The sequence below is a fragment of the Mustela lutreola genome, chromosome X (genome assembly GCF_030435805.1).
Source record: "Mustela lutreola isolate mMusLut2 chromosome X, mMusLut2.pri, whole genome shotgun sequence".
Classification (NCBI taxonomy): Eukaryota; Metazoa; Chordata; class Mammalia; order Carnivora; family Mustelidae; genus Mustela; species Mustela lutreola.
The window spans coordinates 55,168,787-55,240,875 of record NC_081308.1 but is presented as its reverse complement, the minus strand read 5'-3'; the positions used below and the strand labels follow the sequence as shown (position 1 = coordinate 55,240,875).

General features: G+C 42.0%; 1 protein-coding gene across 12 annotated transcripts; it reads left to right on the top strand.

Moving 5' to 3' along the window:
* The first annotated feature begins 12,575 nt into the window (after positions 1-12,575).
* LOC131822050 (conserved oligomeric Golgi complex subunit 2-like) lies at positions 12,576-58,031 on the top strand. 12 transcript variants are annotated; one of them, XR_009350074.1, is made up of 8 exons: positions 12,576-13,529; positions 33,358-33,519; positions 38,630-38,733; positions 41,887-42,201; positions 43,717-43,844; positions 52,988-53,204; positions 54,407-54,494; positions 57,663-58,031. XR_009350074.1 is itself a non-coding variant. In XM_059158441.1 (4 exons), exons 1-4 carry the CDS (start codon positions 13,458-13,460, stop codon positions 36,954-36,956), a joined length of 321 nt encoding a protein of 106 aa, XP_059014424.1. In that variant the 5' UTR covers positions 13,178-13,457; the 3' UTR covers positions 36,957-37,125. The 12 variants fall into 12 exon arrangements, 3 of the variants coding, with proteins under 3 accessions (XP_059014423.1, XP_059014424.1, XP_059014425.1); XR_009350075.1 differs by lacking the exon at positions 54,407-54,494 and having other exon boundaries at positions 12,577-13,529; XR_009350073.1 differs by lacking the exons at positions 52,988-53,204; positions 54,407-54,494 and having other exon boundaries at positions 12,581-13,529.
* The last annotated feature ends 14,058 nt before the right edge of the window (positions 58,032-72,089 follow it).

Sequence of the window (72,089 nt, the reverse complement as noted above, 5' to 3'; positions counted from 1 at the left end):
GCTGTACTTTCTCATCTTCCTCTTTCTGGGTACACAACGCCGTTCACTCTGGATAATTTCCCCTGTGCTTCACAGTATGAAGGTTCCTCAAAGAGGTAAATAGAATTACCCTAGGACCCAGCAATCCCACTACTGGGTATTTACCTAAAGATACAAATGTAGTGATCCAAAGGGGCATGTGAACCTGAATGTTTACAGCAGCAATGTCCACAATAGCCAAACTATGGAAAGAACCTAGATGTTCATCAACAGAGGAATGGATAAAGAAGATGTAATACACACACACACACACACACACACACACACACACAGGAATACTATGCAGCCATCAAAAATGAAATCTTGCCATTTGCAATGACTTGGATGGAACTAGAGGGTATTATGCTAAGTGAAGTAAGTCAATCAGAGAAAGGCAATTATCATATGATCTCTCTGATATGAGGAATTTGAAATGCAGGGTAGGGGATCATGGGAGGTAGGGAAGGAAAAAATGAAACAAGATGGGATGGGGAGAGAGACAAACCATAACAGACTTAATCTCACAAAACAAACTGAGGTTTGCGGGGATGGAGGGGGTATGGAGAGGGTGGCTAGGTTATGAACATTGGGCAGGGTATATGATATGATGAGTTCTGTGAAATGTGTAACACAGATGAATCACAGACCTGTACCCTTGGGGGCAAATAATACATTATAAGTTAATTTAAAAAAATTTCACCTGTGCTTTATGCAGTCTGAGGGAGGATGGGCACACATATAAACCCATATAGTGATTGGTCCACCTGACACCAATAGGACCAATCTGAGTCTCCCTGGGATTGATATGTAAATGACAGGAAGACAAGGTTCTCTCTTTAGGCGAGTGACTGGCCTTGCTGGATGGGATTCAGGAGCTGGCAATGGCCATCTTCCTGGACACTTGAAGAGTCCGACCAGAGAAGAAAGCAGCCATATGGAGACAAGTAAACATGAGACATGGACAAAGAGAAAAGTGTTTTGCCGGTTTCCAGTCCCTAGTTCTTGATTCTGAAATTTTAGTTCTGCAGCTCTTCTTTTGACTTTTTAAAAAGATTTTTTCTTTATTTATCTGACAGAGATCACAAGTAGGCAGAGAGGCAGGCAGAGAGAGAGGAGGAAGCAGGCTACGTGCAGAGCAGAAAGCCCGATGTGGGGCTCGATCCCAGTACCCTGGGATCATGACCTGAGCCGAAGGCAGAGGCTTAACCCACTGAGCCACCCAGGTGCCCCGTCTTCTTTTGGATTTGTATGAACTTCTGTGGTATCCACCCCTACAGGAACCTGGACATTCCTTTGTTTTTTGTTTGTTTGCTTGCTTTTCCCTTTTGGTTCCTCCAGTTTTCTTTGGATTGCTGCCACTTGCAAGCAAAGGGTCTTGTAAAAATACCACACCAAGGAAATTCACACGTCCTTAGGAGCTATTGAGTAAGTTCCTGTAGGGGAAGGACACAATGAGATGCACATTTTAGAGTGATCATCTTAGAATAAGTTTAGAGGATGAATTGGTGTGAGGAGGGGAGGGAAAGGGGCATATTCCTGAAGATGAGATGACAGGTTGGAAGGCCGTTATGGTCATTGTGGCAAAGTATGGTGAGTGCCTGAAACAGAAGAGAAAAGGGGGCCGAGGAAAGATTAAACTTACACAAGGTGAGAAGACTAATGAGACTTTATGAAATCTGAGTTTGTGAAATCGGATATTGCTAGGCTTTTAGCACACTTACTTTGGGACCTAATCTTCAAAAATATTTAAATATCTCTGGTGGTAACAACATCATCGTCTTTCCAGTGATTAAGAACTTTGAAATCTTAATCTGGCCTGGGCTGTAGAATGTCAGCTGCGGCTTGAGCACAACGAAAAGCCCGCCCTTGAAGGGTTTTACACTAGCGGGTGGAGGGTGGTCATGGGATTCCTTTTGCATTTTTAAAATGTCATTTTTGGTTGCTGTGTAAAGAATGGATAGAGAAAAGGCAAAAATAGAAACAAATCATTCTCCAATATTTATGGAACATCTACTATGTGTCAGGTACTGTTCTAAACCCTAAAGACAGAATGGTTAACAAGAGACAAAATAAATTTGATGTCCTCTTGGAGTTTTCATTTTAGTTGTTGAGTGAGAAATGAAGCAAATAAATATACATACATATCAGGGGTTGATGTGGGGTAGGAAGGAAACTAAGCTGAGTGAGTGGACATGGGGTGTGGGGGTTTAGGGGAGCAGGTTGGTATTTTCTATGGGACTGTGTCAGGGAAGTCTCCCTCATTTGAGGAAAGACCTGGAGGAAATTAAGGAATGAGCAGTTGTGCTGTTTGGAGAAGAACATCCCACACAAAGCAAACAGTAAGCCCAAAGTGGGAGCACATCTGGTGTGTTAAAAGAATGACACGGCGACCAATAATGCTGGGCAAAAAATGAGCAAGACGGTAAGTGGTAGGAGGTAGGTAAGGAAGGTAGTGGGGTCAGATCACATAAAGTCTTGAAGGCCATTGTAAAGATTTGCCTTTAACTTTGTGCCAGATGAGAAGAGCTTGGATGGTTTTGAAGAGTTGAAAGACCCCTCTCCCCTTGCTAAAGGCTTGTTTAAGTAACCTGATGTCCCCAAAGCACCCCCTATCCCCTTGCTGAAGGCTTGATTGTTCCCATAGCCAGATGGCAACACATACCAGGATGTCTATTGTCTGTGATCACCTGGTTTGTCAAAAGAAAAGACAGATGAGGAATAGAGTGTACCTGGGACTTTCCAGAGGGCTGAGCCAAGGCCCACCAGAACAAACTGTTGTGTCCTTGCCTTAAACCCAGTGCCTGACAATGCTTGATTTAAGTTAACCAATCAGATCCCTGTAACCAAGCATCTGCTTCTGTAAGCTCGCTTCCCGCCACCCCAACCTTGCCCTGTATAATCTGCTCCCCAACTTAGCCCGGCGCGCTTAGCCCACAAAGGCTGATGCGTCCGCAGGCGCCTGTGTAACCAATAAACCTCTTGCAACTTGCATCCAGTGGAGGCTTGGTGTCTGCTTCTTGGGTGTGGATCGAGGGTCTTTCAGAGGCTTGACTTGATTTAGATTAGAAAAGGATCAGGGCGCCTGGGTGGCTCAGTGGGTTAAGCCTCTGCCTTCAGCTCAGGTCATTGTCTCGGGGTCCTGGCATGCAGCCCCGCATTAGGCTCTCTGATCATCAGGGAGCCTGATTCTCCCTTTCCCACTGCCTGATTCTCTGCCTACATGGGTCTCTCTCGCGCTCTGTCAAATAAATAAATAAAATCTTAAAGAGAAAAGAAAAGAATCACTCAGGCTGCTGTGTGCAGAACGGACTTGCGGGGTTGTGGAGTGGGGATGCTACTTGCATTAATGTAGACTGAGATTTCTATACTGCTGGCATTTGGGGCCATATTAATTTTTGCTATGGGGAGCTGTCCTGTGCACTGACCACTAGATCGCAGGAGCGCCCTTTCCCAACTCCCAAGTTGTGACAACGAAAAGTGTGTCCAGACCCTGTCAAAATCCCCTGGGGGGGGGAGCAGGTGCACAAAACTCTCCTGGTTGAGGACCACTAATCTGGGTGAGAGGGGGTATTGGCCCAGACCAGAGCAGTAGATGCAGGGGTGGGGAGAAGGGGGGAGATTCTGGGTGTATATTGAAGACAAAACACGCAGGATTTGTAAATATATTAAGTGTGGAGTGTGCGGAAAAGACAAGAGTTGGGATGATTTTACAATTTTGGGGGCCTGAGGCCCTGGAACAGTGACGTTCCCACTTGCTAAGATGGGAAAGACGACGGGAGAAGCAAGTTTGATAGGCAACAGGTGTTTGGTTCTGGAGATGGTGGCTGAATCCACATGGGGATGCCCAACCAGCAGCTGAACACACGAGTCTGGCATTCATGGGTGAGGTCCAGGCTGGAGGCACAAATATGAGCACCGTTAGGACATAGGGTTCAAGCTCTGAGAAGAAGTGGGCTTACCTACGCAGTGAGTATGGACAGAGGTGTGTTTGCCAACATGATAAGGCAGCTTCATGATATCTGTCCCCTGGTATTTGTCCTGTGAGTATGGATGGGAGTGTGTATGGGACTTAGGACTTGCTTTTAACCAGTAGAATTTGGCAAGGTAAGAAGATGTCACTATTATAATCTCATTATATTAAATCAGACTGTTTTACTGATTGGAGTGAGAGGCTGTCCTGGACTTGAAGAAGCAAAGAGCCAAGTTCAGAATCACCTGTGGAGAGAGTTATATGGCAGGAAACCGCAAGCAGCCTCTGGGGGCTGAGGATGGTTTCCAGTTAACAGCCTGGAGAATCTCCCTGGCCCGCCCCAGCATGGGTTGCCCCCCAAATCACACAGCTACAAGGAAATGAGTTCTGCCAACAACCCGAGTGACTTTGGAAGCAGAGCTTTCCCTAGTGGAACCTGCACGTGAGAACACAGCTTGGTGGGCGCCTTCTCTCCTCCTTTGAGTGAGACGCAGAGCCGAGGACCCTGGTTAAGCTGTGTCTGGCCTCCTGACAGCTAGAGATGGTAGGATAGTAAACTGAGCTGTTTAAAGTTACTAAACTTGTTATTATTTGTTATGAAGTAACTATTAAAAACAAAACAAGAGGCCCAAAATGGAGTTGCTAAGCCCCATGTCCCCCCAACCAGACTTAATTATGATTTCAGCTGTCCCAGAAATGGAATCTGAGCCCAGGCAAGCAGATACCACCTGATCCCCACTCCCTCGGACCCCTGCCATCCCCTAGAAGCCAAGTCACCTGGACATAACCTACCTGCCTTGTTTGCCTGACGTGACTTCCTTGCTCCTCCTCTCTTCTGCCTATAAAAGTATTTCATTTTGTACTGCTCCTCCGAGCTCCTTTCAGTCTGCAAGCAGGATGCTGCCCATTTCGTGAATCATTGAATAAAGGCAATAGGTTCTTTAAAATGTACTCAGCTGAATTTTAATTTTTTTTTAACACAACAGAAAACTCAAGCAGAAGGTCCGAGTCCCAGAGCACAGGACTGATGTCTAAAGGTCAGGAAGCTCAAAAAAACCCAGCCAGGAAAGGAGCCATCATCACTGACCAGTGTGGAAGAGGAAGGGAGAGCCAATATCACGATGAAAAAGATAGAATATTTCCAGAGAAGTGGAGGGACTTCTATGTCTATAGGACTGACAGGTTGAGTCATTTGGATCTGAGGGTTAACCATTGGGTTTGGCAACTTGGTGGTGATTAGCTATCTTGTAAAATATCTGTGTAGGTGTAGTCATGGGACCAATGACTGTTAACAGTGTCTGAAGTGCAAAAAAAATTTCAGGGTTTGGATTCAAATGGGAGCAGTGGATATAAAGAGCAGTGAGCAAGTCTGACTTCTGTTTTGGAGATCAAATCAGTTTGTTTTGCTGATGGATTAGATACGAGAAAAGGGAAAGGGGGAATTTATCCCAGGGGCTGAGGCTTTAGCCAGTAGGAGGAGGGGATGCTGTTTACTAAGATGGGGAGACTGGGACAGGAGCAGGTTGAAGAGGGAGCAGGATAGAAATCATGGTGAAAATAAGACTCCTGTTACATATTCATGGAGAAATATGCTGCAGGCAGCTGGCCATGTGATTCTCAGCTCCAAGGGCTGGTTAGAATTAAAGACGTTAACTTCAGAGCCTTCAGCTTCTACAAAGAACTTAAATCAGTGATGCTGAATGGAATCGGCTAAAGCAGTGGTTTTTAAACTGGGGCTGGGAGGCCAGGAGTTTTGCTCCCAGGGCCGATTGAACAATATCTGGCTACATTTTTGGTGGTCACCACTTGGCGGGGGGGTGCTGCTGGCATCTAGTAGTTAGAGACCAGAGATGCTGCTAACTGTCCTGCAGGGCACAGGACAGCCCCACAGCAGAGAATCACCCACCAGGTATCAATAGTGCTAGGTTGCGAAAGCCTGATCGAGGGAGAGAGAGAGAGAGAGAGAGAGAGAACTCATAGCTACAGAAGACCCAGAATCAAGCTCTTCAAAGGGGCGGAGATGAAATAGAGAAGCAAATTGAGAATACAGATCCAGGATGGTAGGAAGAGAAACCATGTGATTAAGAGGGCACTAAGGAAGCGGGAACCTGGAGACACTGAGTACATCCACGTTTGCTAGTAATAGGCGTGTATGGTGCATGGACCGCCTATGAGAATTCACACCTTGCACATTTTTAAGTGGACATCTGAAACTTTTTAATCATAAAATTTTCATCACAATATATGTGTATTTTATTAACTAGGTGTTGAAAATATTAAACATTTAAAAAATGAGATAGAGGGCACCTGGTGGCTCAGTCACTAAGCAGCTGTCTTTGGCTCAGGTCATGATCCCAGGGGCAAAGGCCCACATTCCTGGTCAGCAGGAAGCCTCCTTCTCCCTCCCCTGCTCTCCCTACTTGTGTTCTGTGTGTGTGTGTGTCTCTACCAAATAAATAAATAAATCTTGAAAAAGAAAATGAGATAGGAAAGGATCTACTTCATTGGAATAACATTTGTTGCTCCAAGTTGATTTTTTTTTTAAAGCAGAACAGTCTCATTTTCTGTTATTTTATTTCCCAAACCACACTGGAATGGAATGAAACCATTAAAATCCTTACTTGTGCTTTTTCCTATTATGTCCCTAAAAATATGTTGTTTAATTTAAATATGAAGGAATGAGTGTCATTAACCAAAACTGATTGTTATTCTGATGTCAGAGCACTTCCAACATCTGCCCAAATCCCCTTTCCGATGTTAACCTTTACCCTAATAAGGAGAGGAAGCCCTAAAGGCAGAGCCCCCAGGACTGCCCACAGAAGGGCATTATTTGAAACAAAACTGGTATTTCAACTTTGGTATCAGCCCAAGTCCTACACTCTAATAAGATCTGAGAGGAGTGTCTTGATCTTCCAGGAAGGAGAGGAGTATCCTGATATCAGACCCAAGAATGGGCATATCACCTATCCTACAGAGCATACATGGAGTTTGGATCTGGAAATGGACTCCCTTAAAATGATCTGCACATAAGGATTCTTTATAGAGATTTTTCAACTACCCTTGGGGACATGGTACCCTACACCCACAGGTGTAGACAAATATTTTACAAGCTATGCTGGGAATGAGGTGGGGAGAGAAATATGGAGGTTGTTATAGGAAGATAGAAGGTTAAAGGAAGTCTTTGTTTTGCGTTTTTTCCTTTTGTTTTTAAGAAAAAGGTCATTTGTCTTCTGACTGGAAGGATCCATTGGAACAAGAACTTGATATTGACCCTGGAGTGAAGTCCTGGAGAGGGCTGGAGGGAACAAATCCCAGGCATAAGGAAGAACAAACCCCAGCTGGGGATGTCTGCTCTTCTCAATAAACCTGCGCTGTCTTCAACTCTTTCTGTGTTTCTTGTACACTTCTCCAATTACCATGTAAATTCCATGATGCCAGGGACTTTTCTGTGTCGTTCACCACAGATTTACAAACACTCAGGGCAGTGTGTAGCACACAGTAGGTACTGACTAAATATTTGTTGAGTAAATGTCTAAAAAAAATTAAAAATGGATACAAATGTAGGTATAGATTTGATTGGGTGGTGGTAAGATAAGGGAATTCCTGCACAAGGGGCTTTTATTTTCTTGAAGTGTGACACTAGTGATGAAGTTTTGGAACACAGGTGAGGTTTGGTGGGGTGAGGTCCAGAGCCGATGACCAAGAAAGGATTCTTGAGACGTCTTAGGTGCAAATGGTGGTTTTATTAAAACACAGGGACAGGACCCAGGGGCAGAAAGAGCTGCTCAGACAGAGGCATGGTTGACTGGGAGCTGAGGAAGGTGAGGACAAAGTGGGTGTCCAGAAGGACTGTCATATGCTAAAGAAGAATTTCAGGATGAGTGAGACCTGGTTATTGTCAAGTCAAGGCTGTTTTTGCCTCCAATGAGGGAAAGCATGAAGACAGTTGGGAGTTTCCTGGAGATATGTTACATTCCTCCTATCACACATCCTTGTCAGTGGGCTTTGGGCTTAGAAGAAATTCAGTTTTATTACACTTCCCTTCCCCTTAGCCTCCCTCAATTTTATGGAGGGGAGGGTGATGTTAGGGCTTCCGGAAACTGAGGTATGGGTCTCTGGAAGTCAGGCTATTGATGAGAAAGCTTCTTCCTTCCTTGTAAGTCGCTAGGACATTTGTAGATGGAGGGAGACTCCTGTCCTGCAGGACTGGGATCTCTATCAGTTAAGCATCGTTTTTCCTTTAGGGCAGCCGGGAGTGCATGAGGAATGTTACACATATGGCATGGGGAGAGGGTGTAGGCTGCCAGTTTCTGCTTTGTCCTCAGTTTGCCTTCTGCTCCCTCATCCATAGGACAGGAGCTGAGAGTGAGGTGACATAGTTCAGAAGAGGTGGGGGTAGGGATTGTTGAGGCAAGTCTTGAAGGTGTGAAACGGTCATCCATTAGAGGGAAAGCAAACTCACCGGAGAGACAAGGGAGTTTGAAGCCAGAGTTGAGTATCCACTGGAGAATTGTGGTCAAGTGTTTTAAAGTACAGCAGGTTGGCTCAGCTGTATGATTCCTTCCTGGTTTCTGGTGCATGCCGCTGGCATTGGTAGAATCATTTCTAAAGAAACAAAACAAAAGAGGATAAGCCGTTCTTTCAGAAACGATGATGAATCAAGTTTTGAACATGCTGGGTTTTGAGGCACAGGTGGGACATCAGTGAAATAGCATGAGTAGGTAGTCAGTTACACGGGCCTGGTGTGTAGGAAAGAAACAGATGGTCGTGTATCAGTGGGAGAGATGTTGGCTAGGGAATGGGAGCTGAAACCAAGGGCACAGTTGATATCACTACAAGAGCGGGTAGCTTGGAAGAGAAAGGTTAACTGAACCCCCGGGGAAAGCCTGACGGGAAAGTCACATGCATTTCTCAGGCATGCCAATGTTGACACAGATTATTGTAACTCCTGGGGGCCAGAAGCCATGTCTTTGAGATTCTTTCATTCTCTGCCTCTGGCATAGCCTGGGCCACATTGAAGGTAATTTTAAAATTACGATTTGATTTCATTGCACTTTTCATTTACCAGAATCTTGTCATGGTTTGCTAGTGTATCATTTTCTCGAAAAGATTAAATAAGGACCATTTTACAAATATGAGATGAACGCCTGAAGGGATTTTGTTTAATTCATTCATTAGCTCGAGAACCACTAAGAGGTTACCACCACTTCAAGCAAGAATCTCAAGGCAGACACATATACAATCAGTAATACTTAAACGAATTTGCTTTGATAGATGCAAATAGATATGCAAGTAGAATGCAAATGGATGCAAAACTGCCTTCTACCAAAAGAAAGGGGGTCAACTGTACTTCCAGTGGACAAAATTCATTTACATATAGCTAGACAAGATCATCTGCATCCACATCAATTATGTACAGTCTATAGAGTTACAAAATAGCTCAAAGACAAGAAAGGCACAGAATATCCCATAGAATTGGTCAGCCCAGAAGGGTACATGAGACAACACCTGTTTTCCCTTGGAAGACACTATAATCTTTTAGGTTCATTTCAATGTCTTTCGTGATTTTGCCTATGCTTTAAAAGAAAAAAAAGTTACCCTTATCATTCTTATTAGTTTGAAAAAAACTAATAAAATACTAGTCTGTTATAAAATACACATGGAAGAATGTTCTGGCACTATCATACCCAATTTGGGGTACTAACTGATTAGGAAGATGAGGCAGAATTTGGGAGCCCCTAGGATGAGTCTGTTTCTGGTTGGAATGGGAAACATTTAAGAATCAAACTAAATGATCTCAAATCCACTCTGGAATGAAACGGGTTATAAGGAAAATACAGAAGATGTTGAAATGGACCTGTTGGCTCATTGTGAGCTTTCCTGGTTGAATGGAGACCTCTACCATGATGCTTGTCCTCTATGTCCCACCCGTCCCATACCTGCTATCCTGGCACCACAGGGGCACCACACTTTAGGCTCAGTCTGCAGTTCCAAATGGAAACCCTCTGTTCCCACAGTGGTGGACAGGATGACTCTGGTTTCTGGTGGAAGCGTCAGCTGCTTTAGTCCAACAGTTCAAGAGAGGATCAGAAGAGCATAAGGACGATATTGGGAAAAAATGCTCGGACGGATTTCCAGAACACAATATTTCTCTTTGCAATTTTTGAGTGTTCTGTAGCCAACCTGCCAAAAAAATGTGAAAACTATAAATATAGAGGAGTAGGAAGGAGAAATGAGGACCTGTCACAGTGTCAGCGAAAATAGGGAACTGAGAAACTTCCAGAGATTCAGAGTCAAAGGGTTTAATATTTACTTAGAAAAGAAGTCATGGGCACAAGCTCTAGGATGAAATGAAGGAAAGAGAGGCAAGTTAGGGAATCGAGAGAGAGAGAGAGACTTGAAGATAAAAAGAAGTCAACTTAAAGTCTCATTCCTCATTAAGGAAAGTACAGATCAGAGAAGAGGGGAGAGACTGGGATATAGTTGATCGCCAATTGTGTCTGGCTCTGATTTGTATCCACTTTTTCATTTCATCTTGCAGCCTGTTTCCTGGATTCCAGCTTCTATTTCCTATGAAATAGGTACCATCACCAAAGACGAGAGTCAAACATGTAACAGTAGTCAAATCTTTAACAGCGCGGACAACTAACTAACCAAAACCTGGCCCGGGGACCCCTGCAGAGTCAAGTGTTACACGCCCAGTTCCTGGATCGCGAGGCCATGGTAGGGATCTTGGGAAGGGTTCAGGGTAGGGAGACATACAGCAGGTTCTGGCCAGAGGCTAGTCACCAAACTTTGTGTGGCTGAAGGGGTGTGTGTACCAGCTGAATGTCAGCTCCCAGATGAAACTGAGGGAAATGTCCTTTGGGAAGGTTTCCGCTGACTCTCTGCCTTTCCTTCGTCTTCCCCAGGGTGTTCCATTAGCATTTGGGGTCTGGGGTCTTGCCTGTTGCTCCTGGCTTTGGTGGGCCACGCCACTGCCACAGCCAGGGCTCCAAGTGGCAGTGCACTGTATGGGGTCTTGACTGTTCCCTCCTGACTCTCGTAAGGAGAGCAGGCAGCAGGGATTTTCATTCTTTGTTGGCACCTACTCTCTTCAGCAACCCCAAGATCAGTACCCCAGGCTGCACAAGCTCAGGTTCATGTCTTTACCAAAGGCCGGCAATAATTTCAGAAAGGAATGACAATGAAGGTAAAAAACAGTTCAACTACTCGCTCATCTGGACTTCTAGGGCAGGTGGGGTTCCCAGACAACTTTGTTCCGTCGGTCTGGCACCCTTGCCCCCCCTCTCGGTGCCTTGGTGATGAGTGTGGGCCTTGCTGTTTGTGCTGCTTGAATTTGCCCTTGTTGCTTATTAGCACTGTGGCCCTGGGCTAAAAGTCATGCCTCTCAGAGCCAATCGGAATAGCTTATTAGAACTATTGATTCTGACATAGTGGGCCTGTGCAGAAATCTCTCTTCTTCATCCCTCCTCCTTCTCAGTCTTCCCCTCCTCCACCTCTTCCTCCTCCTTCTTTGATGTGTAAACCAAGGTATTTGGGGAGCAGGGAATGATGTGATGTTTGGGATTTACTTTAAAATATATTCCAGACCTCCCCCCTCCCCCCAAAACAAAAATACAGGCACTTCGGGGGCAGTAGAAGGAGGAGGGCCTAAGAAACAGTTGGGGAAGCAGAGTGATAAGTACTGGGAAGGGCTGCGATCCTTCTGCTCTACACACTTTGGTGTATGCTTGAGAATTTTCATAATAAGAGTAAACAAACAAAGACCAAATAATGAGGCTTTCATTCCCTATATCCAAATGACCACAACAGGGCATAGAATGCACTTTCATAGTTGCTCCCCTGGCAATTTATTCTGATTCTCCAAATAAGATTCCAACTCTCGTCCTACCTGTCATAGTCTCTGGATATTGACTGGCAACGTTTTCCTCAACAAGGCCTTGCCAGGCCCACTGCTAGGGAATGTATTGTTTCAGATTCTGTACTCACGTTTTAAAGATTCTTTTTAATTTATTTATCAGAGAGAGAGAGGGGGAGAGAGCGAGCACAGGCAGACAGAATGGCAGGCAGAGGCAGAGGAAGAAACAGGCTCCCTGCTGAGCAAGGAGCCCGATGTGGGACTCGATCCGAGGACGCTGGTATCATGACCTGAGCAGAAGGCAGCTGCTTAACCAAGTGAGCCACCCAGGCGTCCCTGTACTCACGTCCTAAAAAAAAAAAGTGACCAGTTTTCCGTTTGGAGTGACTCGAATGCAAGACTCACTCTAAGCCCTTGTCTTGCTGTGTCCCACCCCTTTCTAAGGACTGCTTGTGCTATCTCTGTGAGATCACAGCATTGGGAGGGGCAGCCCAGGCCTGGGCTATTACAGCTAAGCTGCAGCCTGAAGGGCGCGCGTGAGATCTGTGGTTTGAGCTGTCAGAGTCTCACGGAGAAAAAAAAAGAGAAATGAATCATCATTTGACCATGACATTCCCACTAAAGGGGAGGACAGCGGGAGAAAGAGCAAGGGAAGAGGAAAGAAAAATCTCAAAATAAATATGGGGTGGATGGCAGGAGGAGGAGGGGGTCTCGGAAATTGGGGACAGGTGTGGCGATCGAACCAACGCTAGTCACAAACACACGATTCCGCCCATTCTAGAGTGGACTGGACATAAACATGCTCGCACATCTACTTGTCGGCTGCGTTTTGTCTGCCGGTAGCGAGGTGATTCTTTAAGAGCTCTGAGAACCCAAACTTGTGGCCGCCCCGCAGCTGAGCCGAAGTGGAGCTGGGAGCTGCCCAGACGACCTGAGGCTGCCAGCTGACCACCTTCCTCCCTACAGATCGCTGGAGCCAAGCTCAGCGGGGGAGAAGCCACGCTCGCGGGTGGGTGCCGGGGCTAAGGGCGGAAGCCGGGTTCCCACAGAGGCCTCCGCGCCCAGGCGGCTGCAGCGGCGGCGCCGGGGGACCGGAGGCCTGACACCGGGATGCGCCCCCCACTCTGGACAACCGGCCGCAGAAGTAAAGGGCCAGCATCCCGCCACAGCTATGCTTCCCGCGGGACAATCTCGGGAGAAGGTCCTGGAAGAGGCTCGCAGGCCGGTTTTCCGAGGGAAACGGCGAGGTGGGGAGGGAGCGCCCATGACCCTCCCCGCCCTCCCCTCTCCCGCTCACCCGGCCGCACAGGCGACAGGACTGTTCCGAAGAAACGTACTCGGGGTTGTAGTGTCGCCCTCCGCCACACGGGGCTGGATCACCTGCTGGCTCGGCGGCATCGGTCCGGGCTCCTCTCTTGGTGGAGGCAGGCGGAGGCGCGCCTGCGGCGTCCTCTTTCATTGGCCGCGGCGAGGGCGCTGCCATGTTGGAGGAAGCGGTGCCTTCTGTGAGGTGGAAACGCCGTGGCTTCACCCATAGCGTTGGGGAGCGCAGCCTCCTACCTTTCCTTCTCGCTGGAGTGTTGGTGCTGAGAGGCGGCGGCCGGCGGGATGGAGAGAAGTAGGATGAACCTGCCCAAGGGGCCGGACACGCTCTGCTTCGACAAGGACGAGTTCATGAAGGTGCGCGCCTGGTCTCTGCTCCCCGGAGCCCGGCCGTGTGTGGCCTGCCCTCCTTGGCCCTCCGGGGCCTCTCCTCGGGCTTCTCCTGCGGGCTTCCTGGGCCGTCCCCGCCCCGGAGGGGTCCTCGGCCGGGACCTCACTGCACTTCGCAGTGAGTCTCTTGGCCTCGGGTGGGCTAGGTGCAGCCTGAAGAAAGCACTCCTGTGAAATCGTACACATTGAATGAAAAGGCCTGAAAGTTCAGGGCAAGTGGTTTTGAGCTAAACGTAAAAGCCCCGGACCCGTAGGATCCGCCTCTGGTACCGTGCGGCACAGTCAGACCGCCGCTCCCCCGGCCTGACAGAAGTCTCCCAGTGCCTTGTGCCTAGAAGCTCAGCGACTGTGCGTTGAACACATCTCTGAACGCACGTACTTACCAGAAATCGGGTCAAAAAGGCACTTAACCTAACGTTTATGCCTGACTTTCGTCTTAAGCTCCCGGAATGAGAAATCTGAAAGACTGTACTGTCCTTACTGGTTCTGGTCCAGTACTACAAAGCATACCAAGCTCCTTTTCTAAAGTTGCCCTACTTCTCTTGGTGAGGTCAGCCTGAAGCTGGCAGCAGATAACTGTAGGACATAAACTTACAGAATAGAAATTTAAACTGAAAAGACTTTACTGACAGGAAAGGTTCATCAGACATAGCCTTGAAAATGTGCCAAGGTTTGAATCAGAGCCAGGAGGAGCTTTATCTGTTTTCTGTATCCCTCTGGGTCTGTACTTAAACTATCAAAACGTATATGTTTAATTTCTAAGGATTGGGATTTAGTAGCTGGGTTCAGTGTTAAAAAGTTTTGGCTCTGTAGGTACCTAGAATTCTGAAAAGAGTTTGAATTTCTTACTTTTTTATGGCTTCAAGTCATAATATGTTTTTTTCTTTTTTGGGTTAACCAGCTAGTTCCTTTTTGATACTTGCATTCAGATCACATCTCCCAAACTCTGGTTTTAAAAGTGCTTATGTCTGGATCCTCTGCGGTGTGGCCATATCATTTTTAATATGTAGGGATGTCTAGATGAAGGTATATTGTACTCTTGTTCTTGTATGGTGATGTTAAGCCACTGTAATATAAGGTGTAAATTGAATGGAGTGTCTGAAGGAGAGCACAGAGTGAATTCTCTGATCCAGAAACCTTTTTTTAACGAAGGACACGTGATGAGGAGAGAGGTCATTGGAAGAAGAAAAGCACACACACAGACTTAAAGAATCTCAAAGCACAGAAGTCTCTTTAGCTTGTCTGTCTTTGGACTTCGTCAGACTTTCTTTGGGCCTAACACTAGCATTTTCTCACACTTCCTAGCCCCGCCGTCTTTCTCACTCTGAGCTGACAGAATGCCTTTGGTCAAAGCAGCTTCGGAAAATAGAAATCTCAAAATAGCAGTTCTAAAGTAGGACTTAGAGGTAGGGAGAGAGCAAACTGGGAAAGTGGCTAGAATGCCAGCAATTCCATATTCTTTCAAGGCTCTGAAATTTCTGAATATAATGTACAATTTGTAGTGTTAATGAACGTGACCCCTTCATACATAGAAGAAAAATACATGGAACAGCTGTTCTGTGTAAAGTGGTATTGATCTTCTATGTGGGAGCTGGAGATAAAGGTTATTTGCAATTTGTGTTTCCGTCAGAGAGATGTTTTGTTAAGTTACAGTTCCGAGGCAGAAATGAGTGGAGAGCTTGCTGTCGGGGTTGTATTTCTACATAGGTGTCTTGTTTGGCACATTTTGGAATGAGACTGGGATGGTAGAAAGGGAGATGGGGTGGGGCTGCGGGTTGCACCTTGGACACTGCATACGTTGAGGGGTCCACGTTGATGCAGTCTTCACGGTAGTGCTGCAGTCAGGTTTACAGCAGGAAGTTGCATGGTCATATCTGTTGAGTTCGAGCTGACTGGTGGCAGGAGACTACTTAAAAAGTCATGTTTAGGGGCGCCTGGGTGGCTCAGTGGGTTAAGCCGCTGCCTTCGGCTCAGGTCATGATCTCAGGGTCCTGGGATCGAGTCCCGCATCGGGCTCTCTGCTCAGCGGGGAGCCTGCTTCCCTCTCTCTCTCTCTCTCTCTCTGCCTGCCTCTCCATCTACTTGTGATTTCTCTCTGTCAAATAAATAAATAAAATCTTTTAAAAAAAAAGTCATGTTTATGAGATCTAATGAGAAATAGAACGGGAAAGGTATGCAAAAGAGGTAGGTGATCAAAGTGCAGGAATGGCAGATGGGGAAGGGTCACCTGGGGCAGAAGCACTGGCAACATCATACTTTGTCGGGTTAGAAATACGAAAATCCTTTGGGTTGACAGCCAACTAATAGATGAGCAGGACATAAGGTATTGGTAGTAGGGGGAGAAAGTGGCATAATAGATAAATTAGACCATTTACATGGGTGTGCTATTGACATCACATGTAGCCTTCCTCTTCCATCTCAACATATGACTTCATCTCCAGTCGTACAGAAAAATTAGCAGCCATCCCACGGGACCTCCTCCATCCTGCTGATCATGATCCCATTCTTGTATTTGTCCCCTTCTCCTCCTCGCCTGGTACGGGGAGGGGCTCTCCTTCCTCCTCGGGTTCAGTCTCCACTCTGGCTAAGAGTCCATGCCCTCCTGCCCTTCCAGGAGCCTGCAAGGATCCTCTCCCCTGCACTCCTTCCCATCACGCGCTCCTGTTTGATCCTTTCCCACTTGAATGCCCCACCTCTACGTATTGCCCTGTCAGTGTCGCACATCACATCCAGTGCTCAGGGGTTGACTTGACTTTCCCACCTTCCACCCTTCAGGCCCTGTCATTCCACTAAAGAGTTCTTACCAAAACTGTTTCTAAGTCAGCGCACCTGACCTTTCTCTGTCTCCTTACTCGACATCGCAGTAGACCAAATGCTCTGCATTGCTTCCTGTCTTTCTTCTACCTCTCTGATGTGTCTCCTGTGCAAAGTCATGCTCCTGGTAGCCACTGAATGCTAATTATGGGCTCAGCCACGTGTTCCTTTCTTTCCCTAGATGACCTTTTGTGCAGCTTCATGACCACCTGTCAGCAGGTAAGGCAGATTCCTGTCTCTGGCCCACACGCCTCCTGAGCACCAGTTCTGTGTATTGGACTTGCTGACCTTTCTTCTCGGATGTGTCTGTGGCCCCTCAGACTCATCAGGTTCAAGACGGAATTCATGAGCACCTCCTCCACTGAAAACCACCTTTCTTATTCTATTGCCTCTCTCGGTAAACACTTCATCCGTTTAGCCTGGAGTCGGGAAACCAGAAGTCAACTCCTACTCTGTCACCTTTCCAAAATCTAGTCTGTCACACCAAGTCCTGTGGATTTCGCTTCCTAAACCTCTTGAACCCATATACTTCTTTCCATCTCTTCTCATACCTTTGCAGTGCGCCCTTGCCATCACACCGTAGAAGCTTCTCACCCAGTCTCCATGCGCCTTCCTTGTCTTTCTGGCCCCTGGTCTACACTGCAGGCTAGCCACTCTTGTCAGAATGCGGATGTGATCTTGTATGTACCAGGTGACTGGTCAGTCCACCGGCTCTTGAAAAACCATTTTCCCACGCACTCGAACGTATTTCAAAGAGAATCAGTCCCCCATGGGGTAGTTTTCCTTGGTAGACAGTTTGTTTCTGCGCTGAGCCAGTCTGCCTCCTTCGAACTTCTCTGTGTCAGTTCCTCTCTGGAACCTGTGGCTTCGTTGGCACCCCAGGTAGGCACATGATGACCTTTTCCATGAGAAGTAAAGGCAGGAGCCCTCTGGATGGTGAATGTATGTACCCTCATGTTCCATAGGTAAAAGAACCGTGTGTGTGGGTGGGGGGGATAAGTCCTTGAGGCTCCTCCCTGTTCTAATTGGGTGAACTGGGAATTTTGAGACAGGAAGCAGGTCCTGTGTGTCCTTGTTTGCAGGGAGCATGCATTCTGATGGACAAAACGGAAAAGGGGAAGAATGAGCAGCTGCTCAGATCTGTTTGTACTGTGCTGGCTGATTAGCTGTGACCTGCAGATGTGGGTCCCATCCTCGGCTCTGCTCTCTGCCTGCTTATGTCTGACTTGGGGCAAATCACTCGCCTCCGGCCTTCTGTTTGCTTGTTAGTATAATGAGGTGGTGCTTATCTATGTGATCTTTGCTGGCTCCTCTGAAAAGACTCTAGTCCATCCTGGCTTGCAGATAAGGAAACTGAGGCCTGAGGTGTGATGACTTCCTTTAAAGCCACACAGCTAGTTGGGGCCAATCACAGGCCAGATCTCCTGACCCCCACACATCAGTCCTTGGAAATCCTACTGTAATATGTTCCTTTCCAGAGGCCACAGGTGGGAACTGAGGGAAGTGGGACAATCAGAACATTAAGAATAGCGCAGAAGATGGCACAATGTCCGCATGCCTTGGCACCTGCATTTTACCAATAGGGCCACCTCTTACCTTAGAAGAAGTTCCCACAGGGCTGGTGATCTGGATGCCTGGCCTGGAGCTTAGCTACAGTAAACGGGACCAGAGGGATGTGATGGCTGTTTGAGGTGGACTTTGTTGACGGTGGCTGGGGATAGCAGCTGACAGAGGAGGAAGAGGGAAGAGTGACAGACAGCAGATAGCCGCAGGCCCGCAGGTCAGCCACTGTTGCCCAGGGTCGCCCATCCCCAGGAGCCGTCTTCGTATCACAGGAGCTGAGTCCTTACCCTGTGGGTTCTTAGTTCGATGTCACGTCTTGATGACAAGATTCCATTCTCTTCCACATCAGTTTGAGACAGATATCTTAATGAAATTCTAATTAGACAAATATGGAATATAAGCCTGCAACTCATTTTATAGAGAAATTTTCTTATGTGAACTACTTTCCCTGATGATAGAGGAGTTGTGACGATGTAACATCAGATAGAGTTTATCTGATTGGCACTTGTAAGAAGGGTTCCCGGCAAAAAAGAACTGTTTTTTCTGTTGTTGTTGTCCTCCCTTTTGATCTTTCCTTTCCATTACTTTTTTTTTTTTTTTTTTTTGGTCTTGTGAGCGGTCATCTGATTTATAAAAAGATGCAACAAAAAGTAAAATGGTACAAGATAATCAGTTTCAAAACATAAAAAAGTGAGTGTCTTTAGCCATAGCTCAGAACAGAGGAACTGGGTAAGGAGAATTGCTTGTATGAACTGGCAACAGGAAAAGTTGGTAAAGGAGAGCTGAGGAACTCTATTAAGATATAGGAGTGAGGGGCTCCGTCATCATCTGGCATTCACTCAGTGTCGTCTATATGGTTAGAGATGTCCATGATCGGAACTCCAGCAATCTTCTGGGTCTGGGTCAGCTGATGCCACAGTGTAACACTCTGAATTACTTCCATACTGAGCAGTCATCTGCATAGTTTGTCTTGTGTGTACGTGGTAATTGTTTGAATCTTGGCTCTTTCGCAATCCTTAGAGCCTCTTGATACTTTCACCCCGGTTTCTCAGTTTCAGCCATTACTCAGTCAGTTGTACAACTGGTACACTTGGCACACAGCCCGTCCATCATTGACCGGTCAAGTTTGGCCTAAATAGAAAAGTTGATAAAGTCGGTACCAACCAGGATGTGGTAAGTCGGCCCAGCTGTGTGTTTATATTGGAAAAAGCAGGAGGGATGTTGGGGGACTTCTCTTTCCTTGAGTGCATGGGATCCTTCTTTTCTTTCTTTTTAGGTTTTAATCTGTCCTTCTCTCAGAGAAGGATCTCAGAGCTAAGCATTTGCTTCCCGGTCACATACTTGCTTGCTTTCTCTTGCTTCCCCATGTTCACACCATGCCCATTTCTCCTTGCTTTTGATTTTCTGATTCACTCTTTGTAGTACCATAAAACTTATTTAAATAAAATGTTGGCCTACTAAGTTATTGATTATTAGTAAGTTCTTTGTTCAAAATTTGAAAGCAAGAAGTATTATGTAAATATATATTTTTGTTATTTAAATAGTCTTACAACATTTAGCATCAAATTTCTTGAAACATTTAAACAAATTAATCACAAACTAGGGCTTGGGCTTTTTCTTTTCTTTTTTTTTTTTTTTTTTTTTAAGTAATCTCTACACCCAACATGGGACTTGAACTCACAACCCTGAGATCAAGACCTGCACGCTCCAGTGACTGAACGAGCCAGGTGCCCTTTCGGCTTTTTGTTTTTAAGTTCCTCAGGTGAGTGGGTGCTTTAGTGGCTCAGAGAGTTAAGCTTCTGCCTTCAGCTCAGGTCATGGTCTCAGGGTCCTGGGATCGAGCCCTGCATGGGACACTCTGCTCAGCATGGAGCATTATTCCCTCCCTCTCTGCCTACTTGTGATCTCTCTCTCTGTGTCAAATAAATAAAATCTTAAAAAAAAAAAGTTCCTTAAGTGATTCTAATGTGTGACCAATGTTGAGAACTCTAGCACTGGATAATTCCTTTAAATAGCTCAAGAAATTAATTTTGAAAAGCGAACTAAAAGCCTACATAGATTATGATTGGTGTTAAATTGAGGGGAAAAAAGAGATAAAGAGAAGAAATCAGCTGGAACAGAGTGTAATTAGGTACTCAAATATTTGTTAGATGGATAAATACATTTACGGAATGTAGGGTTTGTTTTTTTTTTTTTTTGTCTCTTCATAAATATGTCAAATGGGTATATAAATTCAACAAAGGAGTTTGATATAAAATTGATTAAAATGTTAGAACAGAAGTTTTTTAGAATTTCAGTGTTACTATTTCATGATGCTTTTAAGATGATCTCTCTGTAGATGGTGGGAAGATCTTGTTAGCATATGTTTTTAATTTCTCAAGCTTGAATAATTTAGTCACTGAACAAACATTTAGAATGAGTTTTGGGAGACACAAGTCCTAGATTATGTCCCCACCTAGCTGGGGCAGAGATTTGAGAGCAGGGGCTGGAGGGAAGAGCTCCAAGGACATTTTTGTATACATGCTGATACCTTGGGCGGGAACAGTCTTCCAACACTTCCTGTGGGTAGCTCCTTTGTGTCATTTGGATCTCAACTCATTGTTCTATATTTCCTGGTTCATCCAAGTTTAAATACATTCCATTTGTCACTCAGACCTTTACTGTGTCCTGATTTCTTTTTAGCTGTGATCACTATTCATTAATCACTATTTGATCACTGTTCATTAATATAATGTTTGTTTACATATTTATTTTCTCATTTCTGCATTAGAATATCTGCTCCTTAAAAGCAGAGACCTTGTCTTTTCTTTTCATGTCTGTGTCCCCAGGTCTTAGAGCAGAGCTGGAGTTGCATGATCAATATTTGAGGAATATTTATGGGATATACAGGGACATTTATTCATCTCTGTTGTCCATTGTTTTCAAGAATGGTTGGAAATACACACATACGTGAGCTCACACAAACTTTCTATGTCTTTCAACCCCTATGTAGTGTGCAGATTAGTGCTTAACTATTTTGGTTTTTTGTCTCCCTGAAATGGGACATGTTTCAGGGCAGAGCTCATAAATTTCATATGCCCTCTTAGTACTTCTCATCATTACAGAGTGATGGTTCTGGGGGATTCTGCTTCTCGTGGAGATAGTATATAGTGATTTTATAAGTCCATGTATCTGGGAAGGAGTGTTTTACTTCTTGGCAGCTTAGAGAACTTCAATCTTTCCAAATTCCATGTAATTTTCATAGCATTAAAGCTACTAATTTCAGATTATTGGTAAGTTTTAAATGATTAATTCCCAGGTTACTTTGAATTAGTCTTTGTTTGCCATCCCTGATTGCAGCTAGTTAGTAAAGTAGCTAAACTTTTAAACTCTACTTGGTTTTAATTTTGAGTGATGTCACTGCTTCTCTTATGGTTAATGGTTCTTAATTACCTGCAGCTTGTCTGGTTTGCTCTTTTATTTTCCTGTGTTCCAACACCTCTTGTGATCTCCCAACTTCTGGCCTTTTGGGGGATTTGTACTTTAACTGGGTTCATATAGGAAATACCCCTGAGTACAAAGAGAAGATATTTTTCTTCTAACTACACTATCTCCTATTATTAATGTATTACATTGTTGTGGTACATGTGTTACAACTGATAAACCACCAGCATTGATACAGTATTAATTAAAATCCATGGTTTACATTAAGGTTCACTCCTCTTTCTATAGTTCTGTGGGTTTTGACAAATGTATAATGTTATTTACCTACTGTTGGTATCTTACAGCCTAGTTTCATTGCCTTGAAAACCCCTGTACCTCATCTATTTGTTTCTTCTCCTCTCTCTGCACCCTCCTCCCTCACCCCTCAGCCCGAGATCTTTTTACTGTCTAGAGTTTTACCTTTTCAGAGGCACCTGGCTGGCTTAGTTGCTAGGGCATCTGACTCTTGATCTCGGGGTTGTGAGTTCTAGCCACCACATTGGGTATAGAGATGACCTAAAAAATAAATAAAAATAAAAATGTTGGTTAATTTTTACCTTTTCCAGAATTTCATAGAGTTGGAATCATATAGTATTTAGCCTTTGAGACTGGTCTTTCACTTAGCAATATGCATTTAAGGTTCTTCGAAGTCTTGTGGCTTAATAATTCATCTTTTAATTGTCGAATAATCCATTGTGTGGGTGTGGCACAGTGTACCTGTTCACCTACTGAAGGAGATTTGGATTGCTTCCAAGTTTTGGCACTTCAGAGAATAAAGCTGCTGTAAACATCCGTGTGCAGGTTTTTGTGTGGACACTAGTTTTAAGCTCTTTGGGGTAAATACAAAGGAGCACAATTACTGATCTTACAGTGAGAATGTGTGTAGTTCTGTGAGAAACTGCCAAGCTGTCTCACACAGTGCCTCCCATTTTGCATTCTGACCAAACAGTGAATGAGAGTTTGGTTGTCCCACATCCTTGCTAGCATTTGGTATTACTAGTGCTTTGGATTTTTTATATTCTACGTGATACATAATAGTACCTTGTTTAAATTTGCAATTTCTTAATGACATACAAAGTTGAGCATCTTTTCAGATCCTATTTTTTTCTTTTTTAAAGATTCTATTTATTTATTAACAGCACAAGCACATGGAGAGGTCGCAGCAGGCAGCGGGAGAGGGAAAAAAGCAGGCTCCTCGCTGAGCCGGGGGCCCAGTGTGGGGTTCAGTCCCACGACCTGAGCTAAAGGCAGATGCTTAACTGACTGGGTTTCCCAGCCACCGCTCTTTTCACATTTTTAAATTAGGTTTGATTTCTTGTTGCTACTAAGACATCTTTATATTATATTTCTTATTTTAAGTCCTTTACCATGGATGTGTTTTGCAGATATTTTCTCTACTCTGTGACTGGTCTTTTCATTCTCTCTCTCTCTCGTTTTTTTTTTTTTTTTTTAAGATTTTATTTATTTGTCAAAGAGAGAGCGAGTGAGAGCGAGCACAGGCAGACAGAGTGGAAGGCAGAATCAGAGGGAGAAGCGGGCTCCCTGCGGAGCAAGGATCCCGATGTGGGACTCGATCCCAGGATGTTGGGATCATGACCTGAGCCGAAGGCAGCTGCTTAACCAACTGAGCCACCCAGGCGTCCCGTCTTTTCATTCTCTTAACAGTGTCTTTTACGGAGAAGTTTAATTTTAACAAAGTCCCTCTCATCAATTTTTTTTCTTTCGTAGATCATGCTTTTGGTTTTATATCTGAAAAGTTATTGCCAAATCCAAGGATCCCTACATTTTTTCTTCTGTCATCTTTAAGAAGTTTTGCATTTTACGTTTAGGTTTTGTGAAAGGTGTGAAAAGTTTGTTTTTATTCTTTTCATTTGTTTGTTTTTTCTTATCAATGTGCCATTGTTCGGTTCCATTTGTTGAAGACTGTCCTTGCCATTGAGTTGCCTTTGCCTGTGTGTGTGGATGTTTTTCTGGGCTCTCCATTCTGTTCCAAGCACCTGTCTCTTTTGCCAGGCATCTTCTGTCTTAATCACTATAGCTTTAATAGTAAGTCTTGAGATTGGGTGGTGGCAATCCTCAATTTCCTTTTTTTCCCCGCTCTTTAATATTTTGTTGACTACTCTGGGACTCTTGGTTTTCCAGTTTTCCATCCAAATTTTAGAGTCAACATGTTGGTATCCACAGAATAACTTCCTGGCATTTTGATTGGTATTGCATTGAGTCTGTCGATCATTTTGGGAAGAACAGACCTCTTAACAGTATTGAGTGTTCTTACCCAAGATTATGGACTTTCTTTCCACTTCACATCTTACCTTGCTTGTTATCTTTCATCAGAATTTTATACTTTTTCTCATATAGATCTTGTGCATATTTCGTTAGATTTGCACCTAAGTATTAATTTTTTTTGGTATGCTAATGTAAATGGTCTTGTGTTTTAACTTCAAATTCCACTTGTACATTGCTGGTATATACGAAAACAATTGACTTTTTAAATTGTTTAATTAAAATTCAATCTCGTTAACATATAGTCTACTTTTAGTTTCATGGTTAGAATTTCGTGATTCATTGGTTGCATACAACACCCAGAGCTCATCCCAACAAGTGCCCTCCTTAATACCCCTCACCCAGTTACCCCAATGTTCCCCTCTCCAGTAACCCTCAGTTTGTTTCCTGTAGTTAAGTCTCTTGTGATTTGCCTCCCTGTCTGTTTCTATTTTTCCTTCCCTTCTCCTGTATTCATCTGTTGTTTCTTAAGTTCCACATGTGACTGAAACTATATGGTATTTGTCTTCCTCTAGTTCCATCCATTTCCTTGCAAATGGCAAGATTTTGTTCTTTTTGATGGCTGAGTAATGTGTGTGTGTGTGTGTGTGTGTGTGTGTACACCACATCTTCTTTATCCATTCATCTGTTGATGGACATCTGGGCTCTTTCAATAGTTTGACTATAAACATTGGGGTGCTTTTGGCCCTTCAAATAACTTTGTGTACTTTTGATAAACATCTAATAGGGCAATTGCTAAGTCGTTGGGTTGTTACATTTTTAACTTTTAGAGGAGCCTCCATACTGTTTTCCAGAGTTGCATTCCCACCAACAGTGTAGGAGGATTCCCATTTCTCCACATCCTCGCCAACATCTGTTGTTTCTTGACTTGTTAATTTTAGCCATTTTGACTGATGTAAGGTGGTGTCTCATTGTGGGTTTTTTTTTTTTCAAGATTTTATTTATTTATTTGATAGAGAGAAATCACAAGTAGATGGAGAGGCAGACAGAGAGAGAGGGGAAGCAGGCTCCCTGCTGAGCAGAGAGCCCAATGCGGGACTCGACCCCAGGACCCTGAGATCATGACCTGAGCCGAAGGCAGCGGCTCAACGCACTGAGCCACCCAGGAGCCCTCATTGTGGTTTTGATTTGTATTTCCCTGATGCTGAGTGATGTGGAGCCCTTTTTAATGTGTCTGTTGGCCATTTGGATGTTTTCTTTGGTATATTCATGTCTTCTGTCCATTTCTTGACTGGATTTTTTTTGTTTTTTGGATGTTGAGTTTGATAAATTCTTTATAAATTTTGAATACTGGCCCTTTGTCTGATACATCATTGGAAAGCAATTGACTTCTGTATTTTAACTGTGTATCGTGCAGTCTTGCTATAATCACTTGACTAGTTTCAGGAGGGTGTGGGTGTGGGGTGTGAAGTCTTTGTATTTTCTGTAGACAGTCATGTCATCTGTGAACAAAGTTTTATTCTTTCCCAGGTTGTATACCTTTTGTTTCCTTTTCTTACCTTATTTCATTAGTTTTGCCTTCCAGTATAGTATTGAATACTAGTAGTAGGATGGACATCCTTGCCTTGATTCCCTGTCTTCTATTTTCTCAGTATTAATATCATGTTAGCTGTGGATTTTTGGAGACATTCTTTATCAAGTTGAGGAAGTCCTCCTATTCCTAGTTTCCTGAGGGTTAATAATGAAGAGGTGTGGATTTTGTTAAATGTTTTCTTTCCTCCCTTCATTGATATGATCATGTGATTTTTTTTTCTGTTGATATGATGGATCACATTGATTTTCTAATGTTGAACATTTTCTAATGTTGCATTCCTGGAATAAATCCTACATGATCCTGGTGTATAATTTTTTAATATAGTGTTTGCTTTTATTTGCTAATTTTTGTTGAAGATTTTGTGTCTGTGTTCATGAGAGATACTAGTTTGTAGTTTCTTTTCTTGTAGTATTGGTTTTGGTGTCAGGGTAATAATGATCTCCTAGAATGATTTAGGAAGTATTCCTTGTAGTTTTACTTTCTGGAAGAGATTTTAGAGAATTGTGTAGTATTCCATAAATGTTTGGTTGAATTTACAGTGATTGGGATTGTTAGCAGTAGCCCTCCCTTCTTTCATCTGATATTAGTAATTTATGTCTTCTACCTTTTTTTCTTTGTTTGCCTGGCTAAGGGTGTATCTGTTTTATTGATGTTTTCAAAGAAACAGACTTGGGGTTTATTGATTAAAAAAAAAATTCCTGGTTTTAATTACATTGATTTCTGCTCTAATTTTTATTTTTTTCTACTTCCTTTAGGGTTTTTTTATGATTTTATTTGACACAGAGAGAGTCAGTGAGAGAGGGAATAAAGGCAGGAGGAATGGGAGAGGGAGAAGCAGCCTCCCTGAGCAGGAAGCTCTGATGCAGGGCTCTGTCCCAGGACCCTAGGACCATGTCCTGAGCCAAAGGCAGATGATTAACCAACTGAACCACCCAGGAGCCCCTCCTTACTTTAGATTTGATTTTGTTGTTGTTGCCTAAAATGGAAGCTTAGATTATGGTCTTTAATCTTTTTTTTTCTAATATTTGCATTCAGTAGTATATTTTCCCTTTAAGCAGCATTCCACACATTTTGCTACATTGTATTTTGTTGAGACTGGTCTCCTGTCATTTAGAAGTGTGTCATTTAATCTCCATGTATTTTGGACTTCTTCAGCTATCTTCTGTTACTGATTTTTAATTCCATTGTGGTCTGAGAACATACTTGGTATAATTTTTATTTTTAAAAATTTGTTGTCTTTTGTGGCCCAGAATTATTCTGTCTTGATGAGTGTTCCATATGAGCTTAAGAAGAATGTGTGTTGCACTATTACTGGGCGAAATTGTCTGTGTACGTCTGTTGTACGGTAATTGATGGTGGTGTTGAGTGTGCCATGTCTGGACTGAATGTCCACATCTGTCAGATCCTTGTTGCCCTGCTGCTGGATCGGCCCATTACTGATGGAGAAGTGTTGAAGTCACCAGCTGTGATAATGCAATTGTTTATTTCTCCCTGCAGTTCTGTTAGGTTGTGTCTCACCTGTGTTGATCAGGCACACATACGTTAAGGATAATTGTGTCTTCTTGGTCAGTCGATTTCTTTATCATTATGTAATGCTGCTCTTTATGCCTGATAATTTTCCTTCTCTGAAATCTGCTTTGTCTGAAATTCATGTAGCTACTCCATTGTTCCTGTGATTAGTGTTACTTTGGATTTTTTTTAATGTATTCTAGCATTTAACTTGTTGATATTTAAGTTGTTTCATTTTTCATCAAAATATAATTCACAAAGCATAATAGTTGCCATTTGAAAGTGTACTCTTCTCTGGTTTTTAGTATATTTACTGTGTATATGGTACATACGTCACTTCTGTCTAATTCCAGAATGCTTCCATCACCCGAAAAATAAACCTCTTGGTTCCAATTCTCCCCTCCCCTTATTCCCTGGCAATCATGAATCTACTTTCTGTTTTTATGGATTTGCCTTTTCTGGAACATCTCCTATCAGTGGAATTGTATAACACGTGACCTTTTGTGTCTGGCTTCCTTTAACCTGAGAGTAGAATGTTTTCAGACTTCACTCGTGTTGTAGCATGTAACAGTTTATTCCTTTTTATGGTTGTGTAAGAGGCTCTTCCACATTTTATGTATCCATTCATCAGTTGATGGACGTTGGGTATATACTCATTTGGCTGTTACGAGCAGCGCTGCTGTGCCCATTCATGTACAGTTTGTGGCAGGAACATCTGTTGTCAGTTCTGTCGGTGTCATACCCCTAGACGTAGAACTGCTGGGTAATTGTACGTGTGTAACTTCTTGAGGAGCTACCGAGCTGTTTGCTGCCTTAGCCACACTATTTTACATTCTCACCAACAATACAGGAGGTTTCCAGCTTCTCCGCCTTCTTGCCAGCACTTTTCTTCTTCTTTTTTTTTTCTTTTTCTTTTTCTTATTTTACCATAGTTGTCCTAGTGGGTGTGACGTGGCATCTGCATGTGCTTTTGATTCGCATTTCCCCAATGACTAAGGATGTCGAACATCCCGACATGTGCTCTTGACCGTCTGTGTATCATCTTTGGAGAAATGTCTATTCAAAAGTCTTTGGCTTGTTTTTAAATTAGGTTATTTGTCTTTTTGTTGTTGAGTTCTAAGAGTATATTTGCATATTCTGGTTATTAGGTCCTTGTCAGACAAATGATTTGCAGATACTCTCTCCCATTCTGTGGGTTGTCTTTTCACGTTCTCCGTAGTGTCCTTTGACACACGAAAGTTTTTATTTTGATCAAGTTCAGCTTATCTAATATTTCTTATTGCTTTGTGTATCATGTCTAAAAAAGCTTTGCCCGATCCCAAGTCATACAGATTTTCACCTGTTTTCTCTGAGTGTTACAGTTTTTACTCTTACATTTAAATCTTTGATCCATTTTGAGTTATATTTTTGTGTATGTGTGACGTTGCTGTTCCAAGTTCATCCTTTTGCATGTAGATATTCATTTGTCCCAGTAGTAGGCACTCAAAAAGACTGTTTTTCCCCCCATTAAATGGTCTTGGCATCCTTGTGAAAAATCAGTTGACCATAAATGTATGGGTTGTAAATACTTTCTTTTTGAATACTTGGGAAATCTACACTATAAAGTAAAACCATTCCTAAAGTAGTAAAACCATTCTTGGTTAAGTGAAATGGGTCTCTATTATGGCACTGTGAGTTTGGGTTTGCTTTTCACAGCAAACGCTGCCTAACCCAGTATTCACAGATGTTCTGAGTTATTTAGTCATGTGTTATGCAACTTTTGTTTATCTGAGAACAAATGCATAAATGGTGAGTTGAGTACTAATATTACCTAATAGCATTTGTTCACTGAGGCTAAGTTATATGATTTATTTATTTATTTATTTATTTATTTAAGATTTTATTTGAGAGTGAGAGAGTGCGGGAGCAGGAGGAAGGGACAGAGGGAGAAGCAGGCTCCTTGCTCAGCAGAGCGCCTGATGTGGAACTCAAATCCAAGAGACTGGGATCATGACCTGAGCCAAAGGCAGATGCTTAACCAACTGAGCCACATAGGCACCCCAGTTATACAATTTAGAATGCCATCATGAAGTTCAAGAACTTCAACAATGTGTAACTGAGGCAGGGAAAGTGATCGACCTAAAGGTATACAGTTGGTGAGTAGGATGGCCAGGATTATGAACCAAGACCCCCTTCCGTGATGTACTACCTAACTATGATGTAAGGTCTGAGATGGTCTCAGGAGAGAAAGGTCCAGGCTAATTTGGTCACCAGTGTAAGAAGCAGGTGGCTTTCTGTAGATGACTGTGAAATTACGGTTTGGTATGAAGTCCTTCTCTCTGACACTAGCAGGGTCAGTCTTTGGTTGATTAACTAAGAAAGTCAGTTTAAACAAGTACTCTTAGGGAATGGTATATACAGTTTTTAGCATTTTATTTGGAAAAAATATATGTACATTTATTCTCCATTGAAACAGTGCCAGATCTTTTCTTTGGAAACTGGCCTGCAGATTAGATTTCTGAGTTATCACAGCACTTGGGTCGCTTAATAGGTTAGGCATCTACCTTCGGTTCAGGTCATGACCTCAGGGTCCTGGGATAGAGTCCCGCATTGGGCTCCCTGTTCAGCAGGGAATCTCCTTCTCCCATTGCCCCTTTCCCTGCTCATACTGTCTGTCTGTGTCTCAAATAAATAAAAAGAATCTTTTTAAAAAAAGCTTTCTATGTTGTCTTTTTTTGCATTCAGTTTCAGTTTCTTTAACTGAATTGAGTGAGAATCCTGTGATCACTCCCTTCCTGCCTGGTACGTGGTCATCTCACCCATACCTAACTTAGCAAAAATTTTCTTATTGATTTCTTTGTATCAAATCTTTCCAAAATAGCTCTGTTAGTTTTCAAAAGAATAGTGATTTTTTTTTGCAGTCATATTTTGTTGGTTTACATAGTGTTTAATGAAGCTATATAATTACGAAGTAAGTGTAGGTGTCCTTAACTAGTTTGGGAATCATCACATTTGATTCTTGCTGACTAAACAGGTCATGGAGTAGCAGAGTCACAGGGGAAGTAGATAGTAATTTATTGCCTCTAAGCATATAAGCCTACCGGGGTATCACAGTATTGTAAAGGGGAAACACAGGATAGCTAATCCTGTGAGACCAATACTTGGAAATAGGTTATGAAAGATTTGGAACATCTGTTCAATGGGACACTCAGCATGCACATAAAATATTAATAGAAATGTATGTGTTTTACGTAAAGACATTCAAGTTATATTTTTAGATGGGAAATTTTTTTTAATAGAATGGTTTTTTATTTTTTATTTTTTAATTTTTTTTAAGATTTTATTTATTTATTTGACAGAGAGAGAGAGAGGTCAGGCAGAGAGAGGGGGAAAAGTAGGGGAAAAGTAGGCTCCCGGCGGAGCAGAGAGCCTGATGTGAGGCTTAATCTCAGGGCCCTGAGATATGACCTGAGCCGAAGGCAGAGGCTTAACCCACTGAGCCACCCAGGTGCCCGTAGATGGGAAATAGTTTAGAAGAGCATGAATATTTGTGTGTGTGTGTGTATGTTTACACACATACATAGAGAAGGTCTGGGGTTTCCATTCAAGATGGTGGCATAGGAGGATCTTGAACTCATCTCTTCTATGAAATACACACTGAATCTATAGCTCCATATGGAAAAATTTCCTGTGGAAAAAACCCTACAACTAGCTGAGTGACTCCTACACATTAGGTGAGTAAGGAAAAAAACCTATGTTGAATTAAGAATCACTCTTGCCATAAACCCCACCCCTGGTACAGCGACCTGGAATTGAGAGGGTACTCACAACCCCAGGCTTCTCCCTGAGGAGTAAAGGCTTTGAGCCCCACTTCTGGCACCCCAACTTTCAAGATGTACATCTAAGAGACAAGACTCCAAAACATCCAGCTTTGAAAGCCATCAGAGCTTGCACCCATGAGACCCACAAGGCTATAGCAAACTGAGAAAGAGTTCTTAAAGCAGTCGCGCGAGTAGACTGACCCACCCTGGAACTCAGCACAGAAGCAGCAGACTGAAATGCGTTCAGATTTCTGTGAAAGAGGCCCATTTGCTTATCTTAAAGCCCTGAGGGGCAGGCATCTCATTTAACATGGATCTAGGAGCCTAGTAAGGTATTCTCCAAAGATGGAGCTGATGGGTACCATCTTTGCGCTGTCCCTCTGCCTCGCTTCTGCTTTCTGGTATCTCCTGGAAAGGAGCTTGAATGCTCGTATGATGCCCCGAGGTTTGCAGTTGCTACCCAGGGTATACCTCTAGATCACCTGGCTCTAGCGGCCAGCAAGACTCACACTCACAGTAGTGAGTATCACAGTATTTACAACAACCAAGACTTGGAAATAACTAAAGTGTCCACCAACGGGGTGAATGGATAAAGAAAATGTGTGTGTATACGATGGAATATTACTCAACCATAAAAAGAAGGAAGTCTTGCCATTTGCAACAACATGGATGGACCTTGAGGATATTGTGCTGAGTGAAATAAGTCAGACAGAGAAAGAGAAATACTGTATGATCTCCCTCACATGTGGAATCTAAAAAACAAAACAAAATGAAGTCATAGAGAACAGATTGGTGGTTGCCAGAGGCGAGGTTGTGGAGGAAATAGATGAAGGGTCCAGTGGTATAAACTTCCAGTTAATAATATAAGCCCTGGGGATGTAATGTACATCATAGTGACTGTAGTAAATAATACTGTGTATTATTGTATATTTATTTTATTATTTTTTATTAGAAATATGTATTATTAGCCCCAGGGTTACAGGTCTGTGGATTGTCAGGCTTACACACTTCCCAGCACTCACCATAGTACATACCTTCCCCAATGTCCACAACCCCACCACGCTCTCCCTACACCCCTCCCCCCAGCAACCCTCACTTTGTTTTGTGAGATTAAGAGTCTCTTATGGTTTGTCTCCCTCCCAATCCAATCTTTTTTTTTAAAGATTTTATTTATTTATTGGACAGACAGAGATCACAAGTAGGCATAGAGGCAGGCAGAGAGAGAGGAGGAAGCAGGCTCCCCGCTGAGCAGAGAGCCTGATGTGGGGCTCCATCCCAGGACCCTGGGATCATGACCTGAGCCAAAGGCAGAGGCTTTAACCCACTGAGCCACCCAGGTGCCCCCCTCCCAATCCAATCTTGTTTCATTTTTTTTCCTTCCCTACCCCCACACCTCCCACTGTGCCTCTCAAATTCCTCATATCAGGGAGATGGTATGATAATTATCTTTCTCTGATTATTTCACTCAGCATACTCTCTAGTTCCATCCACATCACTGCACATGGCAAGATTTCATTTCTTTTGATGGCTGCATAGTATATTATATATATATATATATATATATATATATATATATATATGTATATTTTAAGATTTTATTTATTTATTTGACAGAGATCACAAGTAGGAAGAGAGGCAGGCAGAGAGAGAGGAGGAAACAGGCTCCCTGCTGAGGAGAGAACCTGATGTGGGGCTCGATCCCAGGACCCTGGAATCATGACCTGAGCCAAAGGCAGAGGCCTTAACTCACTGAGCTACCCAGGTGCCCTATATTATTATATATTTAAAGTTGCTAAAGCTTAAGAGTTCTTAGCACAAGAAAAAAATGTGTATGTTTGGTGATGGATGTTAACTAGTCTTAGGGTGATCATTTCACAACAGATAAAAATATGGAATTTTTATGTTGTACGCCTGAAACTAACATGTGTCCATTATATGTCAGTTTCTTTAAAAAGTAATTGATATTTATTTTTTTTTAAATTATTTACTTATTTGTCAGAGATCACAAGTAGGCAGAGAGGCAGGCAGAGAGAGAGACAGGGAAGCAGGCTCCCTGCTGAGTAGAAAGCCCAATGCGGGGTTTGAACCCATAACCCTGGGATCATGACCTGAGCTAAAGACAGAGGCCTTAACCCACTGAACCAGCCAGGCACCCCAAAAGTAATTTATGTTTTAAAGAGAAAGACTAGGGCACCTGGGTGGCTTAGTCAGTTAAGCGTCTGCCTTCGGTTGAGGTCTTGATTTCAGGGTCTTGGAATGAACCCTGGCATCAGGCTCCCAGCTCAGCAGAGAGCCGACTTCTCCCTCTGCCCCTTCTCCCACTTGTTCTCTCAGTCTCTCTCTCTCAAATAAATAAAATCTTAAAAAAAAAAAAGTAAAGGGAAAGACCAAAACAAAGTCTGGAAGAATGTGAATCGCTGTGCTAAATAGTGAAGAAAAATAAACATTAACAGTGCTTAACTGCAGAGCATTAGAGAGTGGGTGATTTTTTTTTCTCTCTTACATAAGTATTTCTTGGTTGGTTGAAAGTTTGACAGTGAACATTTGTTACTTTTAAAATTAAGAAGAAAAAGCTGTTTCTATTTTAAGAAGAGCCTCTTTGAAATGTATAATTAAAAGAAATAAAATACCTGTAGAGTTAGGCAACAGGAGAGAATGGTCTTGGTGAGGGGCCCCCTTTCCCATAATCTTAGGAAGTGAGCAGACCCCCTGATGTCCCTGTGTGTGTTCCCCTGCAGTAAACGTCCTCTTATTCTTTCTCTGATCTTATTTTTCTATGTAAAATGTGGTATCATTGCAATCATTTTTTTCTTTCTGGTTTGATTTTCAGGAAGATTTTGACGTCGATCACTTTGTGTCTGACTATAGGAAGCATGTCCAGCTGGAGGAACTAAGAGGAGATCTGGAACTCTACTATAAACTTCTTAAAATAGCCATGGTGGAGCTCATCAACAAGGATTATGCAGATTTTGTCAACCTTTCCACAAACTTGGTAAACCTGAAATTCACAAGTCCTACACACACACACACACACACACACACACACACACACACACACACTTTCTCTCTCCTTCATATTTATTAAAAGGGCAGAGTTTTTAGAAACCTTTCAGTTGATTACCCCACCAACCCCACCAGAAACTTGAAGAAATTACCAATTTCATTAATAAAAGAACTAAACTTTTTGGAATACATTTTTTTGTTTGTTTTAGTTTTTATTCATTTAAGGTTGCTCTAGTTAGATTATGTTTCAAATTCATTAGTCAACAGTGAAAAGTAAAGGATGATAATACCCAAGGGGTTGTTTTATTAGTTGCTAAGTGATTACCCTGAAGTCTTCCTTGATTTAGACTAATTTGTAGGAGCAAATGTCCACCACTCTTGCAATGTTTAATTTACTCCCAGGTATATGTTAGCCAGAGCTAGGTTGAGGGAACATTGGCCAATATTGATATTTTAAAAGTTTGGTTTTATAACAATATAAGAATGATTTGCAGTGAGCTTATCAATTGTTTGTAAAAGCCGTTTAGAAATGTTGGATTTTGTTACTTGGCAGAAAAGTCTCCTTGTTGATGCTTCATTTTGTTTTAAATCTGTTTGTCCAGAGAAGCACAGAAAGTTGCAGCTCCGTGGGAATTTCAAGAAGCATTAAAATTAATGATGCACATTTGCTTTTGGGAAATATACCACTAAGATAAATATCCCAATAGGATTAAAAACCTAGAAAATTTTACTTCTGTTTAATTTCTATTTTTCTCAAGGCTTATAATAATGTTTAAGAGAAACGTAGCCCGTCAGACTTTCACATCAGCTGGCTGAGTATCATCACCTTCTGTGAAAATTTTTCACATTCATTTAAAATGTCATCTAAAGGCAAATTGTTCTTAAGGAAACTTTCGTTTCTCATGACTTCCCTTATTTTTATAGTTTCATGTATTTCAACAGATTTTTTCATATTCTATGAAGAACATTAATGGCCAAATAACACTTCTGTTGTTTAGCTAGTTATATAGCAAAATACGGTTGGGCCAAAAAAAATAATTTAAATCTGGTACTGCTTTGATTGTTAAATAGATACGTCATTATTACTCCTTATCGTGATGTGTTTGTGCCAACCTGGTTTTGCTTTAGGTTGGCATGGACAAAGCCCTCAATCAACTTTCTGTGCCTTTGGGACAGTTACGAGAAGTTCTGGTAAGTCCCAAATTAATGAAAACAGTCTGCTGTGACGCCTGTTGTCCTCGTCGGCTTTTCTCTAAGAATTCTATTCATCTGTTAGTTTGGTGGTACTGGTGGTTGTATTTTAACGGTTCATGATTATAATATTCACCTTCAGAAGAGTTGTAAATGATCTTGTTTTTGCATATGCTAAAAACCTAAAAAAAATGTTCGATTTGAAGAAGACATATTCTCAGAGTAGACAACCTTAAAATGTCAGGGGAGAAGAAGCGTATTTCCAAATTCAACGTATTAATGCCACTTTGGTCATATGTAAGTGGTTTCTAACTTACGAATGACTTGTATTTTAACAGTTTGTAATCTTGTAAATATCCCCCCCCCCCACGTAATCTACATGTGGTTAGGTTCCTGGGCTGATCTACAAAAACTGTGTAATCCCTAATGGAACTGAAGGATAATATAAATAAAATGTAATACTTAATAAATGTTACATTTGCATGTTCTCTCAGAAAAATCTCTGTTGTGGGAATGGGACTCCCCACCTCTAAGCCATTGGGAATAGGAACTCCACCTGGGTGAACAGTGGAGGAGGAGTTGTGGCATCACTTCTAACAGAAATCTGTGCTGCCCTGTCTCCCCCCCCCCCCCGTCTGTGTCTGGTGCCCTGACTTCCGGCCTCTGTCCGTTCTGATGCCCTGTCGTAAACTTGTCATAAACGACACCATCCTTCCTTGTGTGTCTCCTCTAGCTTGAGTGGCCTCGTGCATCCCTCCCCTAAGACAGTGCCTGCATCCTAGAGAGAATATAAGGAGACCATAATTTAAGGGAAGACACAATACATGGTTAGAACCAAGAAAAATGCAGAGTAACGGAAATATCAGTGCTGAGAAGCCTAGGGGAGGGGCAGGCAGGAAAGAGTTCGTGAAAGAGGTAAAAATCTTGAGTTGTGCCTTGAGGTAGCCAATACTTTCCATGGTTTATGTCTCATTTGAATTTTACAAAATCTTGTTAAAGGTACTTTTCCTTGGAATGGAAGGGATTTTCGTGGTCTGCTGTTGGATTCCACACCAGACGCTGAGGGGCTCTCCCACTGCCTCCTTGGTGTGCCTCTTCCTCCCAGGGCCTCATAGTGGTGTTGTTTCCCAAGCCTAGCCTTCCTTTGGCCTCCCACTCTTCTCTCGAACCCTCTCCCCGGAGGCAGATTTGCTCTACTCAAACAGGCTCCCGTCCCGCCTCACCCCCTGCCATCACCGTATCCCCTCCCTTTTCCATGGCCTGTCTTTATGGCCACTTTGGTCCTGCTCAGCCACAGGCCTGACCTGCCTTTCTGGTCCCATCTCTGAAGCTGTTCTGTGAGATTCTCAGACCACTGAGGGATACGACTATATCTGTCTTCATTGTATCCCTGTGGGCTGCCACAATACTGACGTCCAGGAGGTGTTTCATAATGTTGATGGAGTGAATTAATTCACCTTCCTGTGGAATTTTTGTGATATGCCTACTTCATTCTAGTTGTTTCTGTTAACCTTTGTTTTGGCCCTAATTCCTAATTATCTCTTTATTCATTAGCTTCTGGACATGTTTCTCTACCTCTGCGCTCTGCCTTTTTCTGGTCTTCTGTTCTTCATTCTTGATTCCTGGTATTTCCATACCCACATTTCATCATCATGCATCAGCGCTTTGACATTCTCCCGTTCTCCAAAATATGCAGAATCTAAAGACCTCATCTCAGTGAAGTTGGCCCTCCATTCCTATTTCTGCTTCTCTCCAGAAGGAAGCCTGCAGTGCACATGGCTGTGTGCCTGTCTGCCCCTGCCCCTGAGTGTGTCTGCACTTATATCTGCTCCCCATTCCCTCCCCATCTCGGCAGCTGTGTACACATGGCTTTCAGTGTCCGATTCGAGCCCCGTCGCATTTCCTGACTCTCCTGTACTTTGCTTCATATTATCTGTTCTCCATTCTATGCCCCCTCATCCCCATAACTTTCACTGTATATGTGTCATTCTTCTTCTGGCCATGCGACCCTGCCTTCGTGTCATTATGCCCCCAGATAATGAGTTCCCTCAACAGTAACTGTGTCTGGTATATCTTTTTTTTTTTTTTTGTCAATATCTGCATAGTACTGGTGCACAGGTATTAAGTTCTGTGGAATTGAATGAGATGTAGGAACTTGATAATGTGACAAAACAATGTCTGTAATACGTTTTCTTTATTATTCTTTTAAAGAGTCTCAGGTCATCTGTCAGTTAAGGAATTCGGGCAGTAGATGAACGAATGTGTAAACAAGAGGACATAAGGAAGAAAAACATACCCTCCAGTAGATTTCTTATGCTGCATGCCAGTTGAAGCCTTCTCCTCTTGTCTTCGCGAACTTGTCAGCACTATTCAGCTTTTTTTCAAAGCTCTCACGCATGTGCATTTTATGCATTATGTCACGTTATCTACCTGAAATAATAAGACAGAATTTTAGAGGTACCCACACGATCTCAAGATCACCCACTTTTTCCAGAACAAGAAACAGTGATAACTGTTGTCGGTGCAGCGCTTGACAGGTAACGACTGTATAAATTGTCAGCGGCCCTGTAAAGAAAATAGGCCTATATTAGAGACTAGGGGAGAAGTGGGCTTTCCAAAGCAAACTCAGGATTCTGCCATAGGTTTGTTGTTATTTTCTGATCCTGTGTTCTTTATGTTCTGGTGTTCACTTTAATTTTTTCGATTCCCAGTAGTTAGCATGCGGTGTTGGCTTAGTTTCAGGTGTGTGAGACAGGCAACGGCTCTGTACATCTGAGGGCTCACCCCGGGAGTGTGCCCCTTAGTGCTATCTCCAGTTTCAAGTGTCCCCGATGTCATTCATGATCATGTGCCCCGATGTAGGGGCACAGCGGGCATTGGGAGTCTGGGCTTCTGACTCTCGCCTGCTGCTCTGTACAATGTTTTCTATGTGTATTATTAGCATATTTGTTAAAATCTCAGTGGGGAGAAAGCCTGTTTGAGGGACCTTCTGTTTAATTCGCCTCTGGATCTCCTCACAGCTTTTATCCAAAGAATGCTTGTCATGCGCTTCCAGACAAAACAGTAAGCTTTATGAGAGCAGGGTGTATTTCTTGCTTTATTTTCTCGTGTCCCCCCTCCTCCCCCACCCCCCGTCGGAATGAATGTCGAGCTCCCAGCGGTGTTCAGTAACTATTTATTGAATGGATGACTTTGTATTTTTTGTTCTTTTAGGATGAGAGTTTTCATAATGTTCCTCAACCTCTTTGATAATATTTGTAGTGTAAAAGGTCTTTAATGATTTGGTGCTTGGGTATATAGGTATATGCACATGTAAACTGAGAGGGTCAGTATGATCGGAAGCCAAAGTTAAAACATGAATAAAGGGCCATAAGAAAACAAATGGAGGGGTGCCTGGTGGCTCAGTTGGTTAAACGTCCGACTCTTGATTTTGGCTCAGGTCATGATCTCAGGGTCATGAGATTGAGCCCTGCATTGAGCTCTGTGCTCAGCAGGATGTCTGCTCGCGATTCTCTCTCTCCCTCTGCCCCTCCCCTGCATGTGCACATGCAGTTTCTCTCTCTCTCAAATAAACAAATCTTTTTTAAAAAAATAGGAAAGAAATGCCCATAGAAAGATTCAGGATGGGGAAAAGAAGAAATAAGAGTATAGAATATGAGAAAGCAAAGTCGGGTTTTTTTTTTTTTCTCTATAAACTTGCAATAGAATATGGAAGTATGCTTATTCTAGAACTAAGATTTGAATTCTTGAGAATTCTGTGTTTCATAGAAATATTCAAAATATAGCATGCCCTATATATTTGAAGTTAACTTTTGGGCTTATATTTTCCTGCATTTAGCATGGGAAATAAAGATGATTAAGAGTAAAGATGGTGACGTTTTTTGTTTGCTTAATTTTTATTTTTATAGATGTGTGTGTTGAGGCTTATACAAGTTATTTGATCAGTTGAAAAGATTGAAAAAATCTTAAATTCACAAAGTTCTAAAGAAACCTCTGCACTAGAAGCAAGCAGGTAAGCATTTTTTTTTTAACTAAGTAGCACATAAATTAATACTTCACATCTAGTCTAATTAGGCTGGGACGGCTTAGTTAGAATTCATTTATGAACAAGAAGAAAATCCAGGTTTGTGGCTAGAATGTAGCTCCAGGAGAGTGGAGAGCATGAAATGGTGAAATCTATAACACGTTCCTATAAACCCTTTGGTTATAGACCACAGTTCCAACACGTCCTTATGCTTGCAGTGGAAAAGTATATTTGGAATCACCTTCCCTGAGGACTAGCAAAGTCCTGTTGATCTTTAAGGCATACCTACCATTCATCTTGGTTTTTCTCCATCTCATTTTTTTTTTCCTAGACATGCCCAGAGTATTATCATTGATGTATTTTGCACCAGCATTATATTATTATGAAACAGTATAGGACACATCCAGTTGAAATTTACAAACAGGAAAGAAAAAGCTTATGAAATAGGAAAAAGATGATGGCTCTCTTTGTTATACTGTGATTGTCTTGTTCCCTTCCTGGTGTGAATTTTCAGTCAGCCAGGGTAGATGAGTGACTCAGAAAATGAGTAGTTAGGTCCTGTCAGCACCGTGAGACGCACAGTGCTGCAGTGGGAGTAGCCCGGGCTGGTCCTGCACATGCCAGCTGGGCTGCCTGCGTCAAGGTCGCCTGGTGCCCTGCGTGCTCTGTTGTGTGAGGCTAACAGTCCCTCCCCCTGCAGGCGGAGTTAGGTTTCTAAATTTTAGGAATTAAGGTTTTAGATTTGGAAGGAACTTGAGAGACCATATGCTCCACATGTCTCATGATGGACATTAAGAACGGACACATCCCAAAGGAAGCGATTCTCTGGTCCTAGGTGTCTGCCCCCTTTCACATCAAGGCATTCAACTAAGTGGTCAGCCTCCACTGTGCTTGTGTCTCTAGCCCGTAGCACTCGTGCTTCTGCCCCCGTTCGTCCACACTTAGCAGACAGTCTGTACGCGGCCCTTCTGCAGCCCGTGTGTCTCCAGCGGCTCTGCTTCGCTGCGGCCCTTGGCAGCGCCTGCAGCCCCTCCAGCCATGTCCACGTTCGGCCCCTGGGGAGCTGGCCCTCCAGTGTTCTTCCCGTCTTTGCTGTTGCTGCTGTGCTCCTCGGATAGAAACACCTCGGTGAGCTCTGTGTCTACAATCCTGTCCCTTTGCAACACTGTCCTTGATAAACAGACATTGTGCGCTTTCTTGCTCAGAATTACCTTGGAGGACTTTTTTCTCCAGAAGAGCAGCTCTGAGCTCTAGAGTCAGGAAAGCCAGAGCAGCGTCAGCGCACGGCAAATCCATCATGCTCTGCCAGGCCCAGAAATGCTGAGATAAGGATAAATAGGAAATGCGCATGGGATCAATCAGTAGAGGTTGGGATTAGGCTTCGGCTTTGGTCATGCCGAGCGCTTGCCTTCCCTCCACACCAGTTCTGATGCTCTGGGACGGGGCACACCGTGGCAGGTCTCCAGACATTTTGGGTTTCCTTACAGTGTGTTTCCTCACTACCTGACTGCCCATCCTCAGATGTGGGATGCCTCATAGAGCCCAGCAGGGGCTTTGGGGCCTTTGTTGTGTTTTGTTTTGTTTTTTTTTTCTTTCACTGTTCAGCTTCTTTTTGAATGGGGTTGACGCTTTCTAATGTGGGGGGCAAGAGGGAAGTGTATCCAGTCCACTTGATGGCAGATGCACTGTGAGTGATTTCTCACCAGCTCCCGGAGCACCGAGCTTGCTCTTTCTGCCGTTGGGTAAATGTAAACTTGGAGTCCGCTGCTCTGAGCGATTTCCCAGGTTGCTGCTAGGCGGTCAGTTTTAGCTGATTGAGGAGACAGCAGTAGTTAGTACTGGGGAGGTACTTGGGAGGAAGAATGAGGCAGGCGGAGAAGAAGAGGGGGATGCGGGTATGAACGGTAGGACAGGGCAAGAGAGAGGAGGGGTTTAGAGAATGGGAAAAGAAGGGAGAAGAAGGGCACGAATGGGAGAGCCCGAGGAACGTGGTGGAAACATGCAGTTGTACCCTCACTGACCTAAAATAGCTCCATCCCCTTGCCTGGGCTGCGTCAGTGGCTTCTACGACCTCCCCGCTCCTCACCCCTCGCACCTGGGGCCTGCTGCACAGACAGTTTGTCCTGAAAATTGATGGCATGCAGGTGCAGGTGGCATGGGGGGCGGTGGGGGTGGCAGGTTTTAACTTTGGGAATTACACTTCTCTAATTGTCTCTACTAGCCCTCTCTGGACTAGAGAGATTTTGGAGAGAATTGCCACAAAATTTAACCAGTTACAGTTTCATGCTGTTCAGACCAAAGGCCTGCCTCTTCTGGAGAAAGTAAGACCAGTAAGTGTTGGTTTTGATTTTCAATTTGCTGTTTGCGAATTTCCTGGATGATTTTGGTTTGACCTAGCATTGCCCCCTGATAATTGCTACTCTACAGGATTTTGAAGCTAGCTTTGAATTTTTTTTTCAGTGTCTCTTGCTCGGGACCCTGCTTCCATTATGTCACGCTAGATAGATTTTGTGTAAAGACACAAGCGTAGTCTCCAAACTGTGCAAGTAAAATTAATTCTGAATTTCATGTAACTTGACACATCATATGATGTAGTCAGAGTTCATTTATCCAAAGCCTTTGACTGGGTTTAAATGCACATTTGTCAGATTTACTCCGTAGCTTAAGAGGCAAATAACTTTTTGTCGTTCAGTAATTGTCTAAACTTCACTTTGATGAAGCCGACTTACTTTCAAAGAAATCATAGGGAGGGGACGCCTCAGTGGCTCAGTCAGTTAAGCCACTGCCTCTGTCTTAGGTCATGATCCCAGGGTCCTGGGATTGAGTCCCACCTTGGGCTCCTTGCTTGGCAGGAAGCCTGCTTCTCTTTCTGCCTGTGCCTCCTTGTGTGCTTGTGCTCTCTCTCGACAAATAAACAAATAAAAACCTTTTTTAAAAAAAAGAAAGAAAGCAATCATGGGGAGTAGAGATTGATTGTTATTCTCTAGGAAATGTTGGGATTTTAGTCTTACATATATTCTGGTAGAATTAGAGGCTCGCTTTATATATATAACACATATGTATATAAATTATACACATATATTTGAGCTTTTAGAAACTGTTGTGCCTGGACCTTCTTTCCTGGTCTCTCTGTTCTTGCAGCGTATAGCCCACATTATGGCCATGCTGCAGCAGTCCCTGGGAGGCCTGCTGCTAGAAGGGCTTCAGACTTCCAATGTGGACATCATATGGCACTGCCTCCGGACTTACGCTACAATTGACAAGACACGGGATGCAGAGGCGTTAGTCGATCAAGTACTGGTGAAACCGTACATGGATGAAGTTTGTGCCCCTATGCACCTCATTCCGCAAACACAGAGCATCTAATCTGGCTTCATTTCTTGACTGGGTGCGAGAGAGCTCAGGGCTCTTCCTTGAAGATGCTCCTAGTTCCTGCTCTTCTGGTTGTAAGAAAAGGTTGGTCCCGCTTGGTGCCCATCAGCATGCCAGGAATCAGGCATGCACTCTGGTCTCTTCCAGTGATGCCATAGCTTAGGGATCATCTTAATTTAGTAGGGGTGAGGGACTTGCCTAGGAAGAAGGTACGGATCAGAACATTTTCAGGTCAATTTCCATTTCCCTAAGTTATATGTCAATGAAGTTGCCCAAAGCGTGACCCCACCAAGGCGCCCATGCCCACTGGAGGAGGTGGAAGACAGCTCTGTGCTCAGGGAAAGTCCGTGAGGGGAGGCATCTTCGCAGAATTGATGTGGCCTAAGTCTTGAAGACCATGGGGGAGTTTGCCAGGCTAGGAAGGTGGGAGGGAGGGAATATTCAAAGATAAAGGGCTTTTAAGGGCGAGTTAGCAGGGTAGTACCTTAAGTCCAGAACTTGGTTACCCAGTGTTCTTGACCTATGAGGATACAGTTAAATACAGGGAGTCAGTGTATCGTGCCTCTGAGCGGCCGGATAATGGGCTTCACCGTGTGAGGCCGCCAGCAATCAGCAGCTTCCCATTTAGAGAGCGTCGGTTTCATCTAGTTCAGGCTGACAGAAGTCATGAAACCAGTCTCAGCGTTTGAGGGCTTTCTTCCAGTCACCTGCCAGTGCGAGTATTCTTTCTGTCCGGTAAGTATAAAGCTACCCACCATGACTTCAGGATGAAAGGCTTCCAGTTTTAAAACGGGACAGTATCCCAGTGATAGAAGTGAAATTGAAGGATTAATTTCAGTAATCTTCTCAGCTTCATTAGGACTACTAAAAGTAAATGATCTGTCAGTTCTTTGTATGTATCCTATTATAGTTCATAGCTCTCTCTGTGGGGGTGAAAAAGATCACATTATTCTTTGTCACTAAATGAAAATATTTTAGGTATTTAATTTATGCCCTTTTCATTGAACTGAATCTAATATGCTAAATTAGGGAAGTACTTTATGCTTCCGTGTCGTTAAATGAACTGTGGCCACGTTTGTATTTTAAGTTTGTATGCTTGTCATTCACCTCCTGCAACTCAGCCTCACCAAAAAAATAAAATACTAAAGCAAAATAAGATGTGTTTTCTTCCATCACTTTCCATCTCAGCCCTTTCCCTGTTCTGGAGACAGTAGAGGATAAGGCCAGTGTGAAGATGGTACAGAGCTGTTGTCTGCAGATACAGTATTTCGCTTTTAAGCTCAGAAGGGAAGCAGATGAGTGTGTGTGATGTTTTAGCTTCAGGCCAGTCTCTGTCCCTCAGCCTCTGTGTCCCCCAGGGTTGGAGCAGTATTCCCAAATCCCTGGACCTAGATTTTTGTGTCGTTGTTACTTACCTCCTGTTTAGAAAGCATACTGAGTGGGGAGGAGGAAGGACGAAGTGCATTTTTAAGATTTACTCGATTCTTTTCTCTGTAGTGTATAGTTCATACTTCTCTTGTAGGTGCTTTAAAAACAAGCAAAAACACAAACAAACAAATAAATAAATAAATAAAAATAAAACGCTCTTCCTTCTGCTAGGTGATTGTAGAGCAGATCGTTGAGTCTCATCCGGACGGCCTGAAGATCATGTATGCTAATAAGCTCCTGAAGTTCATTCCTCACCACTGCCACCTTCTTTGAGAGGTCACAGGAGGAGCCATCTCAAGGTGACGTAAACTGCTGTGTATGCACCTGAGCTCAGTTTAGTGACCACCTGTCACCTCCTCATGTGCCGCTGATCCCTGGCTGTCCTGTCTGACCCGGGAACGTGTGCTCTTCCCTATTTGTTACCAGTGCTGTGAGGCAGGTGTCGCTTGCCTGGGTTTACAGGGAAAGGGAATGAAGAGTGGGGACGAATCTCAACGGTGACATTTGTGTGACTCCAGAGCCTCTGCTTTTCTCTTTTCTATACTTTCTCCTTAACCAGGTTCAAAATCAAAATTGGTTTCCTTCCATTATTGTGATGTCATCATCGGTCTAGAAATACCAATTCATTTTAATTCAACACGTTTTATACTGATGGCAATTAAAGTCATGTTCGGTTTTCCCTCCCTCTCTTATTTCATTTCCATGGCTTTCCAGTTCTGTTTCATGAATATCCCATTACCTTCCACCATCTCCGTCATCCCAGTCCAGACCTTTGTCGCCTTTTGTTCGAGGGTAGCGGGCTCTCCCCACCTGGTCTCCCAGCTCCACCTGTCCCTCTTCATTGCAGCCCTCAGCTGTCCCACCTGCCCAGAGCTCTGCAGCCTTTCTGAGTCGCTCATGGCTTCTCATCGCCCACAGAGGAGCATCCAGTCTTCCTGGCGCAACCTGTGACCCTTGGTGCTTGAGTCCTAGTGGTTCTCCGCTGTAGAACTTTCTACTGTGCAACTTTCCCCCCATACCACTATGGTTCCTGGCCAGACAGGAGCGCTTGACCTTCCCTAACACACCTGGTACAGAAGATCCCTGACTTCACCTTGGTTCAGTTTATGGTTTTTTGACTTTTTATAATAGTGCAGAAGTGATATGCATTTAGTTTGGATCTTTTCCCAGGCTGGCGATCTACAGTAGGGACCTCTTTTGTAATGCTGGGCAGGGGCAGTGAGCACAGCCCCCAGGCAAACCACGTGATCACGAGGGTCAGCAACCAACACACTTGAACCATCCTGTTCTGGCTTTCAGTGCAGTGTTCAGTAAGTTACATGAGATACCAGACACTTTATTGTGAAATAGGCTTTGTGTTAGAGGATTTTGCCCAACTGTGCAATACTGTAAGTGTTCTCAACACATTTAAGGTTGGCGGGGCTAAACTCTGATGTTCAGTCGCTTAGGTGTTTTCCATGCATTTTCAACTAAAGAGATTTCCAGCTGAATAGTGGGTTTATTAGAAGCCGAGGCCGTCATAAGCTGAGGAACATCTGTCTGTACTGTGCGCCTCTGTGTTTTCCTTCATTGCTTCCTGTCTCATATCCCTTTGTCTTTCTGTTGATCTGTCACTCCACATGAAGCTCCAGTCAAATACAACTACTTTTTTTTTAGGTTATTAATTTATTTACTTATTAGAGAAAGCATAAGCAGAGGGGGAGGCAAAGAGTGAAGCAGGCTCCCCACTGAGCAGGAAGCCCGATGTGGGACTCGATCCCAGGACCCTGAGATCATGACCTGACCCACCCAAGCGCCCCCAGGCTATGATTATTTCAAGAAAAAGTCCTATTTGTGAATTCTTCATCTAGTGAAGATGAATTAAAATCAGAAAGTCAACTCTGCCACCTTTAAAAACCCAGGAACAGAAAAAAATTCCACGAGCAGGTATAACCCTATCCACAATAAATCACTTTCAATCCAGTCCTGAAAACTAATACAGAGTAGGAAGAAAGCATTACAGAAAAATTTTGTTTTCATTAATCAAGCTGGAAAATAACGGGCCTTACACGAATGCCCTTTAGGAAGACAGTTCTTATAGTTTTATGTTGATGGAAACTAACATTACATTCGAAATGCATGTTAAAACCATGACTGTAGACTAACTACCACTTTCAGTCGTCAGAAGATGAAAAATGATCAAGAGTCACCCAAACTGAATCCTGGTTCCTCCTGGAAAATGTGTTCCTAAATATTTCCCCCCTGAACTACTGTGCTCTTTCTGTATCTTACACAGCAGACACTGCGATGCACAAACACATCCAGAAGGCCTTTGAGGGCTGACAGCCTGCTGGAACAATGAGGAATTCACCCGGGTTTCTGCCTTTCTGCCGGGCCCAGAAAGTTCTGGGTAACCCAGGTGACGTGTCATGAGAATACAGGTGTGCCTCACACCGTATGTATCATCTCCTCAGGGTAGACACCAAAATCCATGTTCGTATATGAAAATCTGGGATGCATATAGAAATCAAGAGTGATTCTGTCATCTTGAAAGAAAAACACACTGTTGCGCTGCCACATGCCTCGTTTCTCCTCGAGTGACTGCAGGAAGTAGCGATTGCAGTCAGAAATCTCAGAAAGAAAAATTAGAGTAAGGGCAACACCTGAAGTTTACTCCTGAAAATACTTGGAGAACGACTGTGGCCAATAAACCAGGGCTTAGTTCATGAGACTATGTCAATGAGCTTATACCATCCCATGTTCTGGTCAAACCCTCATGTCTGGGAGATGGAGGGACGTCTTCATCTTCCAGAGCTACTATTAGGGAAAAAGGTGGAGACAATACTGACAGGAGTCCCTAATTCAGCAGGAGAGCCAAAAACACCTTGCCCCTCCATAATCCCAAATGAAAATAAACATCTCGGGGCGCCTGGGTGGGTTAAGCTTCTGCCTTTGGCTCGGGTCATCTCAGGCTCTTGGGATCAAGCCCCATGTCGGGCTCTTTGCTCAGTGGGGAGCCCATTTCCCTCCTTCTCTCTCTGCCTGCCTCTCTGCCTACTTGTGATCTCTGTCTGTCAAATAAATAAAATAAATTAAATCTTTAAAAAAGAAAAAAAAGAAAAGAAAAGAAACATCTCATTTTACTAGTGTGCAGCAGTGACTATGCAGGAGAAATTATTATATTATTATTAGATGATATTATTATTATTATTATTATTATAATTATTATTGTACTATATTATTAACCTTTTGAATTTGGACACCTAAAATTTTTAATAAAATATGAAGACCTTTTTTTTAAAAGATTTTATTTATTTGAAAGACAGAGATCACAAATAGGCAGAGAAGCAGGCAGAGAGAGGGGGAAGCAGGCTCCCCACTGAACAGATAACCCAATGCGGGGCTTGATCCCAGGACCTTGGGATCATGACCTGGGCTGAAGGCAAGAGGCTTTAGCCCACTGAGCCACCCAGGCGCCCCATGAAGGCTTTTTTTAAAGAACAAAAACTTCAGACTATATCTTTATCCTAGAAGTTCCCACTACAACTGGCTTCTGTCTTGGTCAACATTTAGCCATTCAGATAAAGTCCGTATTTAGTGCTTCATGTGTATGCATGTGTAAAATAAGAGGACAGTCATAAATCTTTAAGATTGTGTATAATAACCGTGAAATAAGGATTCTTGATACACAAGGTCTCGTTCTGGGGAAAACAGCTGGTGAACAGTATGCAGTTTTCAAATGATGGAGGGGAAATATGCATTCGGTTATGAGAAAGGGAAGGAGAACAAGACCAAATATTAATAAAAGGGAAAAAAGCTTTTTCTGCCATCTTTTCGTGCTGCAGTAACAGTGTGAACAAATGTCCCACAGATGCCCTCAAGAACATTAACACTGCTGAAAGGGGAGGCGAAGGCCAGGTTCTTAGGAGGCCCTGCACCAAAGTCATCGTCCCATTTCCTGACTGTGATGACGAAGCATGAGTACATTGGCAAGTTTGAAATTATTGATGACCACAGAGCTGGGAAAACTGCTGTGAGCCTCACGGGCAAGTTAAACAAGTGTGGCATGACCAGCCCTAGAATTGTATAACTGAAAGATCTGGAAAAGTGGCAGAATATTTCCATCCCCTCAGTTTGGTTTCACTGCATGGAAAAATTTTTCTGGCATCATGCACCATGAAGAAGGAAGACTCCAGGCAGGAGGGAAAATCCTGGATTCCTTTTTCGTAGAAATATAATATACATGGCACATGAAATGCCTCAATGGGGAAAAAAAAAAGGAAAATAAATTACAGTCAACTAATGTTTGACAAGGGTGCCAAACAATTCAATGGGGGTAAGAACAGTATTTTACTCCCAAGCAGCCACATGCAAATAATGAAACGGGAGTCCTGCCTCACACCATACAGAGAAAATAACCCCAAATGCATCAAAGACATAAATGTAAGCATTAAAATGATAAAGTTCGGGATGCCTGGGTAGCTCAGTTGGTTGAACGGCTGCCTTCTGCTCAGGTCATGATCCCAGAGTTCCCGGATCGAGTCCTGCATCAGGCTCCCATCTCCACAGGGAATCTGCTTCTCCCTCTGATCTTCTCCTCGTTCATGCTCTCTCTCATTGTCTCTTTCTCAAATAAATAAATAAAATCTTTTAAAAAATAAAAATAAAATAAAATAATAAAGTTTTCAGAAGAAAACACAAAGGTAAATGTTAGTGGTCTTGAATCTAACAACGGCTCCTCAGCCATAACACCAAAGTACAAGCAACTTAAAAAAAATAATAAACAAATAAATGGGACTCAACCAAAATGTCCCAGTTTTGTGTTTCCAAGGACCCCATTGACAAAGTCAAAAGACAAGCCACTAAATGGGAGAAAATATTTGCAGGTCATATATAAGGAACATGCATTCAGACTGTGTGAAGAATTCTTACAACTCAAATAAAAAGACAACCCAGTTAAGAAATGAGCAAAGAGGGGCGCCTGGATGGCTCAGCGGGTTAAACTGCTGCCTTTGGCGCAGGTCATGAACTCGGAGTCCTGGGATCGAGTCCCGCATCGGGCACTCTGCTCAGCAGGGAGCCTGCTTCTTCCTCTCTCTCTGCCTGCCTCTCTGCCTGCTTGTGATCTCTCTCAATAAATCTCTGTCAAATAAATAAATAAAATTTTTAAAAAAAATGAGCAAGAACTTGAATACACATTTCTCCAATATTCAAATGTATACATTAATATATAAATGTATATATAAATATATTTTACATTATCGTATATTTATATAAACATATTTATGTAAATATATTTACATTCTTAAATATGTATTTAAATATAAATAAAATATGAAATATATAATATATATTTAAGATACATATAAGGTATATATAAAATATATGGGACAATAAGCACGAGAAAATATGCTCAACATCACTAATCATTCAGGAAATGCAAATCAAAACCATTGTGAGATACCACCTCCCACCCACTTGGATGGCTACTATCAAAAAACCCAAAAGCAGGTGTTGGAAGGATGTGAAGAGCTTGAACCTGTAAATTGCTGGTGGGCTTGGAAAATGGTGCAGCCACATTAGAAACGGTTTAGTAGCTCCTCAAAATGCTGAACACAGAGTTGCCATATGACACACCAATATCACTCCTGTGTATAGAGCCAAGAAAAAAACTATGCCCACACAAAAACTTGTGCATGAAGGTTTAGGGTTTATTCGTAATAGCAAAAAGGTGAGAACAACCCAGATGTTCATCAACTGATGAACAGATAAATAAAATGTGATCCATCCAGCCAGTGGAATATTATTCGGCCTTGAAAAGGATTAGAATTTTGATATGTGCCACAACACAGAGGAGCCTTGAGAACATTCTGCTGATTGAGAGAAGTCAGTCACAGAAGACCACATATTGCATGATTTGATTTATATGGAATTTCTAGAATATCTAAATCTTCAGAGACCGAAAGTAGATTAGGGGTTGCCTAAGACTGGTGGTGATGGCTAAAGTTTTCTTTTGAGGATGATGAAAATGTGTAAGTAGTTCAGTATAGTATAGTTAACTATAGTGAAAGCCATTAAATTGTCCACATTAGATGGTGAGTGGTATGGCCTGTGAATTATATCTCAATTAAGCTGTCATCAAAAAATGCAAAGAACTTCTATATTTATCAAGTAGAAAAAGAATGAACTTGATTAAAAACATCAAAAATGGGGAAAATAAAAACAAACAAAATAAGATGGGAGGAATAAGATCATGACTGTTTATCATTAATTTAAATGTGTACAGACTGACTTTTTCTATTAAAGCGCCTATCAGGGGGTTACAGATCCACGCTGTTCAAGAAACATACTTAAAATGCAAAAGGGATTGAGAATGTATCAGGTGAGGACATACCATGCAAAAGAGAAAGCCAGAATGGCAAAATTCATCGCAGACAAGTTGGGTCTAAAGTTATAGGTACTAAGATGAAGAGGGACATTTTTAAAGGCAGAGTTTAGAGGAAGTGGTGATGCAACATGGAGGCTTAAATGGGTAGAAGAATAAATGAAACAAGATGGGATTGGGAGGGAGACAAACCATAAGTGACTCTTAATCTCACAAAACAAACTGAGGGTTGCCGGGGGGAGGGGGTTGGGGAGAAGGGGGTGGGATTATGGACATTGGGGAGGGTATGTGATTTGGTGAGTGCTGTGAAGTGTGTAAACCTGGTGATTCACAGACCTGGGGATAAAAATATATGTTTATAAAAAATATATGTTTATAAAAAATAAAAAATTTAAAAAAAAAAAAATAAAGGCAGAGTTTGGAAAGAAGATGTAAAAGGTATAAGCAGGTATACCTCTAACAACATAATACCTAAAGACTCTAAAAATGCAATAACAACGTAAAATTTTAGCTTTTCAAATGGGAGTATCTACTAGAAGGAGGGAAAAACAAGGACACACAGAAAATAGACATCCTGGGGCGCCTGGGTGGCTCAGTGGGTTAAAGCCTCTGCCTTCGGCTCAGGTCATGATCCCAGGGTCCTAGGATCGAGCCCCACATCGGGCTCTCTGCTCTGTGGGGAGCCTGCTTCCTCCTCTCTCTCACTCTCTGCCTGCCTCTCTGCCTACTTGTGATCTCTGTCAAATAAATAAATAAAATCTTTTAAAAAAAAGAAAATAGACATCCTTATTTCCCTCGGAAAACATTTCTTTCTTACACCTAAGAAAAGCCATATTTGTAAAGATTAATTGCATACTAGACAACAAAGGAAACCTTTACAAGCCTTCCAAATTAAAGATTTAAAGAACAGTTCTTTGATCACAATCCAGTAGAATCAGAATTAGATAACCTGGTAACAAAAAATTGAAACTACATACACGTTAAGAAATACAGTTTTCAGTCAAAGAAGAAATCATAAGACAACTGAAGAAAATCTTGAAAGCAATGGAAAGGAGACTATTTCATACCAAAACTTAAAGAAGACACCAGAAGTTATACTCTAAGGACACTTCAGTGTCAAATGTCTTCAATTTCAAACATTTTTTTGAATTAAAGAAACTACTCATTTAAACCCATCAGAAAAGGGCAGCTCAATCAAAAGAAAGGAAGTAATTATAATAAAGATAAATTTTTAAACTAATAAAAAATATGAGGGGCAAATAAACTCAAAGTTGTTTCTATGAAAGACTAATGAAATAATAAAAAAAAAAAACTTCACATGTCCTATTAAGGATAAGAGAGGGGGAAGATGGGGTGTGGGAGGAGGTGGGGAGAGAGGGAAGGGGGATGGGGAAAGGGGGGTTTCAGGGAGGAGGGGACAGAGACAGGGAGAGAGAGAGTTGCAAAACAGATAAGGATTGGGAACAGAGATATAAAAGCAAATGCATAATATAAAAGAATCACTAAACTGCAAGGCACTTTATACTAATCAATATGATAACCTAGAAGAAACGATGATTTCCTAGGAAAACCAAATCATCCAAATGATTCAAGAATGGAAAATTCAGAAGATGAGTTCCAAGATCAGACAGGTTTGCAGCTGGATAGCTGTCATTCTACTGTTAAATGGCAACAGGCAATTAAACAATAATAAGTCAATTCACTTGATGAAGCTGAGCACAATGTTAATACCCAAACCTGAGAGGGAGGAACGGGGAAGCTATGAACACATCTGGCTTAGGACAGATTAGTTAACAGAAACTGAACTAATGTTAGCAAATAACAGAAGTCAGGCATCTATCAAAGGACTATATCCTGAGACCAACTTGGATTCATTCCAGGAAAATAAAGGGAGCTCAAGACCAGAAAATCAATAAGATTTACCTCATCACTAAATTAACTGTGAATAAACTCTTAAGACCATAAATGCATTTGATAGAAAATAAAGGCACCTGATAAAAGGTGAGCAGCCATTCTTTATAAAAATGAAGATAAAAACAGAAGGACGTTATTCAGGAGGGATTATTAACTAGGAAGCACTAGATCAAGAGGTAGATAAAATGAGCCATAGTGACAGAGCCCCATGCATGCATGGATAGAGGCGAATGAGCTCATGGATGAGCACCGGGCTGTCAACAGGTATTATAGGGACAAAGGCAGCGGTGAGGAGAGGAGAGTCTTAACAACATGGAAGAAGGTAAAAGGAGGATTGCAGTTAAAAATTGAGCATGATACAAACACATGCAAACAAGACCGGATATTTTCCCGTGTATAGTTTCTTAAAACCCTGTACACATTACTGGAACTACCAACTCTTGCTTTCAGCTCCTCAGCCCTCGCGTGATTTCCCAGTACTAGGATGCAGGGGTAGATCCTACGTTGGTGACATCCTATGTCATTGTACTCCTAAAGGGACAGGTGAAACAGCACAGGGGCTGCAGGTCAGAACTCAGGCATCGCTGTGCCCACCCCAGCTCCCTGCTCGCCCAGCCTCCACTCTGAAGCAATGGGCACTTGGAGCTGTTAAGAAACAGGGATCTGAGCAGTTCTCTGGTTCACCCTGGAGCCATCTGCATCCATCATGTTTCCCACAGCTCTCCCCGAGTGTTGGTGCTGGCTCCCCCCGAGTGTTCCCTTAGCTCCTGGCACACCCTTCTTATGAGAGCACCTAGTACTCCCCGTCACAGTGCTCTGTCTGTCACTTGCGTCCATTGATCCACTTTGTGCTGGTTGAGGGCTGGAGCCCCCTCCTGTTAACTTCTCAAGTCCGTTTCTAATGCAGCAGCCCCTGGCACTTAAGCACCCTGTCAGTACCTGCCAAATGAATGAAATGTACTCTAAACATAGTATGAAGTCTGTGTTTTGAAACTCCTTTTTGGAGCCGTTTGCTATCATTTTCCCAGGCAATTTAAAAAATTTCCAGCCTTGCTGCCAATAACCTGAAGGGGTAAAGGAATGCCGGCGTGCCCCATGGGACATGTCACTCTGGATGGTCCTTTGGCAGCAGGGACTTTGATAGCGCTCTTTCAAACCCAGCAGGATGGTGGAGGGGTACGTGGCTGAGTACCTCCCTGGTCTGACCCTGTGTGACGCCACCCGGTGCTTGCAGCTGCCCTCTGGAAGGTGTTGCTTTAGCGGCAGAGCCAGAGGGCACCAAGCATGTGTCTGTCTCCAAAGTCCTGGGCACCACATCACAATGCCTTCCTGAGAAGCAGAATCAAGGACAGTTGCTGATCTTCATTCTTTCCCACCAAAGGTATCTCATACACCATCTTTGGAAATTGGAGCCAGGGGGCGCTTGGGTGGCTCAGTCGCTTGTGTCTGCCTTCAGCTCAGGTCATGATCCCAGGGTCCTGGGATCGAGTCCCACACACTTGCCTCCCTGCTCAGCGGGGAGCCTGCTTCTCCTTCTCCCTCTGCCATTCCCCCCACTTGTGCTTTCTGGCTCTCTGTGTGTCAAATAAATGAATAAAATCTTTTTAAAAAGTTTGGGCCATATTCTTTCACCATTCTCCTTCACCTGGGGTAATTTGCCACCTCCCTGAATTTACCTGCATCTTTCCCAAAATCTACTTATCTTCCAGCCTTCTTGACCATAATGAGTCTATAAATTTTCAATAGAGAGTGTGAACTTACACTTGCTAATATTTGCATAACATGCACCTCTTTCGATCTCAAAGAAAAGCTTTGCACCGCAATGGTCTCTAATCTCCAATTAGGTTCTGTTCCGGGATCCCACTGGAATTCTACATGCCTGTCCCCTAAGATGCCATAAATTGTGGTCCAGTTTCCCAGCCAGCCAAGGAAAGCACATGGGAAATCTTGCTGAAGTATGAGTAAGAGCCAACGAAAGGGAACATATTTATCTGCCTCGAATGCTGGGACCTGAGGAAAGCAAGTTTCATTACAGACAAATCAGGAAGGAGGTGCAGATTGCTTTTTATATCACTCTGGAGTGGGGGTATGCCATTGATGATTAAGGCCATTTCCTGCAATGCACTCACCAAAGTGATACTCACTTCGGAGTGGACAAAACTTAGGAAATGGCCAAGGGGTGCTCTGCTTACACTTTACACACTCAGCATTTATTTGTATTAATTTCTTTATAGGGCAGTATAGAGACATGAGGCCACATTGAAAAAGCAAAGCTTGTCATCCTATGGCCTTGGGTCAAGAATAGAGATAGTGCTGCTCATGTCAGTTTCAACCTCCAGTGGCCAAGGGTTTGATCTGATGCTCTTTCAAGTTTTCACCATAGCCTTTCTCAAGCTCAATGGCCAATAATCCCACAGGAGGAGATTTTAGGGCCCTCTCAAACTTCTGTTTTGCTATCTCTCCCCAGCCTGCTTCCTCTGCAAAAGTCACCACTTTGCCTGTGCATCTACCACCTCTTAGAGCCTTTGGAATCAGCCACGAATTGCAGTGCTGATTCCTTCCATGACCACATATTGTTTACAGGAAAACTCTTCTTCGTTATGCCTTGCCAGTCAGAGTGACGGTTTCATCCGCAACCTGGACCAGGTTCGGGAATATTCTACACATAAATGTGAGCAAATGTCTTCTGTATTGAGAGACATGTACATTCTGTAAATGGACTCTATTGAAAAACCAATACATAGGGTACACTTATGTCCTGACCCAGCTGGAAGGAGGCACTTCATTTCCATCTTTCAGAAAATTGGTGTAACACATTGATTTTCATAACAAAGAAAGCAGTTTTGTGTCCTCTACCAAAAGACGGTCATCGTAAGCAATAAATTACCTCTTTGGAGTGAACAAATTAATAAGATATTTTCTAAATTTCAAAATAACAAAGACAGAACGATGTCTGTAATGCTAAGTGCATCTCCTTAGTTGCAGGACATTGTGTCATGGACCACCTGAGCAATGACACATGGCGGCCGGTAGTCTGATTTGTACATCAATTCACCTGGCAACCTGTTAAAAGAAAGTCTTGCACATGACAAGCTTTCAATAAGACACTGAAAAGATGGCCAGGAAGCCCCCTTAGCTGGCTTTTTAAGGTGTCCAGACATCTAGTCAACCTACCTCACCAACTCATCACCATGCTTACTGGAGTAAACCCAATCTCTTCCTTCCCCCTGGAGATGGGAGAAGAGCCACTCACATGTTTGTATGGAATTCTCATTCCCCCTCGCTCTGTCCCCACATGGCGCTGTCCGTGTAATAAATAAACAAATCTTTATGTCACCCGGTAGTTCCTGGGTCCAATTACACAACTCAGACAATTTTGGGTCACTACAGCCTTTTGTTTTTCTTTCCATCTTAAGCCTTCTGGGTGACCAACAGCTATCTAAAACTCATGTTGCTGCCATATGCTGTTGTTCTGCTTCATCTTTCCAGTAAAGTTCAGTATTTTCCCCTAAAGTTTGGTTTATCAGTATTTCCAGCGTCTATCTCCAGCTCGGGTCACCATCCCAGGTCCTGGGATCAAGTCCCACTCTGGACTTCCTGCTCTGCGGGAAGCCTGCTTCTGCCTCTGCCTCCCATCTCTTATGAATAAATTAAAAAAATCTTTAAAAATTAAAAAAAAATTTCTATCTTCCCACTTTTAAAGATTAATTCTAGGAATTATTGCTATAAATCCAAGTGTCCTATCTCTTTCTTAAAAAGTCTTCTCCAGGGAACCTGGGTGTCTCAGTTGATTAAATGTTTGGCTCAAGTCATGATCTCAGGGTCATGGGATTGAGCCCTAGTGAGGCCTCTGCGCTCAATGGGGAGTCTGCTTCTCTCCTTTTCCCTTTGCCCCACCCCCCTACTCACATTTACACACATGTGTTGTCTCTCTCTCTCTCTCTCTCTCAATAAATAAATAAACAAATCTTTAAAAAGTCTTCTCCAAAGGGAGTTTGAGAAATAGTCCAGTAAGGGGCTGGAAGAAAATATTATAAGTTTTATTCATATTTCATGTCATTCATTTAACTGTTTATCTTTTGCATGTCATTTATAATGTGCATAATAATTTAGAAGAGTAGTAGAGTCTATAATTTATCAAAAATTTGCTTAAATTGGTGATATGTCTGCAAATATTTTTGTATGTATGTATGTATGTATTTATGTATTTATTTATTTTTGTGAAAGAGAAGTGCACAGTAATAAAAGGAGATCACTGCTCCAGGGACCCAGATATTTCCCCAAGTCCTGTTTCCTTCCATTCCCTCTGGGCTTCATTAGACCCCCTTAACAGCAATCTTGTCCCTAAAACACGCCCTCTGCAGCACCAAGTTCGAATGCTTAACTCGGGCCATCACTGCAGGTTGTACCGGGATGACCTTAGGGAAAAGGGTGGTGGGTCTCACAGGTTTGCTGTGTCACCCCCATGAACAGTCCTTTGTTCTGAACAGCTAGTGCAGCCCACGTTTGAAATCACAGGCTCTGGCACCAGAGTGGGCGTAGATCCCAGCTGGCCCCTCAGTAGCAATATGGCTTTGGGAAAGTTGTGTCATTTCTGGCCCAGACTTAAGGCTCATCCATAACGTGGAGGAGAAGACAGTGTGACCCTCAGTGGGCTGTTGAAAGGATCACGAGATGGTTCGACTCAGGTGCTCTGAGGTACAAAACACACAGTAGGCCCACAGTAGAACAAAAAGTTGTTCTATTGATCTTATAGTTACTATTACTCATACTAACAAAACTGATCATTTGATATGATTTTCAAGCGAATTGTCTTCGCCTGGATTTCTAAGATTAACCTGCTTCAAAATGAATTCTGCTCTACTGTGAAAAACGAGCTAACCAGCAGGTTTCTTCTGCGTCTTTTCTGAACTTTTTAGGATCCTCTCTAGAGAAAGGTTCTAAAGGAAGGCAAAGTGCAGAAATACTCTTGCTTGAAATGATTAATTTTGCCAAAAAACAGTGCCTTGAACATAAAAGATATTTGATGAAGCTCACTGTAGACAGTGTAACTCTCCAGGATTCATAAGTTGAAAACTCAATGTCCAAAGGGACATAACTAGGAGATGGGGTCCTTGGGAGATGTTTAGGTCATGAGGGTGGAGTCCTCATGGGCGAGATTAGTATCTCCATGAGAGAGACCCCACAGAGATCCCTCGCCCCCTCCACCTTGGAGGTTATAGGGAGAAGATGGTCATCTGTGACCCAGGAAGTGGGCACTTGAACAGACACGGAATCTTCCAGGGTCTTGACCGTAGACTTCCCAGCTTCCAGAACTGAGAGAAATAAGTATGTCTTTAAAGCACCTAGTTTATGGTGCTCTTGTTACATCAGCCCAAACTAAGATAAAGCTTGTCTCTTATACTGAAAAATAACACAAATGTTAACAACAATTTTAAAAAGGAACATTGTGGCCAATGACATGTAATGAACATCATCTCTCCTCTACAGAGCCAAGAGCTTAATTAGTTTCGGGCAACTCAGTAGAGTATGATTAAACCAAAGAGCAGCAAGATGTCTAAATGCTCAAGTCCTCTGCCTCCTACTTTTCTGCCAAAACAAAAGAAAAGCCCTAGGCTGGTTTTGGTTGCCACCAAGCACAAAACAGCCAAATTCCAAATTAGAAAGCCTTGGGGTTTAATTGTGGATGTTTGGAATTACATAGAAGCTCTCTTTGATCATTCCAAAGGATGTTTCCCTCAAAGGTTACAAATACATCTCAGCCTACCAACCATCTCAGGCCTACCACAAAAATTATATATATACACTTTTAGCATTTTAAAATGTGTCTAAATTTCAGTTTCAGATCCAGTTTTGACTATTGTTATGGGCTTAGTTGGATGCCCCCAGATTCCTACGTTGACGTCCTAACACCCAGCATCTCAGAATGTGGCAGTATTCAGAGATGGGATTTTTAAAGAGGTGATAAAGGGAAAACGAGCTCACTGGGGGTGGGCACCAAGCCAACAGGACTGGTGTGCTTACAGGAAGAGGAGATTAAGACACAGACAATACAGACTGAAGGACAATCGTTTGAAGACAGAGTGGAGAACACAGCTATCTGCAAGCCAAGGAGAGACGTTTGAAGAATCGAACCCTATTGCCACCTTGATCTTGGACTTCCAGCGCCCAGAACCATGAGAAAATAAATTGTATGTTGCCTAAGCCACCCAGATGTTGATATTTTGTTTATGACAACCCATGACTCAGAAATTTGAGGACCTCCCTTCTAGACTTTATCCTGAAGTTCTGTTTCAGCTTCAGGGGCTTGTGTAATACTACTGTATCAAGGAGGGAGGCTCCTGCCATTCCCCACACTGGGTCGTTGAGACACTGCACAGCTGTCCCCAGGGCTGGCTACATAATTTACAAGCCCCATGCGAAATGAAGATATAGGGCCCTTTGGGCAAAAACAGGGAGGAAGTGTTTGTTAAAGGTACTAAAATAGAAAGCTCATTTCCTCCATGGTCTGTCTTCTGAAGGGGCATGGCTGCTGTTTTCTATTTGCATTTAATGTCATTCCAAGCAAATAAAAATTTTAAAATGTGATTATGGGCATGATTTTTGCCATTCATCTTCGCTGGGTGCAATGTCAGTGTTAAATAATTCACGCAGGGATTCCACAGCTGGGGCACACCCACGTGCCCTCTTCTTATCAGAACCGTGGAAATCCTGCACAAGACCAGCTCTGCCGTCTTTACCTCACCTGGGGACTCACACCTGTTCCACCGACCCTGCCGCCCTCGGCTTCCTGATGAGTAAGGAACTTGACAGGATCAGGAGCCGGGGGCTGCCTTTCTTTCCCTTCCCTCCTAAGTCACCACTTCCAAGGCTTGGCTAACACAGGGAGGTGACATGAGTGAGAAAGGACAAGACAGGGTTCTGGGATGCTCACAAGAGGCCACCGCCTCCTGCCGGTGCTCAGAGCAAGCTCTGGTCTGTAGGGAAGGCGAGCTCCGGTTGACTCGGTCATAGACGTCACGTGGTCAGCGAGTCTCGTTGACCACCACTCACGAGGTGTCCATTTCCATGCTGTGCTCACCGGGCAGGGCGAGCAGTACATGCAAATGAGGTGGCAAGGAATGGTGGATACCCACAGTGAGCTGTCCCCTCTGCTATGTACGTGCTCCACTGTCCCACCTGTTATGCCCCAATAATGGGTCCATGATTAAAAGAGCGAGACAAATCGAAGGTCAAACAAAGCTTTATTTTGCACCAAGCATCAAGAATCAAACTGACCAGCCAGGGCCGCTTCTCTTACAGAGAAGTCGACCCCTCTCTCCTTTACGGACTAGCTTTTAAGGGCAAAGGCCATGCGGTTGGGCCTGGCCATGCACAGGTGGCCAATGAAATTGTAACACACAGAGAGAGCTGCACAGTGATGCTAGGTGACCAATTGAATTACAACTTACCTTTTAGTAGACATTTGACCTAGCCTATCACCTTGGTTAGGATTGGCGCCCAAAAGACTCACAAAGGGCGGGACCCATACTCCTTGGTAGCTAGGGAGACAGTATGCAACTCTCCACTGATCAGATGTCTTTACCTGACCTGACCCACCCTTGTATTTGGGCTTTGTTACCTGAGGTTGATTTCCGGGACTTGTTTTTAAGTAAGTCCCCTGGGAGAAGGGGAGCAGGGACAGCTTAAGGGTTAAACAACAAGGTTATTGTGTAACCTCAATTGAAGCCTATGGCTAAAATATAAAAATATAAAATAGGTCCTTACACCACCCACTTCGCTCAAAAAACACAAAGTCAAAAATAAAACTGAGTAATTCCTAGACAGTGAGAGAGAAGCACACTGACTTCACCTTAGAACCCTTCTGAGGGCGGTGCTTGGCGGGGGTGGGGGCGTGTGGGGGGGTTGGGGGTGGATAATGGGACCTCTGAGGGTGTGGCCCAAAGGGCAGGGCCCTTTGGGAAGGGGCTTTCTGGGGGAGGGGCCCTTCTGGGAGCAAAGCCCTGGGTGGGGGTGTTCCCTCTGGGGGCAGGGCTGGGAGCAACCCCAGAAACCTGGCCCACAGAGAAGCTGGTCCTGTCTCTCCCTCTGCTCCCTTTCCCCAGGGACCCCTAGGCTTGGAGACTAAAGTCAAAATTAAAGCCATATGTCTAAATGGTTCATACTGTGGTTGGGTAGTGTTTTTAACATATTAATTGACTGGTTTTTCTCAGTATTTGTCAAACCTTTCCCAACTCAAGGCTTTCTCTTAAGCAGCAGCGCAAGGCTGGCCCTTCAGTTGGGTCAAGCTATTTGGTGATTCTGTGTAAAAACCCACCCTCTTGCGCTGCTCAGGAGGGCAGTGTTGCATCCTAATATAAACATAAATATATATCAAAACTTTTTACAAATTATATTTATATGTATACATTCCATTCTATGTTTACATATATATGTATAAAATAAAAATAAAAATATTGTTTAAAAGGCTGTTTTGCTGGGCGCCTGGGTGGCTCGGTGGGTTAAAGCCTCTGCCTTCAGCTCAGGTCATGATGCCAGGGTCCTGGGATCGAGACCCGCATCGGGCTCTCTGCTCAGCGGGGAGCCTGCTTCTCCCTCTCTCTCTGCCTGCTTCTCTGCCTACTTGTGATCTCTGTCTGTCAAATTAATAAATAAAATCTTTAAAAAAATGCTGTTTTGCGGGGAACCTGGGTGGCTCAGTCCTTAAGCGTCTTCCTTCCACTCAGGTCATGATTTTAGGGTCTTGGGATTGAGGCCCACATTGGGCTCCCTGCTCAGCAGGAAGCCTGCTTCTCCCTCTCCCACTCCCCCTGCTTGTATTCCTGCTTTGTCTCTCTGTCAAATAAATAATTTTTTAAAAAGAAATACTTTATTTAAAAAAAATAAGTAAAATGCTATTTTGCCCTCTATCCTGGTAAGATGGAACACATTCCTAACAAGAGATCTTCCTTGACTCCGTGATAAAAATTTAACATTGTCTTAATGAATCCTCACAACATCCGCCCCCCCAACCCTTCTCAGATGTTACAATTAAGGTTCAGTGAAGTCCAAACACTGGGCCTGAGGTAATATATCCAGTATGTGGCCTCTTGCCATAGTCTAGCAGCCCAAATTGGGGGTGAGGGTGTTTGAGTGTCATTGGCCAGGATGCAAAAGCTGAAAGATGAAAAGAAGGGTACTCTTGCTTTTTGGCCCCAAAAAAAGAGGATTTAGAAAGAAAGAGACCAGTCGCCCAAAGGAGGAGGCTCCACACTTATCCCAGCTGGGCAGAAGTCAGAGCAGAAGGGAAACTCCCATCACCAAGGAGAATGGGATTCTCCTTCATACAAAAGCATAGGATCCCTCTCACCTGATATGTTTCTGTCCCATAGTCGTCCCCCTGTGCTTGCCCCATAATATCATTCTCAGGAAATGGCTGAGAGATACATTCAACTTGCAGAATTACAGCAAATAAAGTAATCTTTGACCCATCCTGGGAGCTTCTGATTACTGGGAGGGGCCAAGCCATCCTAGGGCAAGTGCACTCATTTCAAGAACCAGTAAAATGACTCCAAGAGTATCATAAAGGCTAGTGATCATGACTGGTCCAGAAATATTTCTGGGAGTCCCTTTTAACATCCCTCCCATCATTTCTTCTCATCTCCAAGGGAATGGTACTTAGGTATTCTGAAAGAAATATGCATGACTAGTAAACTGTGTGTGACCCCGCCGCCTAATTCATCCCTCACCAGCAAATAACTGATGGTTTGAAGGATGAATACTCCCCTGGCAGGGCAAGAGCTGAAGCAGAATGTATGGGGCGAGGCGGCTCTTCCCCCTGGATATAAATAATTAAACCCAGTAGCCACCCTTCCTGCCTGGCCACTGTCATTTAGGTATGGCTGATTATCCCTAAATGGGAATGAGATGGGGGCGGGGGTGGGGGAGGGAAGCAGGTGATGGTCAAAAAAACTACAGTAGCTGCCACTGAGGACATAAAATGCAGCATTATGATGCTGTTGAATCAGAACATACCACTACCTGAATCTGTAGCTCTTTGAGGATTTGCAAATCAACTAATTATATTTTTCTTGGATTCTTCCCATACAATTAGAAAATTTATAATAGAGTCCATGAACATTATTAGTTTTACCATTTTAAACCAGCAATCACACTTTGATTTTTACAACAAAAGCAGAAATATAAACACACACATTTGGATCAGTTTTCTGTTAGTCTGTCCGGACTTCAAAATCCTATTCCTCAACATAATGCACACCAAAGTTCTGGATTAAACAAGAAATTAGATGGCACCTGAACACTTGGTTTAATATTCTCTAAAGGACTATGCAACTTATTTCTTACATTATGACATTGTTTTACAAATATCCACACTTTTTAATGTTAATATTTTAATCATGATTAAAAAATCAAACATAAAAATTTCTACTTTTTGCTTTTGCCCCCTCCATTTGGAACTTATTTATAGCCTGATAATTCAAAGGTCCCCATGTTTATGAAAATCTGGACAGAAATAGCTCTAAGATCCCATTCAGAACTTGATATTAATCTAAGTCTTTTGGCTCCATTTATCCTGAGAGCAAAGAGTAGGACAAAGGATTTGAGTACTGTTAGTTTATCTGGGGGATTATCCAAGGTAGAAAAGAATGGGAAAGTGAGACAGTGAAGAAGCAACTTTGTCAAAAAGGTACATTGTTGATATAATTGTTGTGGATAGAAAATGAAGGCTTGCTTTTACTGAAAGTTCCTGAGAAACTTCTTTAAGTTGTCCTCATGAAGACCTGAAAACTGACAATTTTATCTATGGTTCTTATTTCCACTTCACTGAGAGCTGTCCTCGGAGGACATTAATTCTCCTACACTTTTGGGTTGTGTTGGAGACATTCTAAAATGAGAGAGAGAACATGAGATGCTATCCGTGTTACATAACTGTGATTTCCCATGGAACTATCCACCACAGGTGTGGCTATAATCAGGTGTTGGGCCTTGATATCAGAGGTATTTGAGGCAGTATCATTTTAGGTTAATCACTATATCTGAAATTTCCAAAAACTTAAACTGATGAAAATTTGATTATAAATCTACAAATATAACAATAAATCTACTGTATTCAAATTATTTTCATAGAAATTCACAGAAAAGCATCAATTGATTAATATTTAAATGTTACAAAATACTGAACTGAAAGAGTTTGGTCATATAACAACGTGTAAGAAGTAGAACTTAGGTTTAGGTTAGAACTCAGGATGCATTTGAGACTCAGTTAAGAAATTGAATGGAGGGACGCCTGGGTGCCTCAGTGGGTTAAGCCGCTGTCTTCCACTCAGGTCATGATCCCAGGGTCCTGGGATCGAGCCCCAAATCGGGCTCTCTGCTCAGCAGGGAGCCTGCTTCCTCCTCTCTCTCTGCCTGCCTCTTTGCCTGCTTGTCATCTCTCTGTGTCAAATAAATAAAAAAAATCTTAAAAAAAAAGAAATTGAATGGATGTCTGACTATCTTATAGGTTTGCTAAAAATCAGTGACTTTGTGTTCACTTGTGGCTATGCAGGAATTTTTAACTTTCTCTAAGAAGCTATTAGATTTGATTATATAATGGCAGTAAAGGATGGGGAAAAGCAAAGTACAAACCCCATAAAGACAAAGACACAGAGTATGAGAAACGAGTAATAGATAAGAAGAATCAATGCATTTGAGGAAAATGGGAATTGAAATACACAATGATTGTTGATTTTTTCAGATGGAGAAAACAAATCTAGCTTGCAAGAAGGAAATAACAGAAGACATGTTGTGATGTGATACAGAATCCTGGAAAAGGCAGTAACGTGGAATAAAGGAGTAGGGAGAGCATATCAGGTAATTTGGATAGGAAGGAGTTAGGAGATAATTGCTTGATAAATTTTATATGGCCCACTTAAATGCACAGATTTCTCTTCTTTAATTTATATGGAGAACAGGGCGTCCTTTCTCTTCCCTTTCAGAGCACCAGAGGTGTACTCTTTCAGACTGAAAACCTGAAAAGCTCAGGACTCAGTTGCTTAAGCACAGCTGAGAGAACATATTTCAATTAAGATTTACATTTTGCTTTATGTAGTAGACTGTCAAAAGTGGTTTAACCATAGTTTTTCATTTAACAAGAGGACTACAGAGAGTGTTTTCGGGTGTTGGTTCAGAGTCTTAAGAAAGTCCAGTGAACTATCTTAAAGGTTTTCATGGCTTTTTATTCACGGTTGCAAAAATTGCTGTTGGAGTTCTCACTATTAAGCCCACATTTCTGGCAGAAAGATAGAGGTAAAAGAGAATGATATCTTGTAAGACTGATACTTTGTCATATGGTTACAATGTAACTAGAAAAGAGACAATAAAATATTTGATGTTGTTTTAAGTTTCCTGTTGTCAGTCCCTCAGTGCTTTCTGATATTAAAGGAAAAAGTAGATGGATATTGACCTGGCAACTATCAACACCTGTCAGTCTCTCTTGGATAACCAATATCTCTATAATCTCTTCTTCCCAGTAAAAAAAATATATATATTCATAACCCACACTGTGCCATCTCAAGTTACTGCACCAAGATAAAATTACAATGATTTTCAGTCATTCCAAATGGACAGAATACCCTTCCTTATGATATCATGTCTTATAAGATGGATATTGCTACCAATATACCCAGATGTGACTGTGGAAGATACAGGAAAAAAATAATAATCTTTATACATTCCTTGGGTTGACCCTGTTTACACAGATGCATTACTATTAGAAAAGGTTGGTTTGGGACATTGGAATGAATTTACTTAATGGGTCTGTATGTAATTGGGTTGGAGGAAATTTTTAATTTCTACAAAAATTATTAGAATTCTACCTTATTCTCTTTTGTTAATTTTCACATGTTAACAAAGCCAACGTTTTTGTCTAGCAGACAAGATCTTAAATCCTAACAAAACTCAATTTTTTCCTTTTTTTTAAAGTTTGAGAGCCTCATGTTCTCTCATGCTGCTTTAAATACAACTCAAAAAAAGGGAGCTAAATGGGGCAGTAAGACCAGACTTTTTATTTTATTTTATTTATCTTATTTTTAATTAAAAAGTTAAAGATTGTATTTATTTATTTGAGAGAGAGAGAGAGCATGAGTGGGGCAGGGGGAGGTAGCTGCAGAGAGAGACTGAGAAGTATACTCCCTAATGAGCAGGAAGCCCAATATGGGGCTTGATCCCAGGATCCTGACTGAGATCATGACCAGAGACAAAGGCAGGTACATGTGCAAAATCCCTTTTTTCTGGGAAACAATACTTTACAAGAGATGTTTGAAAAAGTACTGGGGAATCAACTTTAATCGGAGATACAAAAATTTAATTGACTTTTGTAAAGCTACAGGGATCCAAATGATGGGAATCCCAGCCCGTTTAGGTTGTGGACCACAGAGTATTCTTCTCTGTAATATTTTATTTTCTTCCATGTCTACTAACTCCAGTCCAAGTTCACTGATCTCATTTTAGATAGTGCAAAACCTGGCAAAGAATACCAAACAAGTGCCCAATATTCTACATTTATTATATCATTTCTAACATATAGAAGTGTGTTATCAAGGCTGGTTCTGTGAATGAACATAGTTATGCTAAAGTGTGTTTTTTTCTCCAAGAAATTAAATGCATGATTATCACACAATTATAAAATACTTGTGTCAAGAATTTTTATTCAAAAATTAATAAGAGAAGCAGATATTAAAACTAGTTCACATGGTACTTTGGGATATAAGTAGAGTTGTGTAGCAGAAGTGCTCTGGGCCCATAATTTGGGTTATAGAATTTATGTTTTCTAATGAAAAATCATTAACTTGCATTATTGTTAACAAGAATCTTGTGCATTACCATCAGTTTTCTATATTATAACCTGTTGCTCTACAGTTTGTAAATAACTTTGTCAATAGCAAGCTAATAAACGGTGTGACTCCAAAGGATTGAGATAATCTCCAGAGTTTCTGCTACATAATGCCCAGGACTCCATTGAAAGGACACCTAAGAATTAATTTTGCCCAAAAATTTGATCATTGTTTTCACTGTCCTTACCTATTTTCCAAACCTAGTCCTTTTGATCACCTTTCACTCTGTGGACAACCCTGTATCTGATTGACTTGTTAATTCTGGGAATGTTTTGCAGATTAATTTGCTTGCCAGAGGTGGTTCCTCTAATTGATGTCTAAGAACCCTAATTAGTTAAGAATACTTTTTTTTTTAACATTTTCATTGCTATTTGTTATTATTATTATTGCTAATATCTCTATTATAAATAATTCACAAGGGCATCTATCTGACAAAAGACAAAGAGCTGGCTACTAGTAGAAAAAGTACATTTGACTCTGTCAGTGAAAATGGTAAAGGGATTTGAGAAAATAAGGCAAAGCACTGGAATCATGTGTTAAAACTTGAAATATTATAGACACATTTACTTAATTTCTAATACTGTTGTTGCTTATAATTAAATAAGATGTTTTCCATGAACCACGCATTACAGCAAATATGTTGTTTATACAGATTAAATTTTCACCAAAATGGATGCCTGGGTGGCTCAGTTGGTTAAGCAGCTGCCTTTGGCTCAGGTCATGATCCCAGCGTCCTGGGATTGAGTCCCGCATCGGGCTCCTTGCGGGCTCCTTGCTCGGCCGGGAGCCTGCTTCTCCCTCTGCCTCTGCCTGCCATTCTGTCTGCCTGTGCTTGCGCTCTCGCCCACTCCCTCTGATAAATAATTTAAATCTTAAAATAAATAAATAAATAAATAAATAAATTCTCATAAAAAAATTGTAAGTGTATTTTATTGTAGGATCATGATCAGCATTTTGCAGATGAGAAAAATGAAATTTGGAAATGTCTCTTCAAATCCCTCATACAATATCTGGCCTAGATAGAAGGATATACTATCACAATTGAGGAAGATAATTGAGATTACTTAAAATGATAAACTTTATTGTTTAGGGTTTTTTAAAAGTTTGCCACAGATTCAGATTCTTTTAAAATATGTATCTATTTTGTGTACAGAGAATGAACTGAGAAGTAAAAAGAAAGTGATATATCAGTGCTACCAACTAATGGCTATACTATCATCACCTTATTTATGAACAATGAAACAGCATGCAATATTTAAATCAATTTAAATAAATTCCTATTTGTTTTATATATTTATAAATTTAAATAAATTCTTATTTATTTATTATTAAAGAAATTCCTCTAACAAACAGTATGTGTTGAAGGTTCCTAGCAGAAAAGTGTTGTACTTCATGGAAGTAATCAGAAAATATGATCTAAAATTCTGCTTTCAAGGGCGCCTGGGTGGCTCAGTGGGTTAAAATTCTGCTTTCAAGAAGCTATAACAGTAAGTACTGAGCATTAGCTATTATATGCTATGGATGAATAACTGAAATCTACATTTGAAACTAATGGTACACTATATGTTAACTAATTGAATTTTAAAAAGTTAGTAAAAAAATACCACTATTTCATAAAACAATATTCCCAACAGGCTCTTTTGCTTTAAAATACTCACTTTGTAATGAGGGTCATTACTTTTGTCTAGCCAATTCTTACATCACTGTTTATCCCTTCTCTGCTTTATTCCTTCCCAGTATCAATAAAGGCTCACTTGGGGTACCTAGAAGCCATGAGAAAGCTTGTAATAGATCTGGCTGGCTTTCACCAGCAATTTGACCACCATGTGCACAGGGAAGTCTATTGATAAAGGCTTTATTGCAATACATTGCAAATACATGGATGATTTTTAATTCTCTTTCTTGAGGTCTTGTTTCATGATAATAAATTTAGGGTGGCTTATTGGAATGGATGTTATTAACATATTTTCATAGTTCTAAGTACATAGAATTGTAAAATAGATTAATGAATGTGGCATTACTGACAACTGTCCTCATTTTGAAATCAAATTACAGTGTACTGAGCTGAGGAGGCAAAGCAGATTTGGGATTATGAGTGAACTAATTTAAAAAAGTCTTAGGGGTGTGATCAGACTATTGGGTAATTCAGTAGAAAAATGTCAACTGATTGAGATTCTGTGTTCCCTGATTTCAGAGAGAAGTTAAGATAAATAAGTAACACGAGGAGACTAGGAAGCCAAACATAAGTGAAAATTTTGTGCCAGGGTGTGTATACATCTGTTTATCTTCTTGCTTTACCATTAAGGTTGTTCCTAGAGGAGAGTTTAAATATGTGTTGGAGCTAATCTCTGTGGATTACACAAGAAACCACATCCTACAGCTCTCCCTGAAACACCCCTTATGATTTCAATGTAACTTGGTTTTTGCATTTTTAGAAATAACAAAATACTTTGCAAACTCATCTACTTTATTATTTCTACAAGTTACCACCACAAGTGAGTCAGCTGGCTCCACATTTTAACACAGTGACAGTCAAAGAGGAATGGAGGAATGAGTCGAGTTATCAATATATGTGCTTTTAAGAAGTATGACAGGGTAGCAGCTATTTCCAGGAACCAAAACATGGGTCAGCAGCTGTGCAGGAAAAGTGGTGGAATAAATGACTCATTTCAGAGTTCTATAACATATTAGTTCTATAATGTATCTTCAGCACCCAATTACCCGCTTTGATCTAAAGATAAGGATTTACAGTTAAGGTCCCATTTATGATTTGACTGGTAGGGTCTGAAGAATTTTTACTATTGTTTTGACTATTACTTGAAACCTATAGTAGTACTTGGGATATGTGTTGTGTAATCTGTGAACATGTGCTAATTTTAGATTAGATAATTCCTGTCTCAAACCCCTGTTAATTTGTTTGTTTTTGATTACTTGTTAGTGGTTTCAGTAAGTGGATATATCTGAACAATAGCAAAGCCACTATTAAAATAAGTTATTATTATATAGAGCATGGAATTGCACATTCCTCCTTTGAATCCGACAGAGTTTCACCATATCCTTAACAATTTGGGGAAAACATGCTATTATTTTTCTTTATAAAATTTCTCCTGTTAGGCTGTGATGATTGTCATCAGCAGTAACTCCTCTGAAGGCTTTGTCAAAAGAGTTGAAAAAATTGGAAAGGTGTGAAGGTAGCTGTTTGCTGAATATAAAGAGAAGAGCATTGAAGTACAATTCACATTCTTACTTCTCTTTCTATGCTTTCAGATGTTTGACATTTGAAAATTTTGCTTCTAGAAGAGATGCCCTATATAATTCTTTTTTTAAAATTTTTTATTTTTTATAAACATATATTTTTATCCCACGGGGTACATGTCTAGGAATCGCCAGGTTTACACACTTCAAAGAAACCCTAAGCCCAGCAGGAGAAGAGAAATCATAAAGATCAGAGCAGAAATCAATGAAATAGAAACCAAAAAAACAATAGAGCAAATCAACGAAACGAGGAGCTGGTTCTTTGAAAGAATTAATAAAGTTGATAAGCCCCTGGCCAGACTTATCAAAAAGAAAAGAGAAAGGACTCGAATAAATAAAATCATGAATGAAAGAGGATAGATCACAACTAACACCAAAGAAATACAAACTATTATAAGAACACACTATGAGCAACTCTATGCCAACAAATTTGACAAACTGGAAGAAATGGATGCATTCCTAGAAACATATAAACTACCACAACTGAACCAGGAAGAAATAGAAATCCTGAACTGACCCATAACCAGTACGGAGATTAAAACAGTCATTAAAAATCTCCAAACAAACAAAAGCCCAGGGCCAGACGGCTTCCCAGGGGAATTCTACCAATCATTTAAAGAAGAACTAATTCCTATTCTCCTGAAACTGTTCCAAAAAATAGAAATGGAAGGAAAACATCCAAACTCATTTTATGAGGCCAGCATCACCTTGATCCCCAAACCAGAAAAGGATCCCATCAAAAAAGAGAGCTATAGACCAATATCCTTGATGGACACAGATGCGAAAATTCTCACCAAAATACTAGCCAATCGGATTCAACAGTACATTTAAAGGATTATTCACCACGACCAAGTGGGATTTATTCCAGGGCTGCAAGGTTGGTTCAACATCCGCAAATCAGTCAATGTGATACAACACATCAATAAAAGAAAGAACCAGAACCATATGATACTCTCAATAGATGCTGAAAAAGCATTTGACAAAGTACAGCACCCCTTCCTGATCAAAACTCTTCAAAGTGTAGGGATAGAGGCACATACCTCAATATCATCAAAGCCATCTACGGAAAACCCACTGCAAATATCATTCTCAATGGAGAAAATGTGAAAGCTTTTCCACTAAGGTCAGGAACACACCAGGGATGTCCATTATCACCACTGCTATTCAACATAGTACTAGAAGTCCTAGCCTCAGCAATCAGACAACAAAAGGAAATTAAAGGCATTCAAATCAGCAAAGAAGAAGTCAAATTATCATTCTTTGCAGATGATATGATACTATATGTGGAAAACCCAAAAGACTCCACTCCAAAACTGCTAGAACTTGACAGGAATTCAGTAAAGTGTCAGGATATAAAATCAATGCACAGAAATCAGTTGCATTTCTCTACACCAACAACGAGACAGAAGAAAGAGAAATTAAGAAGTCCATCCCATTTACAATTGCACCCCAAACCATAAGATACCTAGGAATAAACCTAACCAAAGAGGCTAAGAATCTATACTCAGAAAACTATAACGGACTCATGAAAGAAATTGAGGAAGACACAAAGAAATGGAAAAATGTTCCATGCTCCTGGATTGGAAGAATAAATATTTTGAAACTGTCTATGCTACCTAAAGCAAGCCCTATATAATTCTTACTTTAAGGAACAAGTTGCTTTTATAATTTTTAAATTATTCTACCATTCAAGTATTTTCATTTAAATTAAATTCAATATCATTTAAAAAATAATCAAAAGTGCAGCCAGTATTCAATTCCTGGGCTAAATAATTTTAGAAAGCTTTGTGTTATTGAACCTACAGGGTTTTTCTGTAGTTTTAACTCTTTCTTTCTGTGATTTTTCCCATTAGTCACGTAAGTGACTGCAATATAACAGACATTGAGGATAAAGAAGTACTGAATAGAACAAACCTTGGCCTCATGAAGTTGAGAATCTAGCAAGGGAGTCAAACAATTCAATCATTCAGAGACAATTTATTGAGTGCCTGCCCTAAGATGAGCACAACAAAACCCCAGCTCAGAGGAATCATTTTAATGGGAGAGATAGATAATAGGTAAGCCAACTTAAAAAAAATTGTACTGGTTTTTCTTTAATAGTGATGTATATTTGAACTAAATAAGCACATTTTAAAAAGAGCAGTGATTGAGAAGAAGAGGTTTTTTAACTGAGTGGTCCGAAAAGGACTCCCTTAAAAAGTCTGTTTTGAACAGATTTCTGAATAATATCAGCTATGAAGCTGTGTAAAGATCTCAGGGGTGGGTGATTTTTCCAGTCAAAAAACTGTAAAGGCTCCAAAGTCACAATACAGCTGTAAGTTTCTCTAATAAAGTAACTTCTGACAAAGGATGAGAAGAAATAACTAACCCAGGTTTGAAAGAAAAGGGACAGACTTTCTATGGAATTAATATTTAATTAAAGCTCTAAAGGACAAAAATACACTAGAGCAAAATCCTGGTGATGCTGATATACCTAATGAAAGATCATAAACAAGGTGTGGGTAGCAAAGAGTGTGTGGGAATGTTGGTAAGAACAGTGGGGAAGAGTCATCCCTGAACATGTTCTTAAATGAAGCAATTCTTGTGTTGTTTTAAAAGGTAAATTGGAGTTTGTCTAAGTGTTTAGAGAAGGATGCCTCAGCTTATGGAACTTCGAAGCCATAAAGATGTGATAAACTACTGCAGATATTTTCATGTATATTTGTTGTTGCTTCTAGTACTGGTGATCTAAAAACTCCTACTTAAGACAACTAAAAATCCAGACAAAATAGCTTTTAAAGTTAAAAATATCAGAATGATTATAAAAATAAGTGAGGGATTACTGGGCCAATATACGAAATACAATGAGAGCCTAGAGATATATGCCCTGAAGCCATTTTAGCTATGAGAGCATTTGAAACTGCTAAAACACACTGAGCTGTGTTTTTAATAGACTCTTGATACTAGAGAAACAAAATTCAAAATCCAGCAACAATCAAGTTTGAGGACTTTGGTACAACCCAAATTTAAGTTGAGATCCCCAAAGCACAAGGAGAAGCAGAAATAAGACTATAGCCTGCCTTGCCTTCTGTGTAAACTGAGAAAGTCAGTCACTGAATTTGGAGTATGATTGTCTTGTAGAGTCTCAGATATAATAG

Excerpts from the sequence above, each read along its gene's own strand:
- LOC131822050 (XM_059158440.1), top strand. The coding sequence starts at position 13,458 with ATGGAGAGAAGTAGGATGAACCTGCCCAAGGGGCCGGACACGCTCTGC. Across the intron at positions 13,530-33,357 it reads ACAAGGACGAGTTCATGAAG|GAAGATTTTGACGTCGATCA; the intron begins GTGCGCGCCTGG and ends TTTGATTTTCAG. Across the intron at positions 33,520-34,658 it reads TCAACCTTTCCACAAACTTG|GTTGGCATGGACAAAGCCCT; the intron begins GTAAACCTGAAA and ends GTTTTGCTTTAG.